The 67,948-nt window shown below is 41.5% G+C and overlaps 2 protein-coding genes across 7 annotated transcripts; one reads left to right on the top strand and one right to left on the bottom strand.

Annotated features, from left to right (window-relative positions):
* Positions 1-11,641: 11,641 nt before the first annotated feature.
* Positions 11,642-50,951, bottom strand: LOC138624009 (polycomb protein SCMH1-like). 6 transcript variants are annotated; one of them, XM_069703859.1, is made up of 16 exons: positions 50,701-50,951; positions 48,290-48,360; positions 47,932-48,009; positions 47,578-47,648; positions 47,226-47,460; positions 46,472-46,560; positions 45,998-46,244; positions 41,260-41,504; positions 40,736-40,927; positions 39,797-39,923; positions 39,221-39,421; positions 38,843-39,013; positions 37,550-37,672; positions 36,008-36,130; positions 34,193-34,320; positions 33,162-34,037 (listed from the first exon to the last, which is right to left on the bottom strand). In XM_069703859.1, exons 2-16 carry the CDS (start codon positions 48,312-48,314, stop codon positions 33,918-33,920), a joined length of 2,175 nt encoding a protein of 724 aa, XP_069559960.1. In that variant the 5' UTR covers positions 48,315-48,360; positions 50,701-50,951; the 3' UTR covers positions 33,162-33,917. The 6 variants fall into 6 exon arrangements, with proteins under 6 accessions (XP_069559964.1, XP_069559960.1, XP_069559959.1 ...); XM_069703858.1 differs by lacking the exon at positions 50,701-50,951 and adding an exon at positions 49,885-50,014; XM_069703861.1 differs by lacking the exon at positions 50,701-50,951 and adding an exon at positions 49,885-50,014 and having other exon boundaries at positions 41,260-41,501.
* Positions 23,261-26,265, top strand: cited4b (Cbp/p300-interacting transactivator, with Glu/Asp-rich carboxy-terminal domain, 4b). Its single transcript, XM_069703875.1, has 3 exons — positions 23,261-23,480; positions 24,475-24,846; positions 24,945-26,265. Exons 2-3 carry the CDS (start codon positions 24,484-24,486, stop codon positions 25,374-25,376), a joined length of 795 nt encoding a protein of 264 aa, XP_069559976.1. The 5' UTR covers positions 23,261-23,480; positions 24,475-24,483; the 3' UTR covers positions 25,377-26,265.
* Positions 50,952-67,948: the final 16,997 nt, after the last annotated feature.

The following is a 67,948-nucleotide window of genomic DNA, read 5'->3' as shown; positions in this document are numbered from 1 at the left end:
GAAGTGGTTAACAAGGTGCCAGACAGGCATCTCCAGTACTGTAAGTTCCTTCCACAACAACATAGTTGTTTCCAGCTAAGAGAGCTTAGGGTCACAACTACAGGATACTCCTACAAACATTATGGTGTACAGGATACAAACTGCGGACGGCAGGAAAAGGTGAGGTCTCGCTTTGGCCCAAGACATCCATGTGACCAACCTCTGTGCAAATACATTTTGGGGTGTGTCTGCTTTACTAAGTTTATAGGATTTAGTGAGATAAAGGTTTGCTGAGCACATATTTGCTCATTAGAAACAAATACAAAGTTCGTCTAAGGATGATGGAAATGACATTTGTTTTTTATTTTAAAAAAAATTAGCTGATAGTGGTGCTCCATGAAAAGTCAATAAAGTTATTGAGATTCATTGACTGGAACCATGAATGTCTGTGATAAAACTGTTTGTAATAATCCATCTGGTAGATGTTGAGATATTTTACTGGGAAAGCAAAAACTCTGACCTAGTACTGAAGCAAGTGGAAATGCCATGCCAGCAACAGTCGAGGCCAGAAGCATTATGTTTTTAGGTTGTCCATACGTATGCATGTATGTCCCATGCTTGTGAACACAATATCTTGGGGAATTTAAGGAATTTCTTAAAATTTGGCACAAATGTTCCCTTGGTCCCAAGAGTGAACTGATTCGATTTTGATGGTTAAAAGGTCAAATGTCAAGGTTACTGTGACTTCACACCTGTCACAATTTTTGAGCACTATATCTCAGGAACGCCTCAAGGGAATGTCTTTAAATTTGGCACAAATGTGCACAAGATCCCAGGGATGAACAAATTAGATTTTGGTTGTCAAATGGTTAAAGTCACTGTAACTTATACCATCTGTCCTATTTAGGTGAACACAATATCTCAGGAACGCCTTGAGGGAATTTCTTCAGCTCTGTCACAAACGTTCACTTGGACTCAAGGATGAATTGATTAGTTCCTGATGTCTAACAGGATAAAATGATGGTCCAGTGACATTTTATATCCAAAAGGTCAAAGGTCATTGCATCAAAATGTTCTGCAAAACCATTTTTCTGGCCATTACTCAGCACCATAAAGGAGAGATTGTGACCATATTTCTCATTTATGTTGGACACTGGATTGGTGACACTAATCTTCGGTGTCCATCCTAAAACGGTGGGGATTTTATAGATCTTCTTTGCTGTCAGGTTGAATATGTGTGTGGAGCATCCACATTTGAGAAATTATAGATTTTTTTGCAGGAACATGTATACGAAGCATTGTCTACTGTTGTAGTTACAACTTTATGTTCTGTCAGAATCAATTTAGGAAGGGAACACATGATGATTCCTTCAAAGTCTTCTCTGCATATTTATTTAAGTCTGGACATACACAGATGTATACAGCAAATCACTTGTTGGCAGAGCCATACAAGCGCAAGGCATTTATTCTCGTTTCTTGATAGCTCTTTCTTTCTAACTGCATTTTGTCTTTCATCCCTATAATCCACAGCTGAATGCAACAGATACGACTTTTTCTTTGTCAAGAAGCAATCTAACAAAGAAGGAAATCTTCACCGGCAGTGGAAGTGGATGAAGACGACTAAAACCTTATCTGTCACCTTACATGTGTAGCATTGATATGTCAGCTGTCCCCTGTGGTTTTAAATCATGTCTAATTTAATTAAGAATCATTCTTAAAAACAGATGTATGAGTGAACCCTCATGCTTATTAAGCTTACCACTCTGAATCCTTTGCATGATCATAAATGGTACTGGAGCAAGTAAATTATCTACCATTGTTAATAAGCATTCATATGTGCAGCTACCAGCAAAGTGATGCTGCTTCTTTCCCTTTCTCAGTCTGTAATTAATGTTCTTCAGGGGATGTGTAAATATAGTTGCTCAGTCTTTTAGCCAATTACACAGAACAAAGACGGCGGATGTCAGCAGAATCCTCAGCGCTCTGGGAGCTCCCAGCACAACCAGGACTGACCTTCAGGCTTTCACTTCTTTGCTGCTCCTTATCAGCAAGCATTACTTTGTTATTGTCATCCAGGCTCACAGCAGTCTTCCAAGGACAGTTTGGGGTGTAAATCATGCCAGACACAAACTTTAATTTTAAAGTTTTTCAGCATAATTACCTCACCAAAAAAAGTCTAGAACCAATCACATCAATGCCTTTGCAATCTTCCTACTTTTGTGTGCACTTGATGATCATTATCAAAGACAGTCATCCCCCTGCTTGTCATTAAGTCAATTCAGTTTTATTCAAATATCCCAATATCGTAATTTGCCTGAAGGGGCTTTCAAATCTGTACCGAATACATCACTTTTTGTCCTTAGACCTTTGATTTGGAAAAAGGACAGAGGGTTCAATATACTGGCCCAATAAACTGGAGATTTTCACTGAATCATATCAACTAACTACCAGATAAAAAGTAAATTTCATTTTCCCTGGGTGCATGCTTTCTATTTCTCTCTGCTTCTCCTTTACTCTCTCTACCAAACTTTTTTCAGTCAGTCAACCGAAGGACATTAATATGGTAGGATTGTATCTATTTTCAAATCCTGTTAGCAATGCTGGTTCACCAATGCAAGTCAGTATCTGAGCTGTGTCCATCTCTGGTCAAGAGGAGGGTTTTGAAGCAGGTTGACCAATAGATTCCATGTCACTTGTATTTCACTCTTAGCCATCCATTAACACCCTGAAATTTGCACTAGTGTACTAAGACAATCAGGTTGAGGCTTGTCACTATGTGGGGACATACAGTTCTGACAATATGGAGAGGTATTTCTTCAACAGTTAATGTATTCATTCATTACTTGTATTAAATACCTTGGAAGTGAGCATGCTGGAACAGTGCACTGACTGCTAGGACTTATAGATGACTAGCTGCCGATCCTTGTCATTTGAAAGCGTGTGGTTCTTTCACGGATGAAAATAAATATCAGTCAACTGCTTTATAGAGCAATTCTCTAACAGTGAAGGTTTGTGTATGAATACTAAGCTCTTACAGTAAAACTATCAGTGCTATCACTTAAGCAGGATTTGTGCTCCGTCCAAAATGCATGACAGATGGTTATGCTGAGTTCACACTAAATGACTATGGCCCTGATTTTCCTCTCGCCCACAGTTTTTGGAGATAACTGACAAAAGCCCCAGGTCAGAGGCAAATTGCCATTTGCTTAGCGCTTGAAAATCAGTGTTCGATTACTATTTGTAAACGATTAAAAATACGATCTTGAAAGACTCACTGATGCATCGCACACTTATTATTGAGCAGGCTAAATATCTGGACCTGTCGGGTCAAAATCCTGCATTGTGAAAGGTTTTCTGACCAGGTTGTGACTGTCAATGGCAATGCTGACAAAGTATAGCCAGTGAGAGCTCAAGACATGGGGTGAGGAGTCATAAGACGGACATGGTGACTTATCCAAATTGGGTCCATTACTCCGCCTCGCGTCCTGGAGTATCTCTGGTCTTGTATTTCTTGGTTGCATAATTTTTTTGAAGTATTTTGCTTCTTTGTATGTATTTTGGTATTTGTTTAATTTCTGGATTTGGAGCGTATTTCCCTTTATGTTTGTGCTGTCACTGCTGCTTTGTCCTCAGGGGCCGCCATAATTTACAGCTGTCTAAGTAAATGGGTTACTGTCACCAAGCAGCAGCCTCCATGCATTTGTTTTTGTGTGATATGTTGTATGTGGTTTGCATTATTTACATGGAGTATTTAATTTAATTTGCCTAATAAGGATAACCCCACCACTTTTGTCTGGATACCACAAATATTAGATTTTTTTCCGAACAAAAATATATTCCATATGGCTAAGCAACACTGGATGCACATGGATCAGTTAAAATAAGACCCTCCATGAGAAAAGGTCATTGCATTGAAAAGGCAAAGGACACAAGGACCTTCTACTCTCCCTGTCACGACTTTACTCTACATTGATCCATTTCCAATTTATCTTGATGACTAAAGATGATCCTACCACAATGACAAGGAGTCAATGAGCAGTGGAACAGCTTTGGTCCTCAGTGCCCATAAAACAGCGCTGTGACCTGTAATGAAAAATCACACAAAGCAGCCAGAGGTGTGGCTCATTGCCTACAGGATGTCTGAAAAATGGGTCACACGTGTGGTAGGACTGATCCTTGTGTCTGAGTTGAAGGGGGGAAAAAGTGGAATCATACTTCCTACAGTATACACAGGGAGCGTGACTCCCTTAGTGTTGATGGAATAGGAGTGGGGGCAGGGAGCTTTAGTAGCCTTGTTTAATTAGATTTGGTCTTGGTTGCATTTAGCATGAGGGGGGATGAATGGGCTGTGCAAACAAAGTGGACATTCATCAGTGTTGCCAATCACACCGGACGTGATTAAGTTACACACCCTGTGGCCACAGCGCTGGGGCTAGCGTTACACCAGTCGCCAAGGCAAACATAAGCACGCTGCTCTCACTGGCTCAAAGGTCATGAGGTGTTGGACTCTGTTTTTACATGAATACCCAAAGAGGTCACATTAACATCTAAGTATTACACTCGGAGTAAATTATCATGACCGCATGTCATGACCAAATCTATGTTAAATGGAGAAACCAGTCGACAGAAGAGCTATGTAATGGCATAGTTATTTAGAGACACGAGTTAATAATGCATCACTGCACAGTCTCTAAGCTTTCTTCTGTGTCCAGTTTAAAAAAAATAAAACACATGGATTAATTTATACTGAAATGAAACTGCCTCTTATATAGCTCAATAAATTAATGTCCTTTTATTTGTAAAGATTACGAGAATGAACAAACACTGAACTGAAAACCTGAACTGTATTAAATGTTCTCCTCAAGAAATTAATTTCCATACGATGTAATTGCTCTGTCAATTTGCATGAGAAGATGTAAGCACGCGCTGAATTCCAGTCAAGCAGAGTTTGATTCATATCATTCAGTGAAACTCAAAAGCTCAATCATTAAAATCACTACTTAGCAGTAATAAAGCAATCATGTAAGAATTAATTGCAACCGATAAGGTGTGACTTCATTGTATTTCTATCATGTCGGTTTCTTGCAGTGTATGTCTTGAGGAAATTTGAGAAGCCAACCCCAAACAAACAAAAACAGTCCTCTCCTCCCCTCTTCCAGTCTATCAAGAGTAAACAGGAAGCGTGTGGCATGTTATAAGTGGGGGAGGGGAGGCAGGAGCTTAGAGGGGAAGCAAAAATGAGGGAAGAAAGAAAAAGAAAGAAAGAAAGAAAGAAAGAAAGAAAGAAAGAAAGAAAGAAAGAAAGAAAGAAAGAAAGAAAGAATCATTAGCATTTAAACACCAGTTACAGATCATTTTGTGATAGCTTTGGGCATTTCTGTGTTTTAAAAATAGTGCTCTCAAGAGGAAGAGAGAAACATGACTAGGAACATTTAGTCGCTGATAGGTCTGACACGTGACACTGAAACAGCAGCTCACTTTGAGCAGAGTAGGAACACATCAACAACCTCCTGAGGATCAATATTAAGGATAATTGGAAAGATGACTGGTCCGGCTGTGTATGTCTCTTCTAACAATGATAGTTGCAGTGTCACAGACCTGTCTGCAACTTGTTGGTTCCCACTTTAATGATCAACAGCTCACATTATGCAAAAAAAACCTAAAGAACCCAGGCTGCCAGCCTCTCATCACTTGGCACAGACACACCATGCAAATTTCATGACCACAGCATGTTACCGCTGCCAATTCTTTGCTTTGAATCGGATTCACTGGTACACCCACAAAGGCCTAGCATTCATCTTTTATAATGCTTTTTTTTTTTTTTTGTCTCTATTTGACAAACTCAATAAAAGATTTAGGGAGATGCTTAATCCTATGGGTCTAGTCAGGTAGACACTGCTACTGCTGCTTTTGTGGAGATGAGACCAGCAGTGGAGGGATGGAGGGAAGCAGGGTGCAGACTGACAAGCAGACAGACAACCATGGCTGCTAATATAGCAGAGAGGGAGGTGCTGATGGCCTGTTGCCAAGGTGACACGGGCCAGCCGGGTTCTGTCTCATTTGCAGATGCAAACGAGACCTTGCAGTTCCTACAAACGCATGCTAAGTCTCCTCTGGAGACACAAACTGAACCCTCCTCCTCCCCGGAGAACAGTTCCTGCATACACCTGAGCTGAGAAGAGAGGGGATGCGCAACTATTTATTTGCTTTTCACGTTTGCTTGTGATGTGCCTCCTTTGTGCCCTGTCTGTCGTGGCTCCTTTGGGAAAGAAGGATTGGTTATAGTTTCTAAGTGTCCAACAACCCCCACATTGACATGTTCCCTCCTTGTCTTCTCTCTCATTCCATTGATTCTTCTGTGTTGAATTGGCCTTTTCAGTGAGGGGGATGGATAGCAGCGTGCACTGTTGAATAACAGCCCTCAGCCGACGCAGCACTCCACCCCAGCGACAACAAAAAGGCAGACTCCTTTGTTTGGCTGGAGGTAAACAGCTGGGAACAGATGATGCTGGCCGGGCTGATTTACGTGGCCAGCCACAGCTACAGTGGTGACAAGGTTTAGATGTGATAGGGAAAAACAGAGGAAGGGAGGGGGGGAGGGAGAAGTGAAATGCGGAGACAGAGAGAGGGAGGAGGAGAAGTCAAAAGAAGAAACACAACAAATTCGGGGAGCAGTTTGGTCATTTGTTTGTGTGGGGCTAAAATCCCCTCCAGGGAGCACTTCCCTGAACACACCTGAGAACACAGAGCACCTAACAATGGAGGTATCAGTGTGATATCGCATAGGTTTGAACACAAAACATCTAAACGGCGTCAATTTACAAGAAAAACACACACACAAAAAACCACACTATAGTTTCCACTCTTTAGTTGTGTTTTCTCTTTTCAGGAAGCAAATCGACTTTGTGTTGAATTATAATAACCAACAACTGGTCGACAGAACAGAATTATTGTGTGCTGTCTTATAATAATTTGGAGGTACGGGATACAAAACAAGCGTAATAAAACTGCCATTAACAAGTGTGGCTGACACACACTTATGAGAAACACCACATATGCCACGCAGACCAAATCCTGAATGGTTAAATGGTCATGAATAATTAGGGCATTCTCTCACTGAGCAGATGTCTCTTTCTGCAGAGCGCTTCTTCTCACAAGAATGAACGGCAGGGCAAGATAAGCCTGGTGGAGGAACAGGAGTGGGGGTCTCATTGGATAGAAAAGGACAAGGGGAGGAAGATTGGATGCTGTGGCCTGTAATACAATATAACATGTGTGCACAATCACACACGTGTGCATATATAATGCCATGTCTCACAGTATGCACCATATAAGCGCTGATCAATGCCTCAAGCCCCCTGACCCTCCCCCAAAACACATAAGCACACTGCACTAACATTATTTACGAGCATTGCCACTTGAAGCCCTGAAGTCTGGAGAGACTACACTGGCAAGGCTTCCCTCAGCTACTCAGTCAACATGTCAATGAACCCATAAATTACCCACCTTACCCTTTAGATATTGATAGGGTAATCACCATCTCTCCAATTCACAGGGGATATATTTTTTCACATTATTGTTAAGATCAAAACATGTTTTTTGTTTGTTTTTTAACAGAAGATTGCACCTCTTTCTGTAATACTTGTTCTCAATTACAAAGATATCTCAGATTATTGGCTTTGCTCGTTTCCTCATGTGTTAAATTGTTGCATCACACTATTAAAGCTGTGTGGTCGTCTTTAGAAAAGAGGGGAGTACTTTCATCCACATCACAGAAAGTGGATAAACCCTAATTAACATGGAAATTAAGTGAAATGGACTGAGAGGCTAGAACAAATGAACTGAGTGAAAGTGCTCTCAGGGAGTTTTCATGGTGCTTACTTTCCCTTTTCTTTTTTTTTTTCCTGTTCCCCAACTATCTTGTCTGATTTTCCTCTCTACTCTACAATCAGTTGTCATTTTTGTCTTCACCTGATGCTACTCATTTCCACTACTCCAGATCTAGCATTCTCCTGAATAAACAACAATAAACATTTGAGGAAATCTGCTTATTCATTTTAGTTTCTGAGAGTGAGATCAGAAAAATAACACTGTTTGCATTTGTGCGCGCAAAATAGTGTGTCTGTAGGCTACAGCAAGCAGTTGATTAGATTAGTTTAGCATAAAGACTGAACAGGAGGAAACAGTTAACCTCCCTGTAACCACAGAATTAACATCTTTTGCTTGTTTAATGCATATAAAAACTGAAAAATAAAAATGGCAAGCTGTGGCCCGGTGCAAGGAAGTCAATGCACCGAGCCAAGAACCAGGCCCTTCACACTTCTTATAATGACAAATTGCTGGTTTTCAGTTGGGCATTTTTGTTTAACTTCCAAACCGAGACACGGTTCCAGTTTTTATGCTAGGCTAAACTAATTGGCTTTAGCATGGTTTTAATTCACCCCGTGAAGGATGAAGTCTAATCACTCAGGACCTTTATATCTCCCAGCTTTCACTGTATTGCACAGTGTATAACATTTCATCATGCAAATACATTATGTGTTATACAGAGTCTAACCTTCTCTTTTCATTAATCCCCCGTAGTTGAACTGAACAACGTCTCTTAAAACTGTGCTGCATTTCCGCAGCCATGGACCAGTGGTTTTATCATGTATAAATGTATTAACAGTATCTAAAGGTCATGTCATGCGAGGCAGAAGGGAGCGTATTCAGTGGTCTGGCACACTGATTTGACTTGACTGTCAATGCACAGTTATAGCTGTCAACAGCCAGAATCATGCCCGTGATGGCCAGCAGTAGTGACTCACGCCTGTTCACAGGTATCTTTCCACCATTCCTTTGTAAACAGTTATGTATTCAACCACACACCTGTATAGGTCTGCTGAGGAGGCATCAATATATAGATTTTTCTCTTTAGAATCAAATAAGCAAGGCCGACTTAAACGCTGGGATTGAAGCAGAGGAAACAATAATTGGTTGTTATTAGGCAGATTGAGTTACAGAGATTTAGATTTTTCACAATCAATGGCGAGCAAACAATTTAGCACTTGAGGCTTATTGATTTCCACAGCTTCCCATACATGCTGCAGGGATTTTGAAAAGCCTTGAAGGCTCTAGGTATGGCTGTATTATAACAGGGGACAAAGAAATGTGCCAGACGGAGACACTGACAAAGACTTATCTGCTATACTGTGAGGAGTTGTTTTTCATTTCTGTTGAATTTAGTTCAACCAAGAGAGCTGTTGCCTCATTGCTGCAAAACCTCCTACAGAAACTGAATCCTCTGTCTGTTTTGGAGAAGAAATTGTTTGTCAGTGACACAGCTTAATGTCAAAGACATTCCTGTTTGTCATAGTAGAGTTGATGTGACTACATAAAGGAAAAGCGTTTTGCAGCTTCAGATTTCATTTTGTTTTCTGTCAAATGTTGTCTTCCTGTCATCTCAGTTGAGTACTGAAACTGTCACTTGATCAGTCACATAAAGCTTGTCTGAAAAGAGCTCACACACTAACTCAGCGCTTCTACCAAATAACTCACAGGTAGCATGTGAACCTAGACAACAATCACCGATTCGGAGCTGCCTTTCTCATGTTCATGACTCATATGTATAACAAGTCAAACAGACAAGCGGTCACGCCTTGATAACTGGTGGAAAGGGAGTCACATTTGTCAGCCTTGCTGAAGTAGAATAGAAGTCCATCAAAGCCCATCCAATAGGCAGTGGTATTTGGACATGTGTTGTGCGTGAGGAAGTGTGTGTCCTGGTCACCACATTGCCAGGAAATCCCGACAGGAGGCAGCTTGTGGCACCTAATCCCATTTCAGTGATAATGCCATCATTGTCCTTTTGGTAAGAAATGGAAATGAGCTATACTCTGCTCTTATGGTTGGCTTGCTGTCATAGTCAAATGAGGATGTCTTTGTCCTCTCTGGATCACCACACCTATTGTTGATTTTCCACTTTTTTATCATGTATAATGATTTTTGGCATGGCAGCATGTTCATGAAATATTAAAAGAGAACAGCAGCATTGTAATAGGGCTTTTTTTTCTCTTTTTTTTCACAGCTCTAAACAGCAAAACATTTCAAACGTGTTTTTGAAATTGCTCCAACACATCAACAGTGTTGTTTGATAAGTGTAGGTGTTCCAGTTCCTCATGGCAAAATGGCACATCACAACAGGGTGATCATTTTTCTTTCTTTTTTTTATTTTAACAAGGAAATTGAGTTGCTAGAGCTGACTTGGGAATGGATTCTACTTGTATTCTTCCCCTTGGCAGAAATGGCAAACTGACCTCATGTCACCATTTTTGAATAAACTTCACACCTCCCAAAATGCACACAGAGGTGTGAAGTCATTTCATCTTCAGCTCCATTTTTTTTTTTTTTTTTTTTTTTTTTTTTTTTGCTGAGCCAGCTGGAACAAAAAGTAAAACCGGGAAATTGTCAAGTGGAAAGTCTTTCATGGCTAGTTGCTGATGGCTGTCCATTTTTAGCTTTCAGTTATGTTTCCAATGCTCCAATAATCCAATACAGATCTTTGAAAATACTAGTGCATTCATGAAAGTTGTAGAGTTGAAGACTACAATATTGAAAATGTAAAAATAAATCTGTTGGTGTGGAGTTTGAAAGAATTGAGTTTACCAGACCTCTGAGGCAAGATGCTCGAGCCAAGAAGCCACCTCCAACTTTAACCCATCCATATCTCAAACCAAAACGTTGCCAGTCTACTTGCATTGTGTGTAGTGTCGTTTACAAGGAACAATAGTATGTCGAATAAAAAACACAGAATCTCAGGTTCTGCTGGATTGATTTTGATACTTTTTTGGGGGGGATAGATCGCAACAGCGTGACCAGCCATATAACTGCGAAAGTCACAAAACGACAGACTGATAAAGATACAACATTGGTCAGCTGATTGAATTCTGAAAATTGCTTTTATACATGCACTGCCACCCTGAACATAGCTACGTGACCTAAAGGAATATGTCAGAATGCAAATGTCCAAATCAGTTGGACTGGATATTAAATGGACCTTTTAGTTTGTCAGCTCAAGAGTACAAAGTTTGTCTGATTGAGCACATATGCAAACAGAGAAGTTCATTGTCCAGAGAATTCACAGCCAGTGGGTGGGCGTGTTGACGACGTTTCTATCACGCCTCCTGCAGGATCTACCCAAGCCAATACCAAACAGAATATTTCCAGTGGGTGAGACTGTGACTGACATGCATTATCGCCTGTTGTGTGCTACATGCCTCAGAGGGCAACTCCCGACAATGTCTGGACATGATTCTCAGGACACTGTCTGCAGTTCAAATGAGAATATGGAGGAAGTCACAAATATCACAACTTCCTGTATCAGTTTCAAATTAAAAGCCAGATAGGTTTGACCTAATCTTGATTAAAGTGCCCATTGTGGTTCCAGTAATGATGTTGGAATACAATTATAGATTAGCAAAGTACTCTTTACAGGTGTCACTACGATTCAACTTAAGAGGTTACCAGACAGTTAAACATAATGTTAATGTGTTAAGTGCCATGAAATAACCTCTGTTGTGATTTGGCGCTACATAAATAAAATTGAATTGAATTGAATTGAATTAAACACCCCCTGAAACTCCTTCACCCCACGCCTTTCTGATGTCAGAGCAAACCAACGAGCATACTCACTTCTCACAGCTACACCCAGGTGTGCAGATCTAGGAAGAAAAGAAAAGACATGGACTTTTAACTTTACCCTGTAGTTCTTTCCTTACAAAACTACAACTTTTCATTATTACAACAAAGTACAACATCATTAACGCTTTTCAGAAAGTCTGTCCCCTTATGAGACATGCCTTTTTCAAGCCAAGGTAATGCCCCCTGCTACAACCCCCCTCCCCAACCCCCCACATGAGCTGCTTACATTTTTATTGATCATTAACAGTTTTGAGGATCAACAAATAAAAAAGAACCAAGCTGAATTTGAATGAAATAAAGCAAATGACTCAGGTGAGCATCAGACAACGCTTGTTCATATTTTCCCTTTCATAATTTGGGGGTGGGTGGTGGAGGTGGGGGTGGGGGTGGGGGGATTTCCACATCAACAGTAAAGGTGACAATACGGTGCCTTATTTTTCTTTTTCGCATCATTAAATTACTCCATGATTTAATACAGTACAGACAGTTGTTAGTATACTGACCATTGAACTATACACAAAACTAACAGATGTCAATATATCATAGACTCTTTTGAGAAACCACAGAATGAAAGCTTTATGAACTCTCTGTTTCTGCAAGAGGAGTGCACTGGTGAATGTTTTTAACAGTGTTCACTTGTACTCGTTCCAGTCCCATGCTGTTTTATCCCCTGACTAACACCATGCAGCAGGGTGGAGGTCAAGACAGAGGCTGCAGATAAGAGGGACAGAGGAGAGGAGGGAGAGAGGAGGAGGGAAAGAGGAGGGCGTACTCCCTGACCGCAGAGCACAATGTCTTATCTTGTCCTCTGTCCTCCCTGTCGTTATCTCCAGCACATGGACGTGGAGCCTGTACACAGCTGACAGCAGAAATGGAAATAAGACTAAGAAAGTAATGCTTTATACAAATGAAAGTGTTGCATCAGTTATACTCAAACAGTCCTGGTTTGTTTGTCAAATAAAGTCACACAAAGGTAAGCCTACATATAGGCAACAAATATTTGAGCAAGCAGCTGCTCGTAAGTGAAAATCAAGATGTTACAGTGCCTCCAAATATTCCCTCTCATCCCCAAAGTGCAAAATGTGGGATTTGTTTTGGCCAACTGCCAAGATATGGAGGTTTTTCTTTTCAAAGCCAGATCTACAGTTGTACTGAGCGATCTTGTTTGATCAAAAGAAAAAACGTACAGCTTTAGTGACCATTACTGGAAGCTTAGTGACTATAAGTTCACTCAGTTGGTAAATTGACCATTTGCATAACTTAAAGCTACAGTGTGGGATTTTTAAATACAGTAATAAAATACAGTATAAAAGTCTGTTATATCCAAGTCTTTGCCAAACGAATTCACACAATGGTGATGAAGCCTGTCAATGCTAAAACCTCTCTGTATTTCATAGTATAAAGAAGTCTTAGGTCTTCTGTCCAGTGTCACATTTCTCCGCTAGCCAGACGAATGCAAACTGAACATGCTGCTGTATGGGCAGAGCTTACACACCACATGCTGCGTGCAAATGGAACTTGTGAGCTCGTGGATAACATGGGAAGCCGTGTGCACCGTATGCTTGGTTTTCAAGTGGTTAAGTTGTAAAAACAATGTTGCAATGCAACAGCAACATGGATGGCGCCTAGAAGCCACAGAGGCTAACAATTTAGCAAGCTAACAGGGGGATAAAGTAATGAAGAGCAACATTTTCCCCAGACATAGGTTATTATCTAAGTTAAGAAGACAAACGCCACATGACTAAAATTACATTACATTAGCTTAACATTCAATCAAAAATTATCTTCACCATTCCTACTGCTATTTCTGTAAACGGCAGCAAAAACGTCAACTCGTGACCTCAAAGGATTTCAGAAAATGTTGAGTTCCGACCACAAGAAGAGGCCGTTCATATGGACTCTTCTCGAGTACACGGTAAATACAGCTCCATTTATACACAGCAAGACAATTCCACCACTTCCGGTTTAGCCCTTATGCTAAATAAAATCACTGAATCACACCCTTCTTCTTGACTTTCCAAATATTATCGGACCAAATGGTTCAAATTCTGATCTCCCTGGGAATTGTGACGCTTTTTATTTCATGCATCCACAATTGATCCACTTTTTTACAGCCGCAACAGTAGCTTGAGTAGAGCCTCTGACATAAGCACCTGTCAACGTGTTTTTTGTAATTACTTGCACTGACAGAAGTAGAAGACAGAAGTTGCAGGTTTAACCTCACAAAATGACATCTTTGGAAAAACACTGTTGGAAGTGTAGTTGGTAAAATACACTTTCTAAAATAACTAGCTGGGCATGCTAATCTTTGCATTTTACATTAGAGCAGACGAACAGGCAGTTTACACTCTTATTCCGTTTTTAAAGCAATTATTTTTTTTAAATGCACCACCTTCCAGATTTTTGGTAATGGAGGATTGCTCTTGTTAGAGCCCAGTGCGCACTCGTTTAGCACTTGTAGGTCCAAAGCTCATCAGGCTTTGGGCCAAGTAATGTTTGTTCCATTTGCTCACAACTGATTGTCAACACTTTCTAGAAGGGGATATACTCAAGGTGGAGATGGTAATGCAGTATAAATTTGGAAAAAGCCAATATGACAGCGTCCTCCGTTTTGGTCTTCATTCTCTTAAAGTTCAGTACTGTCAAGATGGCTTGACCAATAAGCACAAATTCAAATCGACCAAATGGGAACGCAAAACTGCAAATTTATAAAGCCACTTACGACAGCAATTCCACTGAAATTAGGCCTCTTTCTGTTTTGGACTGCCGGTGTCTTGTGTATAAATCATACTTAATTCAGAAATGCAGTTTGTATAGTATAATATTCATATTGGCGAAATGTTTGCCTCTCAGTGGATGGATGTTATTATGGATGCAGTATATCACAACGGCATTCTTGGGCTCTATTCTGTATCTTCTGTTCTTGATTCATGGTTTCAAACAGCAATATCCAGGGATGAGCCTAGAGTGGATCTTGGATAAGCCTCTAGCCCTTGGCTTAGGTCCCCACCCCCATCTCACTAGTGCTTGCTCTCCCTCTCTTACTCTATCTTCCTCTCCCTCTCTCTCTCTCTCTCTCTCTCTCTCTCTCTCTGTCTGTCTCTCAAACACACACATACAGGGACTCCAAAAGCACTGCATCTCTTTGCCAATTTAATAAAGAGAGACTTTGTCATGCGTATCTCTCCCACAGCTTCCTGGCCAGAGTGACAACAGTGTGGGTGAGTGGAAAAACAGGAAGAGGACAGGCGGACTATAGGCAGCTTTAGTGGGCAGTGGGTTGGCCTGTGTGTGTGTGTGTATGTGTGAGTGTTTGTGCTTGTGCTGAAGCCTTGTGCATGTGTATACACAGCATATTGTGTAAACCCGCTAAGACATGTGCTCACCAGGACATTGCTCAACATTTAGAGGCAATGGTGGTGTAACACAGATAGGCTTCTCAGTCTGGAAGGAGAACTCCTTTCCTGACTTCTATCTGTCAGCTCCCCTGTAGGAGTGGGATATGGCTCTACCATTATCAGACCTCATGATGGGAAGGCTACTGGACAAAGGCCACAAGGGGAACTTAAGCCAGGCACAGAGCTTTTGGGGGAACTCAATAATGCATGATTTGTGTTTTCTTGGTAGTACAGCATGAGTCCTGAATGGGCCTCTGGAGGATGAATATCTCTGAAAATGTACAGATCTCTCAACTATTATCAAATAGACTAGGAGTTGCAACATTGTGCTTTTTAGAAACTGGTTGTACTTTTACCACCATCCCTGGAGGCAGCCCATTCTACCTTGTTTTTATCATCTAACCAGTCCACCACTGTAATTCTGCTACATATATTCCCAATTCACTTTCCCTCCTAATTAGTTTGCTGCTGTCAGAGATGTTGTAACCAACTTCTTGAATACTAACTGCATGTCCAAACAGATTTCTGCCGTGAGTGAGTCATTTGGTAAATATAGGGAATGACAGCACTGACTTTCAATTTGGGCTCAGCTGTTTAACAGTCTAGTTGGGACACACAAACACATGAACACGATGACAGGCGCACACACACACACACACACATACACAGCTGTCAGTGTTTTGGGTGTTCAGAGAAGACATTTGAATTCTGCAGTGCATACGTGTAGGAGATTAAATTGCAGTGGGCAAACATGGCGTGACATGAAACCCTGACTTGAAAATAGGTCATTTCATAGGTTGCACAGTGTATGAACTGCCTCAAGTCTTATTGCACCAATGTATCAGTAGATGATACCAGCTTTAGCTTGACAGCTAGAGAGGCTCCCCAGATGGTAAAGAGAAAAATGAAATTATGCCCAGAACAATCCAGATTCTAAGTGTCCACAAAAAGCTGTTAGTTTCTGGTGTTGTTGTGAGGCTGAGCTACAGTCAAAACTGACTTACAGCTCACTGTCACATTTATACCTTGAGATTTGGAGAAATAAATAAAGCCCACCCTAAATTCCCCTGACTGACACAGAGACATATTTGTTTACTGTTTACTGAGGAGGTCTGTGTGAAAGAAACAGACGGTTAGGCCACAGGTACCTGTGCATGCAAGTGTGCAGGCATATGCACAACCTTTCCTCCTGTGCATCTTCTTTATGGGGCGTTGTATTTGTTTTCGAAAGGGGGGGGGGAAGTGTCAATGGGTGCTTTAGCCCCAACACAAACCCAATTCCTCCTGACATCTGTGAGTCAATTAGCTGACTGAAGAGAAAACATCCCTGCCCCCTCTCTCCCACACCCTCCCTTCCCTCCACCAAACAACTCCAACCAACCAGCCAGCCAGCCAGCCAGCCAGCCAGTTAGCACAGCAGCTCCTGTCTGCCCTGGCTGGTGTGAGGCACTGGGGGAGGGGTGCTAGTCAGGGCTGGGGGTGGGAGGGTAGTGGGGGGTGATGAGGTTGGATGTCAAGAATGTGGCTCATGGTCTGCTCTTTTGTGTGCTTTGTGCAAGATGAATAGGCCCATGGCAGGCTGGGGTGCTAGCCGGCCACAGTTCCCCACAGTTGACTTGTGTGTTAGAAAAGCCTGAAGGCCCTGGCCTGCCCCTCTTGAAATGAGACAGACAGATAATGATGGCTGCTGGGTGAACAACTTAACGCCCACTATATAGACATAACTATTTCAACATGTTATTTCCCTACATGGCTAATTCTTGTCTCCATATTGCGCATAGCTTCATTACATCCCTTCTGCTCTGTCTAACTCTGTCTCTCTGTCCATGCTTCCTAGAGCCCCCTATCAGGACAGTTATTGTTTGCTAAGCTGGTGTGGGGGCTGTTCTTTTTTTTGTGCCTGGTGCATCCCATATTCCTTTCCCCCACTGGTGTCCCCAATGCCCTCCACGTCCTCAGGCTACTGCTATGGAAATATGCTTCAGTCACATTGCTAATTATTTAAGAGTCGTCACCTCATTAACAGTGCTGGGAGATAATGAATGATTAATAGGTCATTCTTCACATCATCACTGTGTTCTCCCACTCCCCCCCCCCTTCCATAATAGCTACTTGTTTGACAGGTTGTACTGGCTCTTGTTGTCCATTTAGTTTGCGCATCCCCCCTGCACTTCTGCGCTGTATTCCTAGAGGTAACTGGAAACATCACCAGTTGCTGTAAGGCAGGAAGTGCAGTGAAGGGGACATGATTAGTGTTTGTATCAACAATGATCCCTCAGGCTAGTGCATGCTGAAGAATGGTGCTGCCTGGAAATGTAGGCAGTGAGCTTGTGGTGCTGACTGTAAATGACTGACATTGCTTGGGAACGAGCCAAGGCTGGATACATGAAACCAGGGAGAACTCCAGTTGTATTTGCATAGCTTGCATTAAGTCATCACCGGAGAGTACGCTATCATGATTAGTAAGCTGGGAATTCTCAGCTGCAGCAGGCATTTTTTTTTTTTTTTTTAGTCATACCTTAAAAATTCAAATCTGTCTTCTGATTCAAGGCCCGTATAAAGTCGACATGTTGTCTGACCGCATCTAAAAGCAAAAGTGTTTATACATGTTCCGAATGGTCACTCATGTTGTCAGTAAATGGCCTGCTGCCACAGAGAGGGGCTGGGATTGAGATTGGAGGATACTGAGACAAATTGGGATAAACATGCACGTCTTTGGGCAGGCTCGAGTCTGGTATTTCCAGACCCAAATTTACTTTGTGAATTGATAGGGGCTGGCCACACTCCATTGGAGATTGTTTCCACTCATTGCATTCTAATGGGTGTTGACCTCAGGTTAATTTTTAAACTGTTGAAGCAGCCTATAACCAATTGGCATATGACTTCACCACGCTGTTCACAACAGAGACCCCCTCCACAACGTGACTCTCTGTGCACCATTACCCTTAAAAAGTGGCTGTTCTGATGACCTTTAAACACTGTTGGCAGAAACATGATCTCATGGAGATAATATTGATATTGATTTCAGTTATATTGCCCAGTCATACAGGATTGGCCTAAATAGACAAATTATGAGTCCATTCTCTTTAACCCCATTCTTGGATAATTTTTTTGTTTTTGTTTCTTTAAAGTCAGATAATCCTACTAGTGCTTTTCAAGTGGGACAAAACAAGTGTGCAATAACAGACTAATCAAGGGTGTCACCATCAAACTGTGACAGAACAAAGCTCATAGGAAGGAAGTTGGGGCCATTCTCAAAGAGAAGACATGTTCTTTTAACTTCACATGGAACAATCACCAAAGTTGTTGGAGCTCCTTTAATGTGGTATGTTCCGAATGACTCCCCCCGCCCCACTCAATCACTACTTTCACTCAAGCCTCACCCCCACTTGTGGCCTCAGGTCTTTGAATGGCAGTTACCAGGTTTCTCCCCCTCCCTCCCTTCCAAAGTCCCTCAACCACTTCTTTGCTACAGTCAGACCTTCCCCCACTCCTTCCCCCACTCTTTCCCCCTTAGCCTTGACTGAGGCTTATTGCCCTCGCTCAGCTGCTCAGCTGAACAGTGACTGTTGATTGGTGGTTGAGAGGTAGAAGGAAGCCTTGGGAGTATTTATAGAGACTCTCTCATTTACCAGAACAATAACAACCCTCCCCCACACCAAGTGAGAGAGAGACAAACTGACTTTTGGTTTCACATCTCAAGGGAAATGTACATACTAGTCCTGTTGAATTAGGTTACTGTCCATTTGTGTTAGGGCTGTGACAAGGATCACAGCACAGATTTGATCGAAAGAGCAAACTTCATGGATGCTTTGAAAAGTGAGTTATCAATATATATTTTGTGCCTCAGGCATTCATGCCAGTCCGGCTGACTCCAGTGAGTACAACTGAAAAGCTTAAAATTATAGATTACCACAATTAGGAGCAGTAAAAATAATTGGTATAAATTATTTATATTTCCATTACATGCTAGGACCCATGTGTACATTCTTTTCAAACACTTGGTCAGTCAATTTTCGGGTATTAAAACTCACAAAAAATAATCAATTTACCAACATGAGCCAACAGATTGTTCTATTTATCAAAAATGTTCCCAAGTAGTACCAGAAATTCAGTGATGGAAGTGAAAACAATTTATTTTGAGGTTGTGGCACTGTTTCCTGGGTACTCAGCAACAGCTTTATCAATAAACCCACAGGTCTGTACCAGATACAAGGCTCTATATAATTCTAAGATTGCCAATCATTACTGGCAGAGACACTGCAGGGAGGATTAGTCAGCTGGTTTTAGATCAGTAGCTATTAGTATATGGTGACAGAGATTAAAGATGACTCGGGTGATTGGTTCAATGTCCACTGCTTGATCACTACTGTAGCTATGTGCAAATGGGATCTGTCATTAGTCTGTCCATCTAATCTTCTAGTTCTCTAAAGTGATTCTACTTCACTCATGTGAGCCTGGAAATCCCAGAAAGTGGAATCGCTATGCAGAATATGTTCAGCCACTAGTCTGCATTCAAATTTAGTAATGCTATGATAAACATACAGGATGTTGTTTAAAACATCGCAAGTAATTAAAAACAGTGATTAATTTATATAATTTTTAAGTTGATTGTATTGTGTGTATTCAAAGTATACATATTAAATTGAAATACTGCGCAGAAGGGTCTGCATGCAATTCAATGCAATACAGTCAGCTGGCATTGAGCAGAATATGTAGCATAACTGTGGTTTTCCTGGCAACCAGAAAATAATTTCCTCCTAATATATTTGCTAACTATAATCAAAGGTGTAGGATATTGGTGTTGGTTTGAGCAATGTTTTTGCCCCTGGCAATGGCTTAAGACTGATTTAGACTCTATCTGGCCTTCAAGAACTTGTTGACTAAAAAGGATTTCTTATTCCATAACTCAGTGCTCAGTTTCCTTTTGCCCGTCAAACATTTAGAACCATGCATTGGTAGTCGGTGCATCACTTTGCAGGAAAAACCTTTTGTGTCGTCTTCACTTCACTACACTCCATGGGTGCCTTTGCTTCAAAGAGGGGTTGGAGCAAAGGCACCCATGGAGTTTGAGGAGCTATGGACATTGGCCTCTACAGTCAGTGTAAGGCTTCTTGAAGTCTAACATGGAGGGCATGGAAGAGGCAGCTAAATACTCCGTGATCTTGTTGGCCAACTCCATAACAGTTACAAAGTTTTAGGGTTTCCAAAATACAGGACTGTCACCTTAGATACACAGAGAGTCCCGAAACAGATGAGGCCCAGGTGTTGGCAGAGCAGAGCCCTTTTCAGGCATCTATACATAACATTTCCTTACAACTTTGAGTCATTCAAAAACAGGTGACTTATACATGAATATTAGTCAAGGTTTCATTCAGACATGACAATGACATGATGGACAAGAGGGAGCTGGGAGAGAGAAAGAAAGCGAGAGAGAGAGAGAGAGAGAGAGAGAGAGAGAGAGAGAGAGAGAGAGAGAGAGAGAGAGAGAGAGAGAGAGAGAGTGCAGTGGTGACTGAAAGAAGTGATGATGAGGAAAATAACTTCTGTTGTCTCTAAGGAGAGGCACACCTTGCATTAACGACCTGTCCTCTGAACAGCAGTTCAAACTTGGCATTATCAGGCTACCCCGACTGACTGCTTGAGAGCCGATCTCACTTGCCCGCTCTATATGCAAATAAACCCATATCAAGAAAATATAGAAGTAAATAAGAACATGAACACATCCAGAAACGGGAGGAGAGGCGTTAAAGCAACAAGTGTTTAATACGAGATGAGACATCCTTGCTCACTGAAGCCTCATTTTAGTGCTCCATCTATTTAAAATTTATGACATATTTCATGTTTGTAAATGTCTTAACACAGTTCAGTGAGTTTGTACTTTATAACGTGAACCGTCAGGACCTGATTGGTTCAGGTCAGATTATTTAATTGTTCCTGTGGGCTCTGAGCTGCTATGGATAAATAAGTCATGAGAGGGGGCGAGTACGTACACATAATGCACACGGACATGCATGCGCTTCTATACATACGGTTTATCAGAGGTATGCGTATGTGGATCCGTTCCATATTGTATATATGCAAAACGATAGCAAAAAGAAGAGCTTCTTTGTTAAAGGCACTTGGTTGAACAACATGAAGAAGTAAAAAAATAAAAAAAAATCTGTGTGCCAGCGCTTACACATAGATTCCCCAGTCAGCCTGTTGACTGTCCAGGCAGTCTCACTCAATAATGAAAAGGGTTGCATGCCTGAAAGGGGCTTAGGTCGACTGCTACAACAAAGCTCGGGTAGGTGAGGCAGAGTCTTCTGACAAAGCAATTATCTGTTATGTAGTAGACTGCTGTCACTGAGGGAGAGCCATTGAGGAATGGTGAGGCCTTTTGTGCTAAGCCTATCAAAAATTTAAACACCACATTGGCTGCTGATGAGAACATGTGAGTATAAATATGTGAAGCAAAGCGACTAATCCTTAAACCAGTCTGAGGGTAGAACCTGCGCGAAATCAAGCCTTCATGCAACCGCAGCACTTTTATTGCATGTTTTGCAGTGTGGCAGAGGGGTGTGTCAAATCACTTACAGCCTATTGCTCCTATAAACACAGCCACATGAACACTCTCGTCTAAACGCAGGCACGCATGCACGCTCACAAATAAGCATAGAAATCAATAAATGGCTTAAGGCAAAGTGTGTGGAGGCTCCTCCCCTAAAACCACAGACCAAAGCCGGAGATGTGAGATAAATCTGTGAAACATACACACTACACAGAAAAAACCCCATTGTATAAGGGATTGTGACTGCAGTAGATCCTCTAATTACAAACAACGTATGCTAACTTGGATGCATAATTACAATGCATATCTTCCACCACAATCATGGCTGATTGGGATTTCATGCAAATATCTTGAGTTTTTAACAGATGCAGTGATATGATTGGTGAGCTCCAGAAGGTCTGGACACATTGTCTGTGCTCTCTAATGCAAATGACACCATCAGGAACCTGTGTCCCTGAGATAAAAAAAAAAAAGACCATTTTAATGCCTCTTAAAAAGCTTGTTTGTATATTTATTGCTATATTACCAAAAGCTACTGCAAGCTTGCACACAAGTGTTCTGCTCAAAGATTATCCACCACTGGCACAACGGAAACTTTATGTTGATTGTGTGTTTTGTTTGCACTGACTGGCTGGGTGAGTTTCTCAGAAAGAACCCCCACCTGGGAGTGGCTCATTAATTTCAATTTTAAAGTTGCCGGACAATGTCAAACAATGACAAACACCTTCCAATCATTATGGACGAATCCCCTGGACAATAGATTGGCTTGTTTTCCCAAAGTGGTGCCAACCATTTGCAGGCAGCAGGTCATTGTTCTGAAGTAGGCAATCAAGACACAAGTGCATCTGAAAAGCGGATGCACATAGTCATGTAAACACGTAGATGAGACACATCCCATGCACAGCAGTAGGTCCACTGCTGCTGGAGAATTGCACATTCCCCTGCCCTCCCTCCACTGCCTCACTGCTGAGGCCAACAACACACAGCAGACTGCTGGGTCACATGGACCAACAGTGATCTCAGCGATCTTGGTGTAGATACACATACCAGGGCAACCTTCTTACAACACAGAAGCTAAAGAGATAAGTTGGTGCCAAAAACATGAGAAACTACATTTTCTACACAATGTCATGCTGTCTGACCCATGACATGCATGCTCACTCTTACATAAATGAACAAATAGAGACAAGCAAACAAAAAATATCTATCTATCTATCTATCTATCTATCTATCTATCTATCTATCTATCTATCTATCTATCTATCTATCTATCTATCTATCTATCTATCTATCTATCTATCTATCTATCTATCTATCTATCTATCTATCTATCTATCTATCTATCTATCTATCTATCTATCTATCTATCTATCTATCTATCTATCTATCTATCCTCTTGTATTTTCTTTGTACAAACACAAAAGCAGCAGTTACTTATAAAGACAAACAAGATGTCTAAATAATCTTTCAAAAAGAAACAGTAGGGAGGAGGGTATTTAAATTGGCTACTGTGTCACAACTCTCCAACAGCCCCTTTTTTTTTTTTTTTTTTTTCTACGCCCATGCACAATTATATTAAGTAGGGCCAATAGGAACAAAGAAGAGGCAGGACCGAGGCTCCACCTCTCCCCGACTGCCTTCCTCTGAGCTTTTTAGATGTACATAATCCCTGAGTTGACCCAGAAAATAGGCAGTCGTTTCAAGATCTGATGCGGCAGTCTTTGTGCACACCGTCCCCGCTTGAGCATGAAGCGTAACCCTGTGGAATACATGCTGTAATTCCGAGGAGCTTCGCCTTGCAAAGGAAAACTGTTTAAAAAGACGGAGCCGAGGCAAAGTCGCGCAACTTTGTGAAAACGTAGCGGTTACGGGTAAGTGCTTTTTTATCGGATTTATTTGTTGGGAGAAATTGGGGTTTCGGTCTGTAGTGGTCTCAGGGGCTGCTGCTGCTGCTCCATTGTTTGCATTCCCTTGTTTCAAAGTCGAGATTAACAAAATGGATAATATCAGGCGATAATGGGGAGGGGAAGCGGGAGGAGGGGGGGGGGAATAATCGAGCACAAACATTTAAACAAACGTATCGGTGTAATCGGAGAAAACCCGAAGCCTATGTTTAATTTTATGGCTTGTTAGAATTGTGGTGATTCAGCTGTTGGGGAGATGTTGCATGATGTCAGTGTTCTTTGTTGCAACCTTACGTGCATAAAATGTAACAAGATTTTTCTGCTTCAGATGTCATGCAACATATATTTGATTTAAACAGAGCATTGCGGGATGCACGCATTTTCCCTCTGTTTTGTCGATTCCGTCGTGCATGAATTATCCAGCGGAAAAAAAAAAAAAAAAAAAAAAAATGCACCCAAACAATGTATGTTAACCTGTAATTTCAACCTGGGCGTTCGTTCCTTGGCACAAAGAGGGGAGGTTTTAGGAAGACTAAACACACCAGGAAGGTTTTCAGTGTTCGCCAATAGGAAAAACAACCGTGCAGATATATATATATTTTTTTTTCCGGAAGCGATTTCGGTGGTTTAACTTGAGATGGGAATTGTGACATTAGGAGGAAACGTGTATCTTTGTTACTCTTCGGTTAATGTGACGCGTGTGGTCACTATGAATGAAGTCAATTGGTTGTGTATGGAATTTGGTTTGGACCACATGGTAACATTTAACAGTAGTGTTATTGATTATCAATAGCAGTTGATCATTCATAGCAGTTTGATACTGGTTCAAATGGACAGCTGAATGCATGCATGCTATGTCAGTAGTAACCCTGCTGCAGCTCCTCCTTAATGTTTTTCCTGTTTCCAAAGGTCTTGTCTGCCCCTTTACTTTGTCCTAACAGTGTCTCCTCTCTGTCCATAGACAGGAGACATGGCAGATCATCTGATGATGCCCATGAATCACAGCTCAGCGGGCGCCAGTCTCCACGGTTACAGGATGGGCATGAATGGCGGCCTGCAGGCAGGTCACCAGCAGCATGCCAACCAGCAGGGCATGAGGGTGCTGCCCAATGGCCAGATGATGCACTATGGTGGCACCCAGGCCAACATGGAGACCGCCATGAGGCAGCGGCAGGGCATGGTGGGCGGGCCCATGAATGGACAGCTGAACGGGGCCCAGATGGGTCACCACCCAATGACCTCTGGTAACATGATGTATAATGGCCAGCCTCAGCAGCAACAGCATCACCCTCAGCAGCAGCATCACATGCATCCACAGCAGCACCAGCAACAAGCCCAGCACCCGCAGCAGCAGCACCCGCAGCAGCAGCAGCACCCGCAGCAGCAGCAGCACCCGCAGCAGCAGCAGCAGCAGCAGCAGCAGCACCGCAGCAGCAGCAGCAGCAGCAGCAGCAGCAGCAGCAGCAGCAGCAGCAGCAGCAGCAACAGCAACAGCAGCAACAACAGTTCATGAACGGAGGGTTAACATCTCAGCAGCTCATGGCCAGCATGCAGCTGCAGAAACTCAACACCCAGTACCATGGACACCCACTGGGTCCTATGGCTGGGAACCACATGGGACCCACGGCCCAGTACCGCATGAACCCGGCTCAGCTGGCTAACATGCAGCATATGGCCGGGCCGGCACTGGCCCTGAACGGCATGGATGCGGATATGATAGACGAGGACGTCCTGACCTCGCTGGTCATGGAGCTGGGCCTGGACCGGGTCCAGGAGCTGCCAGAACTCTTCCTGGGCCAGAATGAGTTTGACTTCATCTCAGACTTTGTCAGCAAACAGCAGCCCAGCACCGTTAGTTGCTGAGAGGACGTTACTTGCAAAGGGGCACAAATGGAGACGGAACAGTGAAAATTGTCCAGGATGGATGAAGAGGGTTCATCTCCTCGCTTTTTATTTTGTGAGCACCTCCCTGTACGACTAAGCCAAGTGGCAGTGCAGGGCACACAGAAGAGAACTCTGGATATCCACAGTGATCGCACAGGGCGCGAGTCTCACGTGTGCTAATGGCCAGAGGAAGGCTGGCTTTGAGGCCTGGTTCGACTTTTCCTATTTCCTGGACATGAATGTAATAATGAAATGCTGAAATTCTTAAAAGCCACTCTGAAAAATGCTATGACACTATGTAGCCTCCTAAGTCTAGGCCTCATGACAGTTTACCAGTAAAAAGGTGTATTTATTTATTCCTATCTGACAAAACTGATATAAAGAGCAACCACCTTCTCCAGTTTTGGATTTAAGTGGTTTTAATTAGCTTTTTTTGAAAGTTGGTTGAGGGAGGAGAATAATAAGTTCTCTATTCATGATTTTTTTTTCCCCCCCATTCTATTTGGCATAGTACTAAAATAAGTTTGGGATGACAATGTCATCTAAAAGAGCCTGGATTTCCAATTGCAAAAGTACAATGTTGTCTCATTTGAATGAGTGTCATCCAGACTTTAAAAATGGTTCACTTTTGGTAAAGTGCTGCCTTTTTAGATGTGATGTTCTCATAAATCTACTGCTTGTACTGTATGAAGCTGTATAACTCCAACATGTCCACACTGTTGTGTTCTATTGGAGATGTAGAACCGCCTTAATCGCGCAGATTCTTATTTATTGGTTGTTTATATTGTCCCCTTTTTTTGTGGTCAAGATGGGGGGATGGTCTTTGTGAAAGGGGTTTTGAGGATCAATAAAAATGGCCTGGATAGAAGTGTGGCCTGCTTTTCCATTCATTGCATAGCTCTTCCCCCAGGCAGCGGGAGAGCTAGCTAAGTGCTTAGGTTAACCTGTGGGTGAAGGAAAACCTCAGTTTTCTCTCAAGTCGGGTATGGAAATGTTTAAATGGATACAATATTCATGGTTGAGAAGGATCTCTACTCCAGGTCTCCTGGGTATCCAGTTCTCTTTAATTTACCATTTTCTTTGCGAAACACTTGGGTGTCACTGATAAGAACACAATTGTCATATGGTGATAATTATGTTTCTTTGCTGGTTGGAAAAAGAGTGGCTGTGTTATGTCAGGGCACAACTGATATATCTGACATCTCAGCTAGTGATATTTAAATTGGATCTACTATTTAACATCTTTCTTGGTAATTACATTGCCATGCCTATAACATCAGAGGTGTTAAAAATGTTTACCATGATGATGAAATAGTCCATAGGTTGTAATGTTTACAAAGCAACATTTGACTAACACTGGCTTCTCAGGAGCACTCTAAACAGTTGTTAATATGCTGTGTGTAAAGAGTGGTGTGATTGGGGGAGGTGAAAATGACTGAAGACTGCTTACGCTGATGGGGGGGTTTAACTAACTTTGCACTTGTAAACCCTGATTCTAGGACAGTGCTACCTTTTTCCAGCTCACGCGGAGAATGGTCAAAGAAACCAACTATTGGCTGTAAACAGTAACTGAACAAACTTGCGCTACGTCAAAACAGTCCCTGTCTAGTCTGTGTTACTGCCAGTTGGAGGACTAAAACAATTTTCCTAATATATTTGCAATCATTATGAAATGAGGGTAAAGCGATTTTCTGCGGTGGCTGAGTTTGTTGAATTGTTTTGTCCCTCCACGATATGAAAATACTTGATTGAGGTCATGTTGGGAATGTCATCACCACAGTTAGCTCCGCACATTGTCAACAAAGGCATTTTTAGCGGCATCATGAGTAACAAGGAGGAAATGAGTGCACCGTTGTAAAAATAGTGTCAGCTGATTGCTCACTTTTAAAGGCAGCTCCACTTTTAAAGGAGCCTGCTCCGTTCATTTGTCCAATTGTGTTAAAGGACGATGTGCTCAATTTGAAACATGGTATCATTGGGTGATCCAAACTGAAATATCTTGGCCTAGATGCAGGGCTTGTTTCAAATAACAGACTCGCTTAAGGGTGCATGTGTACATTTTCCTGGCTTGACACTGGCAAGAGAATGGCTCGTAAGTAGGCCAACAGCCTTGGCACAGGGCTTAGTGACGGTTGCAGGTCCTTTGCCCGGTGCCAATCTGGTGAGATGGTCTTCTGGTGTGGGGCAAGCTGGCACACTGTCAGAACTATGTCTCCTCATATATCTCATAATTGTATAGTGCTCTGTGAGTTCCTGGTTTAGCCCCAATTAAATGCAGAGGTTTTTGTTTCTTGATTGTAACTCCATAGACGAATGGCTAACTACACCAAACAGCCCTGTTTGCTCTCCCAATCCCTTGTTATGACTGCAGCCTGCCTCACAGAGGCCAGTCTAGACGCAGGCTAAGCAGGGTGGGACACTCGGAGACGTTTACAGTTACTTCTGTTTTTCTCGCTCTTTCGATTTCAGCCCACCCACAGCAACTGCTCAACACAACACTGTCTTCCTGTGGCAGCTTGTTTTCTCAATATAAGTCAGAAACTAAAAGCCACATTCTGACAGACAGCCAAAGTGAAAGAGACAAAAGATAAGGTGAATAGAAAATGTCAGGATCTTTTGAGTTTACAATTCGAAATAAGGTGGAGGGATTTTTATTTTATTCTTGCTCTTGGGGATTTTCTTAGCTGGGATTTCCCACAGCACTTGTGATGATTCCATAGAGAACCCCACAATAATTATCACACGAGCCATGCTCAGTGCAATCCACTTTACATTCCTCCCTCCAGCCCCCAGATCTGTACATTACATGCATGTCTGCATTGAGAACGGTCTAGTTTTCTATTTCCAGGCTCTGGTCCAGCTGGTGCCAAGCCTGAGCTCATGTTAATCTCTGGCCCCAGCGCCAATGACGGATAGGTGGTCATTTGGCGTTGTCACGCATGGCCAGGTCTTCTCATGCACGCACAGACACAGCATCCACACACAACCTGATCAAACAGGCGAGCAGGGATACCTGGATATCCGTGTGGAGCCGGGGAAAGATAAAGGGTTTATGTCTCATGTCTGGTCACTGTGATCCTTAAACCTTCACCTGCAGTACGTGGGTAGATTATGGTGTAAATGAGAAAATCCCACTGGTGAAAGAACAGCCAGAAAATGTACATGGTTGTGTAATTTTGAAAGGGCGTGACTAAACTGAGAATTATCTTTCATTTCAGTTTGAATTTTGAGTTACAAAAAAAAGTTGCTCTTTTCCCACCAATGCAAATAACTGTAAAGTAAAGCAAAGCGTGAATTACACAACGAAATGAAACGAAATGAGAAGTAAACTTAAGATTCCCCAGATGAGAGAATGAGTTATTTATCGTCATCAAGGGGAATGTTTGTGTGTGTTGTGTGCGTGTGTGAATATTGTGTGAAGAGGGCACATGCCTGAACCTGTCTGCTTTAACAAGAGTTTGGAGGTTTGTGGCATGCTTTGTGTTAACCTTGTGTGTGTGTGTGTTGGCAGGGGGTAAATAAACCGCAGATCCCTCAGGACCGGGGTTAAAACAGTGGACATGTTGCTCAAGCCGAACTTCCTGATTTTGTAGCTGAGCAGTCCCCTTGTGTCTCCACTTAGCACGTTAGTCTGATTGAACACTGTTCTTCCCGCCTCTTCCTTTTAGTTCCCCTCTTTAAAAAAAAAAAAAAAAAAGCAAACATATCACAGATATCGCAATGCAACAGGCCTTATTTGGAAGGCATCAGTTGTTGCACAGTCAACCTCTGCATTTTATGTAAGCTACAAAAAAAAGTTCCTCTTTTCTACATGAGGGAAAAGCAATATAATCACATTATGCTTTCTTTCCTGGAGCCACAGAGTTTAGTTTTCCATACGAATCCTGCTGCGGAGGCTTTTAAATGTAGCCGTGTACCTCGTGCATGCAGCCTCCTGAGGTAAGTAGCTGATTCTGGCATGTCGGGGCAGGTGACATAGAGGTTGCCTAGTGACGAGCAACTCCTCCTCCGGCCCCCCTCCCCAAATCTGGGGTTGAATGGTTTGCCAGCTCTTTGAAGTCGAGGGAAGGGGTGTAAATAATTTATTTTCCTGCACACAGCTGACACGTCTCAGTTGAGCCGGCTAAATCACATCGAGGTGTCCCAACAATGTCTTAACGGTGGTAAACATTGTGATTTAAACAGTTGACCCAAACTGAGCGGAACTGCGGTTTCACAATAGTGACAGAATGTTATCCCCAATGTCAGCGTTTAGCCAGCAGAGCTGAATTTGTCACAAAAATTAGCCTGAACCACTTTCCAAATTGTTGTTCTGCAAATTATGAAGAAGTACATTTAAATGGGAGTTGATAGAGAAGCAGCAATACTTGTGCAATGTAATACAATCCAAGACAAAAGCGCTGCAAATAATATTCTTTTGGGTAAATATGTCAAATCTGTAGTTGAAACTTTCAGATTCAGCGCTTCGGTGTTTGTACAGTAAGATGTGATCCAGGAACACCTCCTGTCTCAACAAAGGTTGAACATTTTCAGCTTCACAAAGGTGCTATTTTGTTGTAAAAGATTCCTCAGCGGGTTCTTTAATATTGTTGTGTTCACCTCTTTGTACTTATAGTGTTAGGTCACCTGTTTAATGTCAGCTGAGAAATGATTTGGGCCAGCTCAGGAGAGTCACATATGCATTGGCTAGAATAGGGGAACAGTCCATGTTCTGTACACAGTGTCTTTGTGAGCAGGGCTTTAAGCCTGCGTGCTAATCTGGTGACAGTGGCAAGCACATGTTACCAAAGTCCGAGTAACAGGCTATAGGCTGGGGGTGGAATTACCACAACAGAGCAGTTCTTGTCGGGCTTGTTGGCCGATATCCTGCTGGTGAAATCACCCTATAATCTTAACAGCAGTGTGTTCAATTCCAGAAGAAAGCAGAATGTGCATTTTGATTATTAACGCCAATCAATATTGCATTACATCAATATTTTCTCCCATATAATTGTTGTATTTACAAATATCTGTACGTATCTTGTGATCTGTGCTTTCTTTGCACTCATGGATAATACACGCTCTGTCATGTGACCAACATTTTCCTCGCAGTAAAATCTTGCCATCAGATGACCCGCACACTCTGCAGGCAAAAAAGATGACAGGGTGAGTGTTGGGGTTGGGGCAGTCAAGTCAGATGTCCTTGCAGATATTATCTCCTTATCAATCAGGGTTATTCATAAAAACATAAAAATGGGGTTTAATAAAAAGGCTTTGGGAATTCTCCCTCTGAGGTGTGAACACATTTTCTGTTCTGTCCCTCATAAGCTGGTTACATAAACCGTTGGACTGACCAGTCACACATTGAAGTGTGTAATACTGTAGAGTGCTTTGCAGAATGCAAGAATTTCATTTCAAAATAAAATGATGAATCTTAAACTGTTAGTTTAGGCTGATTACCGGTGGAAGTGAAGTATGATCCTCGTAATTCTTTATAGTGGATTATAAAACAAGGAGTTTGCACAATGTGAAAAACATGATTCAAAGATCAACCTAACAAAGAAATTACATTTTTTTCTTTTCTTCTTTTATAACCGAGGCTTCACGGCTGCACACCAGGACCCTCACTGAAAGCACTTCAACTGACAGCCCAAAGGCATGCTGGGAATCCTGGTATCAACTAGTGAGAAGGTGGTGGACTGAGCACTTTATTTCGGTTTTGTTTCTCTGCAGCTGTGCCCACACTTATCTGCAGAGTGCATCATGCTAGGCTTGTTCTGTAGAAAACATGGCATCTCTATGCCCCAACATGACACCCAAAGCAAAGACCTGCGAACGTAGTTCTTTCTCAACAGTTATGACTGATCTGCAAGCCTGCAAAATTTCCTTTTATACATACTGAAACCCTCTCTGTATATTGTAAATGACTGTTGTGGTAATGACAGTCGAGGACTGAGGATCCCAGAGCATTATTGGTAAAGCAAGATTTCCCCAAATACCACAGTGTACCGTGTCATAACAAGGACCCAGCCAGTAATTCTGGACAGTCACCATAATATTCAAAGACCTCGGCCTGCTCACTTGTCAGCACAACAAGAATGGCAGCTGATAAAAATCTCACTGAAGTGTTAGGACCTGAAGTAAAAACTGACTTCACAACCCTCACAAACACAATGTGCACAAGGAGCTGTTATTTTTTTTTATAAATAGCACTGGCTTCATGCACAACACATTGGCTACTATTACACATCAACAAGCACAGGCATCAGCCACGAGCTCTGAGCCTGTCACATGTGCCTGAGCATAACACACAAACACAGCACAGATTGTTTGTCATATGCTCACATATACACACATAAATGCACTTAATGTAGAGGGCTTGGTCAATGTTTTCAACCTAGGTTTTCCTGTTTTCACTGGAAGGATGTGGTTAGACATTTCTGTGTTGTGCCGTGTCGCTTCAGCAGAAGTATTTTTTCACCCACATACCTAATAATCCAGTCACGTACGGACAGAAACAATGACAGCAATATTTACCAGAAAAAGAATGAACAATAGGTTCACATAATCACACAGGAGGGCTCAAAGTCCTTGGAAAAAAAGGTCTTTGGGGGGGGAAAGGAGCTTTTTTTCTTTCTTTGATTGCCTATGACTCTCCAAACATTTAAAATAAATGATTTCACAATAAAATATCAGGTTCAAGTAGTGCAGATTTCAAATAACTGGCCGACCCAGTTGTTTTAGCCCCAGAGCAAATTGTTCGATGAGAAATTAAATCTAAAATATTTTCATGTCAGGATCTGCGGGTAACTCTTTGAAACACTGTTTCAAAGAGGACCAAATGTTTGCGTGTTCAATAACGTCAAAAAAGCCAACAACTGCCATAGGAATTACAGATTTGGTCAACAGTCTCTCGGTGTTGGCCCTGACCTGTCTGAGTTTTACTCACCAGCCTTATTTGTGACTTCACAACCAGTCAAATAGACATCTTACACAAGTGTGATGTGGAAACCTGAAACCTGCATTACACAAACAGAGAATGGACTTTCAGCGAAGCAGGAGGTGTCTTATTATATCCGTTGGAAACCTTTGTGGAATGAAAAAGATTTAGCATATTCACAGTTTTTGCATTTTTCAGCTAGCTGGGCACAGGTCTTATTTTAAGAACTTTCAAACAAAAATGTAAACAAACCAAAATATAATATCAGACAAGTTATTGTTTTATACCGTTTATCTTCAAACATGCCTTTAAGCAATGGAGACTTAATTAAATAACTTTGCAGCAAGATAGAAAATAGCGACAACCATATGAAGTGGTCTTTACGTGGTATAAAAATATCACTGAGATTAACATGCTGAGTCGAACAGATGGAGATGTGGCCACCCATGGTAGTGCATGTCAGTAAGTCCCAAGGAGAAAGAGCAAAGAGACAGGACTGATGAAAGGTGCACAGGTTTGTGCTGCCCTCTGTTGGTGAACTTCAGATAATGGATTCAGTAAATGGAACTAATTGTTATTTAAAATGACAAAAAGGAATCAATTCAAGAAAATGTCATTAATCTATATCTGTGTACAATTTTAAAGTTTCTAACTTTGCTAACTTTACAGCATAAAAAGGCCAGGCTTCTCAACCCTACATTTGTTCAGTATTTAGTTTTTGTGGAAAGGTCAAGCAGATTAAAAGGAAGAAATATTGTAATTCTCATACATTTTACAAACTGAACACAGAAGAATGTAAACAAGTTGCAATTGGAAATTGTTTAGACATAAAAAAAAATTAAAAAAACAGTTTAATTCTTATATATTTATTGAACAATGTAAAGAATGATAGGGCTTTCCATGTAGGAACTCTAATAATATAGTATAAAAAAATTAAAAAAGTACAAATAACAAAGACAAGACAAGGCATTGTAAACAACATCCAGAATAAGAGAAAACAAACACATTTCCTCATGGCAGTATTTTCAGAATAAAGTTTTTTTTCCTTTCATAAAACAGGTTTTTCTAACCATAACTGATATTGTAGTTGCAAAATCATGTCTCAAACAGAGACTAATCAGAACAATTCCCAACCTTTGGGATGAAGGTAGTGTTCTCTTTTCTTCCTTTTAGGCTTTTCTTTCTTTTAGCATATCCCAACACAATAATGGCAAAAATACAAGTCCTTAAATTTATGAAGTAGAAAATATGAAATGTACAGATTCAATGTAACAATAAAAGCAGGCCAAAAAGCCTTTTACAGTTAAAATAGCCACATATGCTTCTTCAAGTTATATTAAAATGCAAAACAGTTGACGGACAAGTGGGTGATCCTACGTATCCCATGCTGCCTTAGGGCTGGATTGTGCTACACAAAAATAAACGTTCCTCATTGGATGAGGTCAGGACAGTACGTATATAAAGATATGGTTGATGGATGTTGCTACATGTCAATGGACAGTATATGTCCATTATGAAGTGCATGTTATACTGATCCTAGAACAGGGAGGTGGGGGTGGAGTTAAGTCCTTTGGAAGGCTGCGGCTGGTTAGCTGACCTCCTCAAGCCCGTTTGAGCTTATCGATGTGGAAGGTGAGTTTGAGGGCAGGGCCGAGCTTCAAGCCCATGTATTTCATCATCATGTCGCTACGTAGCAACAAGAGGGCTTTACCATCAATCTCCTGGAGCAGACGGAGGGAGGGAAAAATTAAAGATTACGTTGGACAAAAGTACCAGACAAGACTGGAGCCAGTTTCAAAGAAAATATCAAGTTTATATTCCCTCATGCAGAATACAGTTATTTCAAGTGTATACACCACTATGAATAAATACATACATGTTTTCTGAAAAGGTCAGCATGTGGGGCCAATACTGGGTCGATATCTCTGATATACTGCATGACTTCCTCTACTGTCCACAGGTTGGGATCCTGACCGCTGGGCCTGGGACTCTCCCGGAAACTGCCTGAGACAACAAAAGCACAAACTCAGATCCATAAAGATAACGTCAATCATTGGGTTTAGCTGGCGATACCAAAAGACATTAAAAAAAATTTTTTTTTTTTTTTAAAAACACAAGATGTTGATCAAATTGCAGCAGTTGGAGCTGTCCGAGCGCACGGCCCTGGGAAACAGTTTGGACACCTGTCAGTCAGGGCGCACTGTGCTGATAAGATGCACCTGCACATCCTTATTTGTACTTTTTGCCCCCACATAAGTGTAGTGGTAGGTGTGATGTCTTACATTAAAATGAATCATAATTTAACAGTTGTTTGAATTACTCCTAAAGCCATCACTGCATACATATGAAACCGTTAACACGTGAAAAAGCGCAAATGTGTTCTGATACTAGTCACATATTTGTGCATACCAAAATAATCACATTATAGAGACAGAAAAACATCTGCAAAGTAATAACTTGATAATTCACCCATTTTCGCACTCCCGCTTCTCGGTTATTAAGCCACAAAGTCCCGATTGCTTCACATCACGTGTCAAAAATAAACAGCAGAACTTACCCTTTCTGATGAAGCTAGTGGTTTCTCCCTGTGACAAATTGTTGTCGAGTAATCCGGCTTTGAAATCAAAGCAAATTTCTGCTCTGTCTCCAACAGAGGGCTGACATTCCAACCCATTTTAAAATGTTATAAAATATTGTCTTTGCTTGGTGACCCGACAGCAGAGTGGTGAGGGCACATACACCGTGAGCTGCGAGTCCCTGGTTCGGGTTCCAGCTGGCCGGACCTTTGTTGCATGTTATTACCCTACTCTCTTTCTCCTCATTTCCTGTCAATCCCTCTTGTCAATATCAAAGAAAAGCATGAAATACCTATAGAAATCATTGTTAAACAGATCAATGCATAATGTATTTGCTTTTCATGGCAATGATTCAAAGGGTGTGGTAAAAAGATGTGTAAGACTTCAGTGAATAAAATCTCACTATTGGTCTGATGTTGCAAGATTGTAGGCAATCTTCCCCGACACAGTTATGAAACGATGCCGTGATGAGCGTAGGGTACGATATCTGTAAAATCCAACAATTTCTAAAAAGTGCAATCATTTTTTTCATAGATGTAAAGTGTTTTTGCATCACAGAATAAGATACAGCTTCTAATGACAGAGATCTTGAACATAAAGGTGTTAAAATTACACTGAAAACAGCCTCGGGTTCATCGGGTAAAACGCGGATGCTGCCTCAAACATTGCCTTCTAATTCATTTGAATGGGGCCGTTCCATTGAAACAGCAGAGAAGGCAACACAGCGGTAAAAGAAATGCAGAGCTGTCATCTGTCAAAGTGCTACAATGGTCAAACAAAATTGTGAAAGGAATTACTTTGAGACAAGAACACCATATTCCCACCGTTTACCTTTGTGATACTCTCCGTCTTACCATCTTCAGAACATTTGAAAAAAAAGATTGCCTCTGTGATAACTCTGCAGAATGACACAGACTTGAGTGTTATAAGTGGCTGTGCAGCTTTTCGGTGTCTTGATAAGCCTTCAAACTCGCTCTGTTCCGAGCCGTTTTTTTTGATACGATCATCCATTTAGGAGCTTTTACAATCACCACACGGAAGCAGTGAAATGAGCAAGTGTCGACAGTTACGACGTTTTCAGTCTCAGCGACTCTCCCAGCCTGTAGAGATCTTACCTGTAGAGTTGTTATGATGCAGCAGTTTGGAGGGAGACCTCAGGCCAGGCGTCAGTCCCGTCGAGTTCGGGCTCTTCTTTAAATGCTCTGTTGCGGCAACACCGTTCTCGATGAAGGACTCACCTGAGGACAGAGCAGAAGACTCACTGATGAGCTAAAGTAATCACATAGATGATGAAACGATCCCAAAATTAAAAAAAAAAAAAACCTTAAAAAAAAACTTAGGCTGGCAACTAAAACAAAAATCCAACATACAATGCTGAGTGTAAAAAAGCAGCACAAAAGCGACGTAACCGGCTGACTTATTCTCTTGATATAGTTCACTGATAATATGGCTGCAACCCTCAGAGAATACCACAGTGATTTGAGTGTGTGTTATGGCCTTCTGTAAAAGTACAAGGGCTTTTTAAGGGGCATATAACCCTTTTATATAAATCTCTTCAAATATTCCATTAACTTAATTAAAATCTAAGGAAATTGAAAGATGATTAAATGATTAACTTCCTGCCCCAAAACTTAATAACACTTGCTCCTGAGCCAGGAGCGTGTCTGTTTAACTACTTCCTATTATATGATGATATGATGAAGCTTTACCAGACAAGTCAGAGCTGTCACTTATTTGTTAAACATTTAACTTGTAGTTAAATGTTTTATAGAAAATGTGGTGCAGCATTACAGTTGAGGGCCACCGATTCTATAAATAAAGACTATGCATAGGAGTGGAAGCCATATTTAATCAGTGGAATCCTTTAAACTAATTTCTGATACATTTTTTCACACCAAAAAAATAACAAATTCAAATACAATCCAAAGGCAATTTACACAACTGAAAAAAACTCTGGCCCTCTGCAGCACATCAGTGCAAATCTCAGGGTACACAGAAGAAGTTAATTATTACTGATAAATGTAAATAATTTATCAGGGTTGAGCAAACTGGGTGGGATCATAAGATAATAATTTCCCGATTTGAGATTACCATACTTGAGTGCTGATTTAATATTTTTTGGGCAAATTTGAACTGTTGATAATCCTACAAGTATCGCACCGGTCGAACAGAAACAGTCAGTTGTTAGCAGTTTGCAGAAAGTGAAACGGTTACAGATTAGCAGGAAAACTTCAGGATTTATGCTTTGTAGAAAAAAAAAACCCAGTGATTTTCAGCCACTGTTTGAAAAAACTAACAGCGCTCCGGTAGAATTTGTTCACGCACCAATGTTATCAGGCTACCGGTAACTGGCTAGCTCCCAGGCTAACTGTGAGCTGCTAGCATTTATCACCCTAGCTCAGTGTGAACAGAAAGTTAAATATTGATTCAGCCTATTGATAAAAAAAAAAAAAAAAAAGAAAAGAAAAAAAGGGGGGAACTGTGAAATTTAAGAAGAGAATTTGATGTTTTTCTTACCCATACTAAAATACCTACATCAATGATTTTTACTAGCTGTAAATATAAGCAAAAGATAGTTAAGTATTTTTTTTTTTATTCAAAAAAGAAACATGAATTATTCTATAACTTGGGATAAAAGTATGTATAAAGTAGCATACCATCAGTGGAGTGCCGGGAGATTTTTGCCAGTTTCTGAGACAGGGGACTGTTGAAGTCCTGAAGGAAGCGTTTGGTGCCTCGGCCCGGGCCTGTCGTCAGGCTGTCTCCAAAACCTCTCCTCTCTAAAAATCAACATAAATGGAGGAGAGAACAACAGTTACTACAGCTGGAGGTTTCAAAGTGAAGCAAAAAGGAAGAAGCAGTGCATGACAACGGTACGGATAAGAACGTCATCGTTTAAGGTCCATAAAACATGTTGAATTGACATTGCTCAACATGAACACAATACTGCTAGAATATTTTGGGACTTGTCACTCTTCTTCTATTCACGACTCCAGCCACGCAACGTCTTGTTTCCTACATTAAAACAAAGTTATTTGCTGTTTGAACAAAAGTGTAATACATACAGTACAGATGGGGAAACACGTGGTGCGCCTCCGTGGAGTATTTATGAGATTTGTTTCACAGAAGATTACTGCCAGCATCTCCACATGAATTAAGCAAACAGATTTCCTTCTGCTGTTTGGAGTTTTTTTTTCCCCTCCTGAACGACTTACAAAAAAACAAAAACAGGACCGATGCCAGTGCTGCCTAAATGCCCAAATTCAACTGAATGTACACATGCAATCTAACTGCGATCTAAAAATGTACAGTGTGATCACAGCTTCAGGAGACAGATAACAATAGACATATCCAGGTATCAGATGTATTTCTAATAAGGACAAAGGTATGTTTCCTCACTGGACACAATATTAGAGCCTCAAAAACATTATCAAGTCCCTCCACGATTTCACGGTGTTTCTTTACTTAACTTATAATTGTTGTTAAAAAAAAAAAAACACATCATTTTGTGGTAGCTTGTTTTCGAAAACAGTTGGGATGTAATTTACAGCATTTGAGGGGATTTTATTTTCAGTAAAATGGAGAAAAAAAGTATGGAATTTTTTTTGTAACTATTATCTAATAAAGAAAGAGCCGTATGTAATCACTTGCTATGATAATAAACATTCTGCACATCACAAAGAGCTGGAAATATTTCAGTTCTCGTCTTTTTTTTCTTATCTTCTGAACTCAATGAACCATCGTCTCACAGTTACTAAAGAATTCCTGAGTCATTAAGACTCATCTTTACCGAAAAAATAAGCAACATCTTCTGTAAAAGTAAGTACTTTCTGTTTTACTGGACAAATACTGTGGCGATCAGTTGAATTCGCATCAATTTTCCTAAAGGGGCTCATTATCCAACTGTCGATGTACTTGTGAACCCACGCTGAGAGAGCAGTGGCCCTGACCTGTGCTGTATGTGTGACTGTCGTAGTGTAAACCTCCTCTGGCTACGGGCTGGCTGCCAAACAGAGGATCGCAGTGAAGATTGTGGCACAGTTTTTCCAGGAAGCGGAGGACGTAGGTGACGCTGCTGACTGTAGGCAAGGTCAGGGTGCGCTGCTGCTGGTCAAAAAAGGCTGGATGAGAGAAAAAAAAAAAAAAGGGGGGGAAAGGATGGTAAAGGTGAACCCTGCATTCTATGTAACAATAAAATAAAATGACAGAATTTAACGTTAACCAGGTCAAATCCTAATCCGTTAAAAAGCATTAAAACAGCATTAAAACAGAGAGAAGAGGCATAGAGTGAGAAAGCATATTCCCTTTCAAATGTCTTTACTCCACACCTGAAATGACTTCACCCCCCTGTCCAGACTTGAGGCGGGAGAAGACCGAGCCCTGGTTGTGGGCCGAGTCCACGCACGCCTGAACACACTGCTGAAGCACTGAGGAGGCTCGGCCCGGTCCGAAGTGGTCTGGGAGCTGCTGAATACGCCGCTGGTCCAAATGGGGTCCCACCTTGCCGTACTTGTTTAGGTACACGCAAACTGCACGGCAGAAAAACAAGCTGAGGTTTATGAGGCTTATTATTCAATCCATTAGGTCCCCCACCGTGCTGCCTTTAAACCATGTCTTCATGTATTAATCTCAGAGGCAGACAATCTTGATAATTTGCAATACATGCCAAGTTACTAAGCATCACATAGGCAGCTCAGCAGACAGACGTGTGTGGTGTTTTGGCTCGACTTTACTGCCAATGTGAAACGAAACCAAGCTCCTTTACTTTTCAAAGGTAGCGCAGAGTCAGTGACCGTGTGTGTGTGACAGCATAAGACTAAAATGTACTCAACATCCCACACCCACACACAGAGAAAAAGCAGATAATAACGTGCGTTGCGCTGAGGCCTGTGCATGTTGTGTACCTGTGGGAGCCTGTAGTGCAGAGTTGGGGATGGTGGCATTGTCCAGGGGCACAGTGCTGGTGTCTGGCTCTGGGGTGCTGCTGGTGGGAGACGTGGGGACTGGATTAGGTACCACTCGTGGTTTTCTCTGTATACAAACACACACATTCAGATTTTACATTATTTGTCTCTTCGCTCGTTAACTATCGTCAGTACATCTAATGCAGAAAAGTTTTCAATGTAGCAACGAAAGTGACTCTCGTGTTGCTCTATTTTTTTTTCATATTTAAAGTAAATCAAACAAACTAACTTCCTGTAAATGAAACATGATGTTACATTGGGACACAAAACAAACATCAAAAAGGTAAGTTCGTGAGTCTGCCAAGTGTTTTCATTAATCTCCTCTCAGGACATTATTGGGACCTGATGAGTGCAGCTACCTGCTTTGCCAGCAGACAAACTGGATGCTGCCCAACATTTGTTGTGGACGACCACTGTGCTTTTTGTGTCCATGCCTTTGAAATGGAAACCAGCTCAATCTACCACACTTGGAAAAACTGTCAACTAACAGGAGGGTATTCATTTACAAATTTTAACCCCAGACACACCTTACATGATGAAGCAAATGGCTTTTAAAAAAATGTGGAAGTACTTAAAATGGGACAGTGTCCATGCTTCCGCAGGTGCTGTCAAACACAATTGGCAGGGGAAGTAAAGACAACAGAGATGAGAGCGGGCTGTAACAGAACATACCGTTTCATTTCTGACTAATCAACTTGTCCAAGTAAAGTAGAAGAGCACTGGGCAAATCACCAATCAACAGTGTATTATGCGCTCGAAGAGACGTACTGGATAAGTTACTCATTTGAAAGATTACATCATTGTGCCTCTTGCATCCAGCTGCTGAAATGTGCCGATAATGGCAGTGTTTATACTGCATGTGTGTAGATGGTCGTCTACCTTGCTGCCAGGCTTGGGCCCCCTTTTCTTTGGGATCTTGATGGGTTCTGCTGGAGTCTGTGCCTGCTGCAGAGCTATCCTCTGTGCCCAGTTGGCAGGCAGTCTGCCCCGGGTTCGCCCTGGGCCCGACACCGGCCGTCCAGGGCCAGCCATGGCATCCTCCAGCCAGCCAGCTCTCTTTGCCCAGCCCAGCTGCAAACAAAGGGCGAAGGAGACACGGAGTCAAGGGTTTTGTCTGTGGTGATAACAGCATGGAACAAATCAGCATGTCTTTCCAGAAACACTATTCAAGTTACTCGGCAGAATCCTGAAAACTCACTGTGAAAAGAAACGGTCTCCATAAAGCCTAATAGTTGTTTCTACACCAACAGTCTGAAGGAAGATGCAGCGAAATCTTAAAAGCTGGCCGAATAAAACCAAAACTATCTAAACTTTTTGACATCTCTAGATCTAAATAAGAAAATGTGTTTTTGTCATTTGAGGGAATAAACTCCGATGGGATCTCTAAGCCACGTCATGCCTACCTTACTGCCAGGCTTGGGCCCTCGTTTCTTTGGGATCTTAATGGGCTCCAGGCCTTTGCTTGGCTGGATGCTCTGTGGTCCCAACGCTGAGCCCTTCTGACTCCAGGGCCCTGTCACTTTGGTTTTCCTGCGGCCTGGCTTACGTCCTCTCTGACCTGGAGGTCTGCCCACTGTGGGGGTGGGGTGCATGGCTGGACTCTCCACACTTCCGTCTGTGAGTGTCCCGAGGCTCTTGGGCAACACTACTGAAAGGGAAAAGATGGACAGGCACACAAGAAAAGAGGAGTTGAGGAAACAGTTGCAGCATCACAGTATAAAAGAACAAATTAAGAATTACAGCTTCTGGGCCATTTGTGCAAACATTTAGTGTTTAGTTTGAGGTTAGAAACATATTTCTCCACCGATGTACGTATTCTTTCAATATGAAATCTAGACCTCTGTATGCAGTTACATCATCTGAATGAAAGGAGCAACAGACATTTGTTCAATCAAAATCCCAAGTCAACCTCGCCACACATCTGCCATGTAACATGCACATGACATTCCCACAGAGCAGAATTATTCATGTGCCCGACATCACACACAAGCTGCAGTGTCCTCGACTGCCTCCAGCTGCAGCCAACCAAGAAGAAAATTGAGGCATAAATGTTTTACACACACAAGTGGCACATCAGGAATTTCCACCTATGCTATAAGTACATTTCTCAAATGCTTAACAACAAGTAATGTACCGCAATTCAACCATTCGGTGCAGAACAAACTCCAGCTGTTCATAACACCTCAGCAAACATTCTTCGCCGTGAAACATCTCTCAGACTGTAATGTGCTTCAAATTGAGAGTGAACACGTAGAGAGAAAAGAAAAAGGGCAAAAGGTTACATCAAAGACGTGTATGCTTCAGTTTCCTTTGTACAACTGCTCAACAGTAAATCGGAACCTTTCAGTGAACTCTGAAGCTTCAGTTGCCTTTTTGTCTGCACAAATAAGGTCACAAGCCTCAGATTCCTGAGAAAATCACTGCAATACGACGTGTCTACATGGTAGGCAGATTAAAGGGGGGGGGGGAAATAATGGATGCTGCAATTAATCGGGATATGCTGTCTTGAAGTGTGACACAGATATGCCACCTCTGGTAGCCATGTTTTCTCTTTAGAATGAAAGCACAGCTGTGGTTATATGGAATTTTGTTTGTGGTGCTCAAGCACTGATAAAAATCTATTTCAATTAATAAACAGCGACGTGCCTTCCCAGATATACAAGAGGCAATCAAAAAGTTCAGACGGTTCCTGTTGTGTGACAGGGTGCAGCATAGCGATGTGGACGAGCACGGCGGGAGCAGTAGTGTTCATGAGTAAGTACAGTATGTCAGGTTACATCACTTCATCAAATTCACATCTGCAATTTGAACATTGACCTAAAATTTCACCAAAGAACGCACATCAAATCTTTTGTAAAATCTTTGGGGAACAGATCTCTGTGTTGAGAGTATGACATCCACAGGGTTGTTTACCGGGAATTCATCCCTATGATCGAGTTGCATCATTGCTGTCGATTTTCTGAAGCTTTTCAAGGATCTTCGTTGCCGATTTCACAAGTTTGACACAAAATTTGATCGAGTTGCATCATTGCTGTCGATTTTCTGAAGCTTTTCAAGGATCTTCGTTGCCGATTCCACAAGTTTGACACAAAATTTGATGTGTGCATTCTCTGCTTAAGTGCATGTTAAAATCGCAAATGCGCATTTATCAGTGGTCACATAAACGCCTGTAACACAGGGGCTGATGTTGATGAAGCGACTTGGCAACTTGGAATACTTACTCACAAAGCTTCCTCCTGCTCCATGTACATCATGCGCCCTGTTCGCATGCAACAGGAACAGTCTCTCTATTCTTTGTTAGTCCCTCGTAGTTCCTATTATTCTGCAAAATCTATAAAGCACAGCTTCTTGAATATTTCTTCAGGAGCAAGTAATTCCAGTGAAAACCCCAAATCATTTGTGCGGCAACTAAAAGTATGAGAAAAATTGTGGTTTGGGCAGAGTATATAACTACAGTATGACATCACACAAACAGGCATCACCTGCATAAACTGTGATCTATTACAAACAACACAAGATGAAGGTGAATCAGAAGAAAAACAAGGGCTGAAAGATTTTAGGCAAGAGGTGAAGGAAAAAAAAAAAAAAAGAGCTATAACTCTTTAAAACAAAGGACAGTTAATCAAAGGTGATTTTATTTCACTGTATCTTTCCATGCCTGCTGGCTAGAATAAAAAGAAGGAATGTGCGAACACCTTAGAAGCCAGAGGATTAAACCCAAATAAAGAAGCGAGCTGCTGACAGCTGCGAGACAGACTTAAAATTTATCTTGCGAACTCCCACCCATGAACACACACACACACACACCCTTCATTTCTTGATGGGAAGCATTTCAGAACTCGCATAAACCACAGAGGGAACAAGCACATGGTATAAACATTAAGAGAGGGCCTATATTAAATACATAAAAACAACCAAGCAAACCGTCTACTTTACATAAGCCATCACAGTTGGCAAAACCTCAAGAATGTGTGCATGCAAAAACAACCGTGGAGAAAAAAGAACCACGGTATAGTCAGGATTTCTGACTTCAAATACACCTGCAAGGCCGCCACTCACACACACACACACACACACACACACACACACACACACACACACACACACACACACACACACACACACACACACACACACACACACACACACACACACACACACACACACACACACACACACAAACTAAAATGCACTGGTATTCATCCGGGATCAACCCAAGACAGATTTACGAGAGGAGCGGCCACATTCATTAGCACAGGTCTTGGCCCGTGAGGGTCTATTTATTAAACCCACTTTCACACCAATCAATGCAAAACTCAATCTGCATGCTACTGCTACTTTTCAAAGGGGAGTCACAGCAGGGCAAAGGAAAAGGAAAAAAAACAAACAAGGCACCTGATTGATCCTAAACAGGCTGGACAAATCCTAGATAATATGTTTAAAGGTTAAAAGACCTCGAGGTTACAATCAATTGCACTGCTTGTAAATACAGCCAAACAAATGCGTAACAAGCAAAGCCTTGTTTTTTCTCTCTCCCCTGAGTGAGTTCATCGAGTTCACAAAGCCACCACTGCCAGCTTCGTATTACAGCAACACAACTTTCTCAAGAGCTTCTAATCTATCACTCTACAACTGCATTTCTCTAATTTCATTCAGTTTACTCACCCCCTCGCTCAATCAAAAGTCAAAAGTGTGTGGTTATCTGCACAGCTGTCCTCAGATTCACCCTCTCCTCATGCCCTGTCCTCCTCTCCCACTCTTCCTCTGCATTGCTCCTCCTCCGTCTTTCTTTTTTCCTCCCTTCTCCTCTTCTCTCCTCCCACCATCTGCTGACAATGTAAACAGTCCACCGTTCACAGCAAACGCCGGTCTGTTCACAGCAAACGCCGGTCTTTTCTCTTCGTTCCTGTCTCCTCTCTTAACTCGAGTCTTTCCAAGGTGTCTAATCAGACTCTGGTCGTGAGGGTGCCAACGAGAGGCCTGTGGAGGGGCCCCCATCCGGGCTTGCTCCAACCACGTCAGGGCCCGACTCTGCCAGCTGGGTGAGTGCCAGGCCTTCATAAAACACTAGCAAGCTACAAAGACATGTCCTGCCACCACATTTCCCTCCTTCCTTTCCTTCCACTCCTTCAAACGCTGTGGATCCAACACACGAGGACTGTTGACCTTGTGGCTGATAACCCTTCTGTCCACTTTTTTTCTTTTATATGTCTCTTGTATTAAAAAAAAACTAAATAAAATCGCCTAGTCTTGTTCCCTGCTCAGTGTCTGACTTTTATTCCTGATTTTGAAAAAGCTGAAAAATTTCTGAAATGCTTTAAGAAAGCAGTGACTACCAGTAATTTGTTTGTTGAATGGAAAAGCAAAGAAATAATGTCTCATGGAGAACTGCTAACTGTCAAGATGAGCTGTAAACACAGTCTTTTAGAAGAAAAGCAAAACCACAGGTATGCTTACTTTAACATTCTACAAAGTCGACTGGGTGTTCGTGGCTACTGGAAGCAAACTCAACCGAACGCAACATGTGATCTCGAGTACGATTTTAACCTCTACATTATGTTCTTACATCACACTGCACCAACACTCACAATCGTCACAAAAAACAAACAAAAGTACACTTAATCTCTAGCAGAGTATGTTGATGAAATTAGCTCATTTTTGAGGTAAACAATGTATTTTTCCATATCATTGCCTGGATTTAAATGCTAAAGTAAATATACAAGTATTTGTTCTTGAAATGGGTCTCAGATTCTATTAGGAGGAGTGTGAAAGTACAGCGGATGGACAATGAAAAAAAAAAACCCTGTTATTACGTAATGTAATCTAATAGATTGATTTAGTTTTTGTTCAGATTCAGTGGTGGCAGTAGTAATTAAACTCCACATAACCTAATTATTACAATTCGCTGCCCTACAAAATAACATAAAATAAATGTGTATTTCCGGCCCTGTAAAAGTTTAGGCTCTGCACAGCCACACAGATGTGTTCAGTCTTTCTCAACGATCAGACCTATGATCAGGTTGAAGATAAGACAGAGCTACGACGTGAATTTTGTGAGATCACCAATCTCGCACAATACACTAAATTTACCTCCAGAAAAATTCACAAATAAAACTGTTGGGCTACAGATAATGTGCCGACCTTTGGTGCCAGGCGGCTGAAGGTTGTCTCCAGTGAGGGCGCACCAGCCAACAGGGAAGATGTCCCGCGAGTCGTAGCGGCAGTAGTAGTCGAAGGCTCCCCGCCAGCCATCGAAGGTGACCAGCACCTCGACACCGCGCAGTGCACCTACTGTGGCTGGGCAGATGAAGTGGGGGTTTTTCCTGTCCACCGCCTCCAGCTTCATGCCCATGTGGAAGGAGTTCTGCTCTGGGGCGGGAGGCTCCTGCTGGGGAATATGGAGAGAGAGAGAGAAATGGGGTCAGGTATGGAAGTTGGCGTGCCCGAGTGCATTCATTTGTAGGTTAGAAACACAGTAAAATGCTGATCATGTTTTGCTAAGTGATACATTTTTCTTGTTGTACCAAACAAAGTTCCCTCCTAATGTCTCGTATAAATAAGTAATTATGACTCATTTTCCATAGCATGGTGAGTTCATGAGCTTTTTACAGGTACCTTGTGAAAAATGCGAGAAGGAGCCATCTCAGCTCCATTTAGTGTTTTCAGGAGGAACATGGGCCAGGAGGACGCATTGAGACGGAAACCTGAAAAAAAGGAGTCATTTTTGCCATAAGTACACCAGCTTTAAGAGGCGAGGGTTAAATGATGATTGTTTTAGACTATTTCTGAAGCTAAAACGCCTCTCTGTCCCTTGTTTCAGCTTTTCAAATGTGAATATTTGCCTGCCTTTCTTTACTTTTGGAATAATGTGAACTGAAAATCTTGAGTTTTGGGCTGTTGGTCAGACAAAAGATGACATTTGAAGATATCACCTTCACTCTGAGCTTGAGTAGCATATTGTTTACTATTTTTTTGATATTTCACGGACCAGACAATGAATGATGAAATGAATCTTAAAATAAATCAATGATGAAAAGAATCACACGTTTTCAAGAATAAAAACAATCAACAACACTGTGTGGTACCAGTGAAAACAGCCAGACAACACAGTGCTCTTTCCCAACGGTCATTTAGTATAAAAATGTGCTGTGTAGGTGGCTTTCTAAGCTGTGCAACAAAGTTAACAAGCCTTAATGTGACAAACTAACATTCTGTACTGTCAGTCGCTGACATCTAGTGGACAACAGTCTTTTTAAATCCTCCGAGATGCAAAGGAAAAACTGTACAGTACTCTAAAGTCGATGAGGTTTTTTTCCTTCTTCATGACAATATGTTAAACGTTTAAGAGTTCCTGTTTTTGTGTCCTTACCAAGAGGTGGCTGCAGCATGCCTCCGTTCTTTTCACAGTTACCAATAGGCTGGATCTCCGAGGAGTCCACCAGGCGCCAGAAGTCGTTCTTGTTGTCAGACCCATCCAAGCGCAGCCGCAGCCGCGAGCCCGTCAGGCCCACCACCGTGGCGATGCAGGTGGACGTCGTGTTCCGCGGGTCCTGGGCCTCCAGCTTCATGCCCGCCTTGAACTCGTTTACCGGAGGCGTGACGCTCTACGATTTGTGAGACGAGTGTTAGTTGGAGAGTCAAAAGTCGCGAAACAACAGCGGGGGGGGGGGGGGGGGGGCATTTTCCCAGTGAAATGAAGATGGGTCAGAAAGAAAGCTCACTTGTCTGAAACACGAAGCAGGCGCAGCAGTAGCACCCGTCTCTTTCAGGTATTTCTCCCAACTGAAGTGCCCTGCAGAACAAGCAGCGTTACCAAATTAAGATTCAGATGTGTTTCGGCAAACCCTGTATAATCTGATAAATGTTCAAGTCTCTGAAAACAGTAGGTTAAATAATATGTACGACATTTTGTTTATTGTTTTGTCAAACAAAGGCAACGGGCTGAAAAACTATTATCAACAGCAAAGTTTGTATTCACGATTAAAGAAAACCCCGAGGCAAATCCTTGGGCACCGTTTCCGCTTTAAATTGGCCAAGCGTACTTCATATATCTCTGGCTGCTGTAGGTCATTTACCTTGGTACTGTGAGGGCACCCGGGAGGGTCGTCCACTCCGGGCGTGCTTGATCCTTCGGACATCTTTCCACTCTATAGCTGGAGGAGCCAAGAGAGAAAGAATAAGCCTTCAGCTGAGGGTACTTTTCTCATCAGTCAGTAGCTTGTAATACCCGCTACAATCACCGCTCCAAACATCGGCCATGATTACATGATTATTACAGGACAATAAATGAATCTGCCTGCACGGGGAAAAACAGAGATGGGCTGGAGTTGACTGGAACTAAAATGTGTTTTATATTTCTCATTTCTAGCTTTACCTACAAGGTACTATGAAAATTACTGTTATTGTAGTGAGGATGGTAAAACAATATCGTACCTTTCTGTGGTACGGGTTTCCTCATGCTCCAACAATACTGACCAACTGACAACACAAGGGTGGCCTCCACTCTAAAGACAAGAGAACATACACACAAACTAGCTATGTTACAGTTGTGTAAACCGGGCATAGCCGTCTTACAACTTGGTGACTCTCGTTTGTGGCAGCTGATTTGAAAATACTGATCTCTTCTTTGTTAATTGTTTTCGTCACGATAAAAACATTTTGAAAATCACCACGTAACTTTGACGTTTGGAGAAAGGTGCAGTACAGCCCTCAAAAAGCGAGCAACATATAACTTACTGAATATTTAATGCGCCATGAACCCCTTTAAACTCATTCACTGACCAGCTGGTATGTTGGTCATTGCAGGGTTGCTCTTGTACAGACAAATATTATTTATAATCTTTCAACTTTATTATTTATGAACTTATCAGAAAATGTCGTGGACATCCCAAAGTTTTCCAAAATACCAAATGACTTAATTTTTGGGGTCGAAAGTTAAAACTGATGCGTGAGAGAGAGAGAGAGAGTATTTTCCACTGGATTTATTTTGCCAGACAGTGTAAATGGCTCAAAATTTAAACCTAGTTCAGGTTATAAAAAGGAAAAGAAATGATGTTGAGTTAAAACAGGGTGATGAAGAGTACAAGACCTTTTATTAACTCAAAGAACTAATTAATACAAAATCTCAAGTACAGACAAAGGTTGGGCTACCACATATGAATTGCTGTGTTTCAAAGGCAAACCAGAGGCTTGAGCTTGTTATATCTAGTGCAGCTTGCTGGCTTTTTCCTCCTGATGGCAAGCAGGGGATTGTTATGCCAAATATGCATGCACTCCATGTGGATTTCATTCACTCAATTGTACAATCATTTTACAATCAGGGTTACATTAGAGCTCCATGATCTACTGATTGTATACATAAGATAGTAACTGACACAAGCAGATGAGGTCAAATCAGATAATAATGCAGTAATGAATACAGCCTGCAATAAACTCAAATTGTTGCTATTGCCTTTCCTCACAACTTTAATTCAATGATTTTAAGCATTTAAAAAAATAAATTAATAAAAAAAAAAAAAATACTACCTGCTGATCACAGAAAAAAGAGTATTGCCTGTGTTTACTCAATTTCTCGCCATGTTCAGGAAACAGAAGTTTAGAAAAGTGTTTTGATGCTCAGTGACCCCTGTTACCCCAAAAAAAAACCCGGATCACAAACATTACCAGCCAGACACAACATACAGGTCAACAGGTCAGACCGATATAAACAAGTGCTTCAAGTGGCTGCTGTTTCTCCAGACCCACGGGCATCACAATCCGTTTATAACATACAATACGTTGTTGTACTAGTTTGGGATCCAGTTACACAGCATATGGATAGAAAATAGGCAAAAGCTTCTGAAGAAACATGTCCAGACTAATATAAACGTCACGGAGTTACTTGGGGAGAAAAAAAACAAAAACAACAACAACAAAAAAACCATCGCTTTATTCTGAAAGTTTGTCAGAAAAAGTAAGCTTGCGTGGATAATTTAGCAAAAAGAGGACCAACAGAGGACCGAGTGGGCTGTTCACAGAAACATGCCTACCTTAAAACTTCATAACCGTTTCGCAGCGTCTCTCCTTCGTCTCCGGATGAGTTCCCTTTCAATAGAAGTGCGCCTTTTTTTTTTCTTTTTTTTTTCTCCTCCTCCGCCAAAGAGGAGGAGGGTGGGGGTGGGGGGGTGTAGAGGGGGAGGAGGGGTGGGGGGGGGAAGAGGAGGATGGCGTCCGAATTAAAGCGACCCCGCTCCTTGGTAGTTTCAGCCCTTGGGGGGGGGGGGGAGTGACAGGAGGAGGACAAGACAAGACATGAGATGCAGGTACATACACACTCTCTCCTCCCTGTTGCTCCGGGTCCTAACAACCACATTTTACGCGGTGGTGGTGGTGGTGGGGACGGGGACAGGACGGGGACAGGACGGGGGACGCTTTATGTTTCCGTTTTCCAGACGAAATTACGCGGCTCGTGTTTTGCCGAAATTTAGTTGCGGTCCATTCAAAACACAAAGCAAACACATGGGACCCCCCCCCCCCCCACACCTCCACCTCTCCACCACCACCACCACCCTTTACGTGAAGCGCTACATGTTCATAAATTATATCAATCGGGAGTTCACGCTGCAATAGCGGCGGCCGCAAACGGTATGAATCTGGCACAAAAACAACAACAACAACAGCAACAACAACAACAACAAAAAACGCCAAAGCGTGCAAGACGAAGCCCCGTCCAGCATGCTATGCTACACGCGACAGCTACACACAAGACATGCCCGCCCGCCCCGGGGACCGCTAGCCTTTAGCGTGCTAGGTAGCTCGCCTTGACCTGATTATAAATATTAGCATTAGCAAAAACGGTAGCATACCAGCGCAGTGAGATCAGCTTTGCGGTAATTTAAGGTTTCAGCGCCTTGAAGCCGAGAAGCCCGAAACGGGAGGACGTCGCTCGGTTGTATCCGAGGATGTTCGCCTCGCTTTGCAACGTGTGTTATTTTGTTTCTGATGTGGGGTTTTTTCTTTTTTTTTTAGCGCTTGTCCGCCATTTTTGTTCTCTCTCTCTCCCTTTACACGATGAGGAGGGGGGTGTTTTGCCAACATTTCTTGTTGGGCAGTCAGTCAGACAGTCGAGGCGGGCAAGACGAGCCAAGCTGGAGGATGGTGGAGGGAGGGAGGGAGGAGGGAGGAGGAGGGGAGGGTGGTGGTGGGCGGAGAGAGGAAAGGCAGAATGACGACCACTGGCGGCCAAACGGCGGTACTTCAGCAAGGGCAGACAAATCATATTAAATGTTAAATAAAACATATCAATTTATATTTTATGTTGTCCCAGATTAACCCCAGAGGAAACTTCACAATTATCTGTTGTTATTATTATTATTTTTTTTAAACTGTAATATTTGACTATGATAATACAAAATGCGCAATATTAAATACGGCAGGCTTGTATGTTATATATTATTACCAATCGTTTTCACTGCTGTAAATCCACAGAAAACCCATGGTAACTTGATACATGTAAAAAATATATATATATTTTTTAAATACTGTGCATGAGTACCTATGAGAATTGTTGCTATTTAAAAGGCAAAAGGTTTACGCACCAAATATTGATATAGGTTTTTTTTCTTCTTAATAAATCAAATCAGTAGTTTAAAACAACCATTTTCATGTGACTCCGTATAGATAGTAAACACACCGGTACTGTAGATGCAATTTCTTGTTACATATTTCCTGGCATGAACATTGACAACATCAACCTGTGTGCAATAAGGTAATACCAATAAACGAATGTAAATATTGATACACGCACAGTTTACAGTGACACCGTCACAAAGACGTGTATGTGAACAATGTATGCAGTTCTCCAACTGTTTGCATAAGGAGTATTTATCTTTGTACACGTACCATACTAATTATATATGTATACCAATATACAGTTAATATTTATTCTAATAGTGGCAGGGCATTTCACTGCTGCATTATGTAGACTTTTAAAATCCTTTTGTGAACCATTAAATCTTTATTTTCAGAGATTTTCTGATATGCAGTAAATCTAGGTATAAAACAATTAATAAAAATCAGTTCTTCATATGAATTCCATGAAGTGTGCGAGTAAACACTTTTACCAAAAGTACACACCAATATACTGTGGATTTACTCTTTCCAACAAACAATTTACATGCACAGCTGAGGCTGCTGTATTTCTATAAAAAAATGCTACAGTTTTTATGTTTTTTTTGTTTTTGTTTGACACTGAGAATCTTATTAATAGTCAGCAGTCACTTTATCACCATGATAATTAATTGATCACAAGAATATTAAAGGAAAACAAACAAGAAAGGAATTTTAGTAAATGTTGTTGCCACAGCGGTAAAGAGCTCTGCTCTAGTTTCATTTAAACTGTGCTCTAGTTTTGCATGTTTGACTAAAAATGTGGGCTATTTGCCTTGAGCATAGCATGAATAAAATTAGATAATCAGTGCACACAAAGCTTAACTTATTAACCACTATTTGTTCCAGTTACGATTATTATAACATTCAGGAATAGATTTAATGCATCAAAATGTACTACAAATTGAGAAATTATATTTGACAAACATAACAAAAACACACACAGAATTTTGAGCAAAATATCACTAAAATACAGTATTCCTGCAGCAGAACATCTAAAAAGATATTCCAGATAAATATGTAGGTGTGAAAATGAGAAATAACGGCCATTTGGTAACGCCATGCCAATTAGGTCTGGGTAGCGACTGTAACGATGTGATTTGAAGAAACACCCAGCAGTTCAATTGTGTGTAATGGTCACCTGGCAGCAGTGCTAATGCCCATTTCAGCCTACGCTGGGCAGGCCATGGGCTAGTGGCCCCCTGCACCCCAGGCAATTATGTTTGGTTTCACACGGTGAAAAGGGTTAATTGGCAGCGCCCACGTGCCTGATTGGACCTGTTTCACGCTTGTCAGCCTTCATTGCATCAAAGGAAGCCCGAGTCCACCAGGCACCATTATTAGAACACGCAAACACGCATGCACGCACACCGCACGGACGTGCACTGTACAAAGAGTCTGTACTTAAATTGAACGCTCACACCAATGAACATTTATGGAGGAATAACCACACATGCGCACGCATAGAAAGGCACTGATACAAAAATACTGTAGCCCACATTAGTATTCACCAAGCTCATACGAAGACATAAGCGGGTCCACACTTGCATGGAATCAGGCATTATGCAAATCTCTCTGTAGCTGATCCTATCTAGCATCACTAGGGGTCAGTGTTGTTTTATACAAAGCAGGGCCTGATAATGCTGTAACTCTTGTTCCTCTTCGGCATGACGTATCTCAACTTTTCTCTGACCACAGCACGGTACCACTTTTCATGATCTTTGCCACTCGTCTGTCCTTATAGAACTCTCGCACATTCTGACAATTGTGTGCATTTTTCTCTTTTCAAAAATATGTTTTCTCATTTTATTTTATTATTTATTATGTAAAATTCTATTTGGTTTCCGTTTCACAAAAAAAAATAAAATAAAAAAAATCAGTATTGGCCACATTTTAAAACTCGTCGTATTCTAAAATCTCGGCCTGTGTCACTGTAACGACAGACAAACCGAGCGTTGTCAAGCCTACTCTGTTCTGTGTCCTCATCTGTTTGTCAGGATCTCCATGTGGTTCTGTTTTTTTATTTTTTTTATTTATAAGGCTTCAACCACTGAGCCATCCGCAGTCTATGAAAGTCCATCAGCCATTACACAAGCTAGTTTGACTGTCAAATAACAACAGTCCCTATATTTCCCATGCAACTGTTTGCTCGCTATGAATCACAAGTTCTCGGTTTAACAAACTGGACTCACATGTCAAGCTAGTTGTGCAAAGAGGGGGAGGGAGGGGGGGGGCTACAGGTTTTTTTTTTTTAGAGTAAAGTTGACTTTGGGCAGGTTAAAATATCTTTTAAACATGAAGAACCAAAATGTACATCATTGACCTAATTACATCACTGTGAACACAAAGAAGAGCCGCATAAAAGGAAAAGACAAGGAAAATTTAAGGAGACAGTCTGCGAATCAATAACCCCGTGAGAAAGACAATCATTTCATGTCATCATAGGAAATTTCATCAGTAATGTCCTCTTATCCATAGTTAAATAATATTCAAAGAACCTGCACATTTATAAATTCAAGACAGACCCATTGTGTCAATGCGAATGTAAACTCTTACATTAGTCTTTGCTCTTTTCTTTTGGCAGCGGTATCAGTTTTTGGTCTGTTTAGAATATCGTACTTATGCTCTTTTCATTTTATCGCCCTAATTGAATCTGGCTCTCGTAGCTGGCAGTGTGTTTTTTTGGATTTTCAAACATGTTGCTGTAGGTGTCCGCTAGCCAATGGCATGGCTCCACCGCCGTGGTCTGTTTCTGCACCGACAGTACAGCAAGGATCTTCTCCCACTGTGCCTCCTTGTCACTTTCAGCACTCTGGCACTCTCCAACAAAGTCGCCCTCTCACACACAGACATAGACACACACACACACACACACACACACACACACACACACACACACACACACACACACACACACACACACACACACACACACACGCACACACGCAGACAGACACACACACAGTGAGAGTCAGAATGCGTGTGTTCCTTCCCAACCGTGCCTCAGAGGACTCTGCACTTTTTCCACAGACGAGGACATGCGTGCGCGCGCGCACACACACACACACACACACACACACACACACACACATGCAGAGTTCTGATACACACTTCCCATCTCTGCTGGCATCCTGGGAGGGACGTGCAAGAGAGAGAGAGAGAGAGCATATGTTGGATAGACGTTTGTTGAGGGGGGATATTTCTCTTTGGATGTTGTCTTACAAGCTCTGACGGCGTGGCGCAGAAAGAAGGCATTTTTTCGTCCAATTTATTAATCCTTTTAGGCAATGTTCTCTGTTCAGAAATGCAAATTGAATCAATCTGAGGCTGACTTTAAGACTTTTCAAGTGGGATTTAATTAGAAGCCAGGGCCTGCAGATTTTAATGAGAGAGGGGGTGGAGAGATGGAGAAAGAGAGAGAGAGAGAGAGACAGAAAGAGAGGCATGGGGAGGGAGAGTGGGTTGCGGTTTTGATCTGGGGGTCCTGCTGGAGAAAGGAAACACAAACACCCACAACACAACACAACACAACACACACACACACACACACACACACACACACACACACACACACACGAACGCATGCACACATATGCACCCCGTAGAGCCGAGTATAAGGCGGATGCCCGCTGTTTGGTTTTTCTTCACTTCCCTCATCTCGGTCTTGTGAGAGTTCAGCCAGAGATTTAGTACAGATTTTCGTATACATCTCAAACCCTCACAAAAACCGGGCCTGTATGAGTATTGATGGAGCATAGCATCATGCTGCTGTTCTGTGTTGGAGCTGATCAATGTAAAAGTATAAGTTAATACCGGACAGCTCACAGGTGTGACAGCATGGAAAGCCATAAATGTGAAAATTGGTTTGTGCAGAAGAAACATAAAATTAATAGAATAGGTCAAAGGGTTGATAGATAGTCCAGGTTATAATACTCAGTCGTAGATTACTCATAAGGAGATACGAACCACTGTACTATTCACTATTCACCTGTAATAGTTCAAAGCAAAAAAAAACGGCACTATTACTAATCTTCATGAAGTGACATGATGTCATCATCATATTGTTTTCAGTAGAAGTTTTCAACCAAGTTACAAATGTTACTGAAAATGACAAACTATGTTGAGTGTGTGGCTGCCACAGACAAGCAGGTGGCCTTCTGTGTGTTTATGCTCATCTCATAATCCATCCACGTCATTACTGCTGTAATTCACAACGTTTTTGGATTTTGTGACAAATATCTACTTGAAAACCCACATAAGACCGAGTTGAGAGCAAGTTAACCAAAAAGAGATTTTAGCATCTCTGATTGTTTCATTTGAGTAATTTGTTGGAGGCCTGAAGAGGTCTATGTGAAAAAAGGACCACGATTTCATCTACCAGAAATGTATTTTTCTTTTTCTGTCCTGTTAATCAACCTTTCAGATTTTTCTTTTCACACATTTTAGGTTCCTGATTTACGTGTTGGGAACCAATGCTGTAGCTGATTTTCTTCTTGCCTTTAACTGTCGATCAAAGTGTGTGTGTCTGCATGCGTATATGCACACGTGTATGTGGCTGAGCATGTACAGTATGAAGTGATGCCAGCATGAGTTATTTTTACTTCTTATGATGATTTGAAGGGTTAGAGATCATGCAGTCACTCCCTCATAAATGATTCTAGCAGACAGCACTTCCCTCCAGGGTAAAACTTTTATCAGAGATTTCACTGCCATTTGGCGATTCACATGCTCCATCTGATACATTTTGGGGAAATTTGGTGCTGTTAAAAAGGGTGAAGTCGGCCTGTGGTGCCAGGATGTGGTTTGAGAGCTCACGCTCACGCTCTCCTAAGCCTCGTTTCCTGTCAGCCGCTCAAAATTGGGGCTGGAGAGCACTGACTGGTGGGTTTTTTTTTTTTTAGGGAATGTGTGATGTCTTCACAGCCACCGTGTCTAATCTTTCTCTTACCATCACTTTTGTATTGCCAATCACCGGGACGGGGAAGGAAAGGGTTTGTTCTAAGTGTTTCTAACTTGACCGTTTTCACTTTGAGAGTTTTCTCTGTGCTGCTATCTCTGCCATATGTAGTGGTTTGTCCGTGTACTAAAAAGGAAGCTGACGATAAATGTCAAGCAGATTATATCTAGCTTGTGAATCATAAACGTAAAATGATATGCACAAAAACAACAATTTCGGATGCCAGAGTTGATGTACAGTATTGAAGGAGCAGTGAAAGGAGGGGAAAAAAATGTAAAGAGATGACTTTTAGGCTGCCATCATGAGACATGAGTTTACCCATTAAAGCCAGAACTCTAGTGTGTCTCACAAAATGCTTGACAACTAGTTGATACTGTCAATGTTTAAATAATACTAATTAATCTCCATTATTGAAACATGTAATTAATCTCTCTCTCACCCTCTCTGGCTGTCTCTCTGTCTCCTTCTCGCTCACATTTAATGGAACATGAAAGGGAAACCCAAAGAGCAAATGCTGTGTTGTGGTCCTTGCGGGGAGCTCATTGAGGGACTCACATCAGAGAAGATAACAGGCAAAGAGACAGACGGGTGGACATGTTTTGACAAACAGACAGTTGGTCCAAAACTCCTCCCTATCTTCCCGCTCCCTGCCTGCTCTCCCCCTCTCTCTTAGTGTTGTGTGTCTTTGAACTCAGGCCTTCATTAACAATCTGCTGATTAACAGGCTTGGGATCACTGGGAGGGGGAGGGGGGGTGTAGATAGATCAGAAGTAGAGAGAGAGTAGACAGATGACAGAGAGACAGAGAGGAAGAATAAAGGGGGATACAAGTTAGAATGCGTCCACACTATATTCAGACTCCAAAAAAATTGGAAGCCCTTCATTGCCTTGAGATAATTGTGCTACCAAAGTGGGAGCAGAGGCAAATAAAAAAAACAACAACAACCCTGCAAAGCAAGGCAAGTGTGTTCGCCAGTATGTGTAAGCACACTTTCTCCTTTGATTATATTGAACCAAGGTGTTTCTAGTGTTTACCGATTAGAGGATAAAAATAATGTCTTGTGATGACTTTCCAGTTATGATATCCATCCTCACAGTAGTATAAACCACTGTGAAGTGTACTCCAAAGCCCTAAAACTCATCCATCTTTCACACAAACCAGGCTTCCGGGATCATACGAGGGTGGATCAAAAAATGTTGAGACTGCACAAACGAAGCGCAGCACAGTAAATGTGCATGGAGGAAGGGGAAGCGATAACTTTAAATGAGGAAATATTCCAGGTTACAGCATAGCTCGATTAACATCACCAATTGTATTGCATGCGTCTTTGGGAGCACTCGTATGTGTGCATTTAGGACTTTATCACGGCGAGAGCAGAGACTAAACATCAGACTTTGTGTCAACCTTTGGAAACCAGCAACTGAGACACTTTCAATGATTCAGGACATTTATATGGTAATGAAGCAATGAGTCAGGTGAGGTGTTTTGGAGGGGCAGAACTCCACTCCCCCCCCCCACCAGCACCATACTTTTTCTCACCAGCACCTAAACACAACAGCACAACTACAAATCCAGGCTGATGTGTTATTTTTGAAGAAGTTTCGGCCCTCAGTTTTGAGAATCAAACTTTGCACAGACAGTCTCCAGAGTGGACAAATCTGAAAAATCTAGCCTCAAGTTTTAGTGTGGATGAAGAAAATGGAGCTTTCGGCAAAACAAATCCATACTGCATACTGATATAGGTACAACTTCAGATGGCAATCAAACTACAACATTTGACACGTCACTGAAAATACATATAGACAGCAAAATGCCTTTTCTCTCTCTTCTGGAACTGCTTTCCCAGCTGTGAGCAGTTCCTCCATTATTTAGTAGTCAATGCATACAGTCTGGTTTTATAATACTTCATTTGTCACTTTTCCAGTGAACACAATACAAAGAATACAGCTTAAATTCATGCGTGAACTCTTAATGATTTAAACATGGTTGGGGCAGTAAAGTGAAGAACAATAGTCGTGATTGAGCTGTCATCTCACCACAGCGAGACACAAACTGGTCATCAGCTTAACAGGTCGCATTTATGAGGAATAAAAGAATAAATGCTAAAATGAAAACAACTGATAATGTACTGAGTTTGGCTTTATTATATAACAGTATAGAAGAGGAAAATAACTGAACTATGTTTTTGGTCAGCGGGAGATCTTCATGAAAACAACTTGAAAATGCTGGTATGGAGTTGCACACGTATCTTTTTTGGACATAATTAGTCTGCTATAGTTTAGACAAAGTCTTGTTGCAGAATAAAGGGAATTCATTGCTGGGCAACTCAGAAAGGGAGACACAGATTGACTGAGAATGCGTGAGACTGGAAAACAGAGAAGGAAAGACAGACTGACACAGAGAGGGGAGACAGAGGCAGAAAGTCAGACTGATGGGCAGAGACAGAGAGCGAGAGCCCGTCTGATGGAAAGAGAGAAAGAGACAGACTGACAAAGGAAGAGAACGAGGGATGGGCCTGTTCTGAATTAATGACTGCTCTCATCAGAAGATGAATGTTCTCCCGCTCTCCCCTCGGAACAGAGCTCGCAAATAAAAAGAGAGTCGGTCCGACGAATAATGAATACACAAATAAATAAGACAATAAATAAATGACCAAACGTGAAAGACAGATTATGATCAATGCACACTCAGTCGTGTGCATTTGTGTGAGTTCTGGTGAATATATTTTTACTATTTTGTGTGTGATGCATAGCTATGTATCCACCCTGCATGATATCTGAGGACATAAACACTCATGTTATCATTGTGTGTTTCTTGCTGTGCACATATATGTAATTAATAAGTGTGTGTTTACTGGTATATCTATGCGTGTGCGTGCATATACCCGTGCATGTTCTTTGAGTGAGTTTGTGGTTTTAAGTTTTTGTTTGTGTGTGTGTGTGTGTGTGTTGGTATTTACTTGCATGTGGGTTTGTCAATGTGGCTTTGTGATGGTGTGTGTGTGTGTGTGTGTGTGTGCATGTATTCATTTTTATGAGTGTGAGTTTGGGTGTGTGTATCTTGTGTGTGAGAGAGTGGGGGGGAGGGGGGCTCTCTGGTGAGTCTCCTTAACATCAAACAGCTGGAAGTAATAAAATATTTAGGAAGCGCTGGGAGTCTGTGAATATTAATACTGCCTTTTGCTTCTGTCTCTCAAATCTCCCTCTCTTTTTCCCTTCTTTCTGTTTCTCTTTTTTTCCTCCCAGTTTCTCCCTCCCTCCCTCCGCTCAGACTCATCCAGACTCTCTCTCTCTTGCTCCGCTGCCACATCTCAGTGCTGGCCCCCTCCGCTTTTGCTTCTTTAGTCCAAACTCTTACTCTGACTAACTCTCTGATTCCAGACTCTTTGACCTTGCTTATCAGGGAATCACAGTCCTTTAATTGGGGGTGCACTCTGCCCACTGGCACTCAGTGTGATGGAGGGAGAAGAGAGGAGTTGACCTATGCCATCCTGTCATGCTAGTGGCATCAGCATCTCGCTGTGTGGGGGATAAGCAGTGTCACAAGTCCTCTGCGCCACAGGCAGTAGAGTTCACCACACTGCGCCCCGCCATGTCAAACATGAAAGTCGACCAACAGGCAAACGGAGGCACTGGCTCCTGAACAAGGAGGACCACTGGACCTTCTGGCCCCGTTCACAATAGATGTCTGCGGCTGTAATTTCTCCGGATTATGTTCAGTTCAAAGTTTTGCATCTTTAATGATATTTTCAGTGACACTAAATCAATGTCTTTGCATGAACTTCGGTATAATCAATAGAACAGAGTGCTAGAACAGTATAAAGGGATTTTGAAACAGTCAACTCTATGTCTGTATTTGTTCAAAATAATTTTAAATAAATCAACTTTCACCCACTAACTACTAAATATTTTAAGTGGTATGTCAAACCAGCAAAGCAATCATGAATTGGTTAAAAAGGCATGGTCAAAGGAACTGGGTGCTACAATGTGTGGCTGCCCACTGCTCCTCTTGTGTGAGTACAGGATGAGTCGAAATGCAGAGGATCAATGTCCCCTCTGGGATCAATAAAGTCTTAAAAAAAAAAATAGTTAGAAAAAGATCATTTAAAAAAAAAAAAGCCTGTTAATAATTCAGTTTTCTTAATTCTGCTTTTAAATGTTGGATTAAAAAAAAATATAAATATAATTGAAAATATAAAAAGGCATTTTTAACTTCAATGTCTGCCTATTACTGTATATTCAATCTCATAATTAATCTTATACTTTGCAGTTAACATGACAAACAAGAAAATGTCTGTACTTTGTCTTGAATATCTATAGTATTCAATATTAAATAAAGAAGACATTATAAAATAAATAACCACATTAATGAATACAGAGAATAGAAAATTGTGAACTGAGGCCAACATTATAAAATAAATAACCACATTAATGAATACAGAGAATAGAAAATTGTGAACTGAGGCCACAATAATTTTAAAACTCATTTTTCTTTCTTTCTTTGCCCTTACAACATTGCATGTTATTTTGTTCCAGCAGTTTTAAATGTAAAATGTCCTCTTCCTCAAGTGTTATTTTATGTGTATTGATTTATGAGAATAATTGTTTTATAATGTTATTTTGGATCATACAATTTTTAATACTTTGGTTCTACCTAAATGGCAGAAGGAGCTCAAATTGGCCACATTGCCTTCTTTTTTATATATTCATTTTATCCATGTTTTGCTGTTTGTTTGTTTGGTTTTTATTTTTATTTTGTAAAATTTGGAATGCTTCCCGTAATCAAAGTTAAAAGAAAACTCACAGGAAAACATTATCATGTCATTCCTGTATGTATCTTAGCACAAAGATCTATCCGTCGATATGTTGATTTAGCTTTGATTACATTGGTATTAAATCTGTCTGAAAAAAATAAATAAAAAGAATAGAAAGCCTGCCTTTGCTACAGCCTTTCTGCTAAAGCATCTGCCTTTACAATAAAGTTAAATGCCGATAATAATAATAAACTTTATTTGTATAGCCCCTTTCATACAAGAAATGCAACTCAAAGTGTTTCACAGCGAGAGAATTACATGCAGTGTTTAAATAGTTGAACCTGAATTAATTTGTCTTTTTCTTAACTCTGACACAGACTGTGCTGGGAATGGCTAGAGCTTAGCGCCACAGGCAGACTCACAGGCAGATGTTGTAAAGAGGAAGTTTTGCGATGCACAAGGTCACTCATTACAACAGACAGTGTATTCATACAAGGTAAGACAGGAACGCAAACATAGTGACAGCAAACACACAGACAAGGAGCAGGACAAACAGACTCGAGCAGACAGTTGTGATTCGCACCAAGGTCATCTGTTCTGAGTCACCATTCCAAGGATAGTCCACTTTAGCAAAAGGTATTTGTATATGGATCACAGAGAAATGTACAGGGCCAAAATTATTTTTTTTAAAGAAATTAAAAGAAACAGCTCTTAGAAAATGTTCTTTTAAACAAAATTATTCCTCCTGAGAGCCAGGCGGACAGAAGGCACGTAGCAGGAACAGAGGAACACTGAAAGGCAGAGTGAGACACCGTCCAACTGACAGTGAGACAGGCTTCGAGCAGGAGACAAAGAGATATAGTCACACTGAAGGACAGGCAGATAGGAGGGCTGGCTGTTGTCAGCATCAGTGACAACAACAGCAGCAATGTAATTATAGGCTCTCTGATTAAAATCAATCTCATTTCTGCCATTCACAACTCATTTTGTCTGCTGAAAACATCTCAGGCTCCCTGACACCTCAGCTGGTTAGAGAAAAAGAGAAGATGTCAAGGTGGACTGATGGGCTAGAACTAAGAACAGATAACATTAGTGCCCTTTAAGGTGAAGTTGCATTGCTGCAGTGAGCTGCACTTCTCAAAGATAATTTCTTCAGTGCTACCACTGTGGTGTTTTTTTACCTTGGACTATCACTTCGAAAATAGTGAGCTCAGCTAGGTGATGCTATTGTTTAGTTCAGCCATGAGGGCATTGGCTGCTCATGCTCGCTGGCAACTTAATTCTCTGTATCTAGTGCTGAGTACCAACCAAGTTGCTTTGGTATCTTCTGCTATCTATAAATTTTTTTTTAAAAAAAGCCTTGTCATTTTGACACATACCATAACTTTTGCTACATTTACGCAGGAGTACATCTCTACAGCTTCAGTGAGCCACAGCATTTCCGTAACCTCTTATTGTCCAGCCTTCCCATGAAAAAACAATCACTTAGTTTCAATTTAGGTCAGTAAATCTAACATCAGAATACCTTATTTCACTCTTTTCAAACACATTTTTGGACACATACTTGAGTTGTGTGCGATGCCCAGTTGAGGTTTCTCTGTGCACAGCTGGCTAACTAACATCTAGTGATAGAATATAAGGCTTTTAAGGGAACACCGGTAAATAGTAGCATCTAGAGATGGTGTCCCATGTGAAGCATTAGGTAACATTGGTAAATTATAGGAGATATTTGTTCATTTGAGCTACAAAAAACAACCTGGAATACACTCCTCCCTTCTAAACTGCATTAAAATAAATTACAGTGACGTGTAATTTAATTTAATTTTTTCTTAAAATGAATTTTAGAAAATTGGTAGTGCAAAAAGTATCATTCAAGAACGGGTATCAAAGTCAAGGTATCGGTACCACTCTAGACAATTCAAATTCAGAGGATTACAGTCGCACACAAATAGTTTTCTCCAGTCTTTCCTGTTGTTCTCTATCATGACCTCTATATATTTGTACATGTAGTGGGTTCTAAAGGATTGCCTGCACATTGAGCCACTTCTTAGTAAAAGCTGCTCAAAGTAATTAAAAACTTAAATCCGTTAAATACACAGCACTGTTACTGTGTAAGTTTACATCCGAGATGCCACTTCAGTGCATTCGTCTTATTTCCTCCCGTACCTCTCTGAATTAGCCCACGAGCCCATTCTCAGAACCCAAGAGGGTTGCAAGTTGTTAACTTGATAGACTTGTGGTTTTTGAATATTTCACAAATAAAAACTCCCTTCCCCCAGCTAAGAAGACAAAGACGACATGCAAAGCAAGGGAATGAGACTACACAGAGAAACACACATACACAGTGGAGAAAAGAGAAAAGACAGAGTGATCGAGACACAGACAGACAGAGAGAGAGAGAGACAGAGGGGGAAGGCGTCAGTGTGGAGAGGATTTACGAGTGGGGCCTGTCTCTTGGCTATGGGCCTGGTCCCTCTGTGGTCCACTCCTCTGTAATATTCACCGCTCCTCAGGCTCCCATGTGTCTGCCTGTGGGTGCAATGTACACACACGCACGCTCTTACATGCACACGTATACTGTACAAATACTGTATGTACACAGTTTGCGTGTACATACAGACCACTCGCTCCAGAGGAATCCAGTGACTACAATTACCCCTCTTCTGTGTCACTGGGCAGTTAGCATCTGTTTCCCCTTTAATCCTTACCTCATTTCCCCACCTCTTTCTATCTGTTCATCAGGGATGGTACATCATCCCAAATTTCTACCTGACCTGACACCTGACACGCAGACTTCAGTGGAAAGACATCACAAACCAAAAGTCAAAGCATTTAACCCTGAATGCATTTAACTTTCAAGATTTCAAAGACACTTGGCTTTGTTTCAGCGTGTGCTGTGATTGGCTGGAGACGATTTCAGGACAACAAAGTAGAAAAAGTATTTCACAATTCAGTCAGAGACACATTAGGAAATTGATGTTTTATAGGAAATAGATGGCTTGATGTGGCAGAGATCTCCTTGAGACATAAATATGAACGTAAGACTCTGGTAAAGTCAACAACTACCAAACGCTAAACAATTGAAGAGGACATTGTAGTGGAAGAGGGATCAACATGAACGCATCAGCTGAGTAATCAGGGAGAAGACTGCTGTATGCACTTCAATATGAATATTATGTATAGTAATGTGGTACCATGACAGCTTGTGTTTGAACTGCTGATTGTGAAGCACTAAAACAATTTCTGTTTAGCCACAAGTATCAACACACGTCTAAACAGGAAATGATAACTGCGGGTTATACACCTTTCAAAATTGTAGGAATGTGTTGCGTGACCTGTGCTTTAAGTAAGCCGACTGCTTGATCTAACTCTTGTTTGGAGTTAAAAACAGAAATAGCCATGAGAACAACATGCAACCATGCGAATTTTCTATCGCCCAAGACTGTATTTAAAAATGGACGTAGACTTGGGGTCTGAAAAGTGAAGCCAATGACAGAACTACCTCAAAATGCAATACCACTGAGAGGCCACTAAGGGCTGGCTCCAAAAAACCTCTGGCTCCAATAGACTCCCCTTCAAAAAGCATCAAATTATCTCATGAAATATAAATATAAATGCCATTGGATACATTCACTCCTGATCAGTGTTCTGGTGGTCCTTCTGAAAATAATTCCATACAAATTTAGATATTAGGCCTCAAAAAGAGGTATGTTTGAAGGCGTGCCTGGTTTGATTGACATGTATGGGGAGCAGTCAGGTTGCCGGAGAAGAAGGCATGGTATTGTGTCCTTGGGTTTACAGTCAGATCCACCCCTCACTGCTCTCCAGCTCATACAAATAAGATCACTTCTGGCCCCCAAAACCAAGATTGCGACGAACAAAATGCCAGACTTGAGGCTTCAAAATGGCAGTTCACAAAACCTATGGGTGACATCACAGTGGGTTGCCACTTGGCTATTGTGCAGCCCAGAGAAGCAAGTTTCAGCCCTGAGGGTCTAAACCTTACGAGGCAGAGCTGAAAGCAAATCATGATTTGTATGTTTCAAAGATTTAAAATCTTGAGGTGCAGCTCGACTGCAGTTGACTTACATTGGGGTGACTGCTGGCTGTCACAGTTGCAAACACATTGTCAAAACAGAATACATAGTATTTGAAAGCTTGTATATACAGTAGAAGGTAATGCCTATGTTCACATGCTCTAAGGATAGCGCACTTGTATACATGTACACTGCCACATATGTGTACACCAATTCAAAAGAAAATGAATGGACTGTATTATATATAAATGTTTAAGTGCTGCAGACCTCCATTGCAGGAAAGACCTTGGACGTGATATTTTTCTTTTTCTTGGCTGTATGGATGTCAGAGCGAGTCAAGCTTTTGCCGTTAGTAACCGAGGCAGTATAGAGGACATGTCCATGTTGAACTGCAGAGGGAGGGGGTGAATGGGGATTCCTCTGCTGTGACCCCGGTCAATAGACCCATAGCCCATAGCAGGCTGGAGTTAGTGAGGGACGAGGGAAAGACGCGAGAGAGGAAGAGGAGGACATAAAGATGGAAAGGACAGGCAAGTGGATGAAACCGTGTCGGGAGGAATAGGTGCATCTCAGTGGTCGTTGCAACGGCAATTAAATCAAACAATAAGGGAAAGTTGTAAATAGAAAATAAGGAAGAGATATTTTACAAAAGAGAACAAAGACAATGAACTAATGGAGGAAAGAAAAGCTGATGAATGAGAGAATGGGAAAAGACAAAGAGAAGGGGGATTCATGCGGGGGTGGGGAAGAGAAGGGGGTTTACGATGTGTGCTTGTGATTGTGAGTGCGCATCCACACATTCAAAGAGAGAGCACGAGGGATTTGTCAGTAAGAAAGACATCGGAAAAAAAGGACAAGAAATATAAAAACATTGGTGGCATCAAAGCAACCAAAAAAACGGAGCAGAGGATGAAAAACTTTGGAAAAAACCCATAAAAAAGTGTGTGTTTGTGTGTAGGCCTCAGTAATGTGTGTCCCATGCAGCTGCCAGTGCTGCAGCTCTCTCTGCCCAGGACAATTTTAGAGGACACTGAAAGACAAACAGATCATGAGCAGATTCATATAGCTGACTCATTTGTATACAAATCGGATGCAATGCAGGGTTTCCCACAGTGTCCTGTCGCCTGAAAATAGAGCCTCTACCGATAACACAAAAAAAATATACATTTCTATTAAGTGGGGAAACATTAATATTCAGGGTAAAGTACGAGATGCTTAATTGTACACAGAAAATACTGTATATTCAAGAAGCACATAATGTTTAGGCCATCATAACACGAGATTAATTAAGATTTCAGAGAGTCCATCTCCTGGAGGACACCCAGAAATTGCTGAGCGATAAATCATATTTCCAATCTCATCGCAATATGATCAAGGGTTAGGTTATATATACGATATATACACGCGATCAATAAGAAAATCTTTACACATGCCATGTATTCACACTCCGAATATAAATATTTGACCAGTTAGATGGAGCCCTGGATACATGGGTCATGCCAATAATGTTGTGTTTAATTGGTTAGGTACTCATGTGCAGGTTGTTCAATAAAAACATGCTAGAAAAAATATATTTCATCTTTTTTTTATTCAGTGGGCAAAGGCTATTCGGTGTTTGGGGTAGCATATCAAATATATTATGTGTTTATGAGACACATCTTTCATCACTTCATTTCTGGGTAAATGCATATATCCTGGTTAATCATGGTTTATTTGTATATCCTGCTATCCTAAGAGTTTAAATACGATCTGAGATGCATTGCAATCCTGCATGGTAAAAATAGTTAATCCTTGTAATTCCTATGCAGGAAAGTGGTCAAATATTCAGCTGCTGAATATTGGCAGGAGTAAATGCTTTAAGCCTAAATCTATCAAATATTGGTACTTCACATAATCATCACAAAACCGCTAAAGCTTCACAGAGGTGCCGTGGATGTTGTGTAGGTGTGGAGACATAGTACTTGTAATACTCGTGTTGTGGGGAAATAAATAAATTTGTATATTCACATTGTGGGGGCCCTCTTTGCTTTTGGGGACAAAAAGCAAATGATGTTCATAAAGTAAATAATGAGAGAAGACTTGTTTCAAGGTTATAAGAGTTTAGGCTTAGGCAACAATACGGTTCTGGTTAAGATACAACTAAATTAAATGAATCTAAGTAAATGAATGTAATGTCATCTCACGTGATGGAAACAACTGTGTGTGTGTGTGTGTGTGTGTGTGTGTGTGTGTGTGTGTGTGTGTGTGTGTGTGTGTGTGTGTGTGTGTGTGTGTGTGTGTGTGTGTGTGTGTGCGCGCCAGTGTGTGTGTGCGTGTGTTGCAGGGTTCACTTATGTAACAGCCACAAGACACAGACAGTGGGAGGTTGAATTCAAATTCCAAATTAAGGAAGAGGGCAAAAATAAAAGAGAGACAATGAGACAAAGGGGAACCACAGACAGAGCATTTTATACTGAAACAGCTGAAGTAAGAGAAAACATGAAGATAGTCCATCATTTTAAATAATAAGCATACTTACTATTAATAAAAGAAACGACATTTGGTGCTGACAAGTACCAAATCACGAGAAAAAACGGGCGATGTTGCCTCTGATAACCGAGCTGAATTACAAGAGGTAGATTCACTCTACGCTCAGAGAGTGAGACAGACAGAGAGACCTCGCAGAGAGTCAGCGCTCAGAAGTGGCCTTCTGTGATCCC

The sequence above is a fragment of the Brachyistius frenatus genome, unplaced genomic scaffold (assembly GCF_029030835.1).
Source record: "Brachyistius frenatus isolate BFR_SWC_R1_liver_20210118 unplaced genomic scaffold, ASM2903083v1 Contig_48, whole genome shotgun sequence".
NCBI classification, from domain to species: Eukaryota; Metazoa; Chordata; class Actinopteri; family Embiotocidae; genus Brachyistius; species Brachyistius frenatus.
The sequence above is the reverse complement of the archived record's forward strand: the minus strand, read 5'-3'. Positions and strand labels throughout refer to the sequence as shown.

Excerpts from the sequence above, each read along its gene's own strand:
- cited4b (XM_069703875.1), top strand. The coding sequence starts at position 24,484 with ATGGCAGATCATCTGATGATGCCCATGAATCACAGCTCAGCGGGCGCC. Across the intron at positions 24,847-24,944 it reads CACAGCAGCACCAGCAACAA|CAGCAGCAGCAGCAGCAGCA; the intron begins GCCCAGCACCCG and ends GCAGCACCGCAG.
- LOC138624009 (XM_069703859.1), bottom strand. The coding sequence starts at position 48,314 with ATGAGGAAACCCGTACCACAGAAAG. Across the intron at positions 40,928-41,259 it reads GGCCCAAGCCTGGCAGTAAG|CTGGGCTGGGCAAAGAGAGC; the intron begins GTAGGCATGACG and ends CTTTGTTTGCAG. Across the intron at positions 34,321-36,007 it reads GCATCATAACAACTCTACAG|GCAGTTTCCGGGAGAGTCCC; the intron begins GTAAGATCTCTA and ends TTGTTGTCTCAG.